General features: G+C 41.7%; 1 protein-coding gene, 1 long non-coding RNA gene and 1 pseudogene across 4 annotated transcripts; 2 read left to right on the top strand and 1 right to left on the bottom strand.

Annotated features, from left to right (window-relative positions):
• Positions 1–22,451: 22,451 nt before the first annotated feature.
• Sypl1 (synaptophysin like 1) lies at positions 22,452–53,935 on the bottom strand. Of its 2 annotated transcripts, XM_028878473.2 has the most exons (6): positions 53,837–53,935; positions 53,200–53,271; positions 42,619–42,737; positions 39,918–40,125; positions 24,934–25,119; positions 22,452–23,416 (listed from the first exon to the last, which is right to left on the bottom strand). In XM_028878473.2, exons 1-6 carry the CDS (start codon positions 53,885–53,887, stop codon positions 23,282–23,284), a joined length of 771 nt encoding a protein of 256 aa, XP_028734306.1. In that variant the 5' UTR covers positions 53,888–53,935; the 3' UTR covers positions 22,452–23,281. The 2 variants fall into 2 exon arrangements, with proteins under 2 accessions (XP_028734306.1, XP_037066386.1); XM_037210491.1 differs by lacking the exons at positions 39,918–40,125; positions 42,619–42,737; positions 53,837–53,935 and having other exon boundaries at positions 53,200–53,369.
• A 73-nt stretch (positions 53,936–54,008) lies between these two features.
• LOC114699405 lies at positions 54,009–58,567 on the top strand. Of its 2 annotated transcripts, none has more exons than XR_003735522.2 (2): positions 54,009–54,240; positions 58,361–58,567. It is a non-coding gene; the product is annotated as an uncharacterized LOC114699405 (long non-coding RNA). The 2 variants fall into 2 exon arrangements; XR_003735520.2 differs by having other exon boundaries at positions 54,009–54,256.
• A 13,241-nt stretch (positions 58,568–71,808) lies between these two features.
• Positions 71,809–72,089, top strand: part of LOC114699370 — a 10,351-nt pseudogene continuing 10,070 nt past the window's right edge.

The raw sequence follows: 72,089 nt of genomic DNA, 5'->3' as shown, positions 1-72,089 counted from the left end.
TTTATTATTTTAAAAGGTGAGGCGTTAGAAGCAGATAGCGAGTGGGCTGGGAACGGGGACACCAAGTTCTCCAGACTGCTTCCTGTTGACTTGGGGGGAGTTGGTCATCTAGAGGGACCTGAGAAAACTGGGGTGCTGACCGCATCCTGGGGTAGCTGGTTGTTTCACTGCTGCCCAGGCTCTGTGGACTGGCATTGCTTGGATCTGGCAAGATGTTGGCAGGGCAGAAGATAAAGTTAAGTTTAGGGGGAAAGTTTTTTCCCTTAAGTCTTGGTAGTTGATGGAGGGGAGTCCTAAGGCCAGGGAAAGGTATTGAGGCTTTGGCTGTTGATTGAAAATTCATAACTGACGGGTGCATCTGACCTGCTCGAGGTGGATCCGAGTTGACTCCCTGGAGCTTATGAGAATTCTTTGAGTTTGTAAAAAGATAAATTTTAGACACATTAGCATTGCCACTGCTTATAATCTGTGCTGAAATCCACATTGTAGAAAAGGCAGCATATGTACACCTTTGAGTCATTGGGGACCCAGAAATGACTTTCTATCTGGAGAACTGTGACATGTTTTTTGCACAATGAAAAGCACCTTTTAAGTCTATAGTTAGAAAACAACCAAAGGGAATTTAAAATCCTGAGCCTGTGGCTGGGATCGTATAGCAGCAGTATGGTGTTTAGTGCTCTGCCAGAGCTAACGAATGGCTTATCAGAATGCTGTCAGTTAATGTTAAGGTTATGAAGAGTAACAGCGAGGGAGAGGAGTCTGGAACATGTTTCGTTCTTTTATATATCTCAAGTCACTTTCTCAACCTCTTCATCACTTAAACCTTTTCATCCTCAGACCTTAGTAATTTGCATTTGCACACCTTAAGCCACATTCTTAGACCCTAAAACATTCTTAGATCCTCACATCTTAAGCTTTCATATCCTCACAGAAACTTTACACCTTAAAAATACCTTCTTTCTATCTAATTCACCAGGAGATACAGGTGGCTGGCCACTGAGAGCACTCACTGCAAAGCAAGTTCCTTTAAATAAAAGAATGGCAAAAGGTCACTGAAATCTGTTTTGTGAATTTATCTCTTTTCTGAGTCTGGTAGCAAGGTGAACTGTGTCTAGACTTTGTATTAGCTCCAGGAGAGTGAGGCCTGTGAGTTTTACACAGAGAGCTGAGGAGGCAGCTGAAGCCTTGATGGCTGCTCTTGAGCTGACAAAGCCACCACAAAGCTAGCCTAGATGTCAAACAGCATCCGAGTTCTGAGAAGGGAAGGTTTTACCTGAATCAGCAAATGAGATGACAGAGACTGACTTGATGGCTACCTAGACAGCCACCCAGGGTCCTCCATGGTCGTAGAGGGCAGAGGCTCAGGGCAGCGTCAGTCTTCGACTGCCAGGGCCAGAGGATCCAACAGACTTCCTCTGGAGTAGGAACTTGTGGGGGACCAGGACCAGCCTACCTTGTCAAGGCAGCTCAAGGCAGTCGATTCCCTAGTGTTCTGTTGTCCACAGGACCCCAAGAGAGGGTCTTGGGAACAGTTGAGGTGAAAGGCAGTTTTTTGCTTGGTGGCTGGCATTGCCACATTTGAAGCAAGTTTCCAGGTGGAGGTTCTTCTGTGCCCAGCCATCTTCTTTGGAGGAGACAGGGTTGCTGCCAGGAGCTGGCATGTCTCTCTAACATGAAAAGCTTTTTAATTAAATATTTTAAATGCCAGCTTCTGCAGATCTCTGAGCATTTGAGGACTGTCTGTCTCTTAGATGTATCAGAATAGATAAACTCTGTTTCTAGTTACTTGTTTTAAGCTTAACTTAAAAAATACATACAGGGGACTAAATAAGGCTTACCCCTGTAATTAATTATATTAGTACTTACATGAGTATAATTAAAGAACTTGATCATTTATAAGGATGATTGTTAACTTGTGTTCCCTAACAGTCTGCAATAAGTTAGCAACTTTCATAAGACTAGGACTTTACATTCTATTCCTGTCAGGTTTAGCATTAAAAATAATGATTTTGAATTAAAGCTCTTCTAGTATCAAACTAAAACCTTTTAACCATAGATAATGGGCTCAGTAAAGAAACTAAAAGAGCCATTCTGTGGGTAAAAACAGAATAAGTTTGTACAAAGCTGTTAAGGCTGTCTCCTGGGAAGACAAGGAAAATGACAAAGGAAAGATCCCAGCGAGAAATGGGAACAGGACAAAGGGGGCTTGCGAGTTGGGGTGGGGCCCATGAGCAGGACTGAAGGAACACAGAGGGTAGCACTGTCCTTGACAGGCCATGGGGGCCTCTGCCCAAATGCCCAACTCTGGGAAAAGGACCTTCTCGGGGGACCAGTCATTTCATTATGGAATATATATCTTGTTTATCAAATACCTTGTCATTTCATTATGGAATATATATCTTGTTTATCAAATACCTTATTTATCAAACACATGTGGGCACTTATTTAAGTTTTCTAGAATCTTGGTGAAGACATAACTACTTAGGTATAAGTCTCTAAGTTAGTTTTTGTTAATATGAGTAGATCTTCATAACCTTACATTTTTATCACCATATAGAGTATATTTTAAACCAGAGTTGAATCACATATACAGTATGGTGTAATAAATCTAACCATATATTTTTATCATCATATAAAAGTTCATACCAAACCAAAATATTTGAGACTTGTTGTGTCCTTAGCTTAGAGAGAGATACAGTGAACAGAGAACTCATTAGAACTAAGAAATGTACTCTTTAACCTTAGTAAAAGATTGCTGCCAGCCATGTGGCTGCCTACATCATGATGAGGTCACCAGCCAAGATGAAGAAGAGCCATGTGGTTGCTGCTTAGCACATGTGTTTCTAAACAATACATGCACATATATGCACAGTTGAATCCAAGTTACATACACATACACACAGAGATAAAGCTAGCTTACGTCCACACATACAGAGTTAAATCCAAGTCATACACATGTACACACACACACACACACACACACACACACACACACACACCTCAAACAGGAGTTGAATAAATTAAAAGAAAGGGAAAATCAGTGTGTGCTGAGTGAAACGAAGCTGGCTTTTCCATCTCTGACTCCCACATTGTAGCAGACCTAGACAAGACATTTAGAGAAGGAGAACAGACAGAGTTAAGCAGGTTTGGGAGCTAAGAAAAAGAAAGTAAAGAATTCATTCTCAGTTCCCCAGCTGCCTGGTCCAAGGAATACTGATGCCAGTCTCGCATCTAGGGGAATGGTCAGAGGCAGGCTGCCCCACCAGGGACCCAATTGCCTGGACTGAATGAAAGGCGAAGCCATTGGTGAGCGAGAAAGCAGATGTGTTGCAGATGGAAGAGAGCAGATCTGTTGTGGGTGGGGCAGCCAGGTAGGGTCCCAGCATGAAGTGAATAGCTTTGGCGGGCCCTGCCAAAGTATGCCACTAAACAAACATGCCACATGCAACAGAGTTGACGGGAGAGCAGAAGAGTGAATGAGTGGAAGGCGGCATCAGTGGGGACCTGGGAGAGGCAGGCAGATGAGAAGGCAGAGAAGCAGAGAGAGAAGAGGAGGCAAGGGAAGAAAATAGAGACAAGGAGAGGAGCAAGAGAGCAAGCTCTGCCTGGTGGGCACTTTCAAGGGGTGTACATGTCATACAGCTGGCTGTGGAAAGGGACCTGGTGACAGGTGATGATGTAACTGCTTTGGCAGAGGCAGGCTGCTGCTGCTGCTGCTGCTGCTGCTACAGAACCTAACATTGGAATTTTTTAACGAAGAACTATTTGAGAGAGTTCACCTAATGAGAGGGGAAATGCAGCTTAATAGTCTTGTAAAGAAGAAAGAACAGAGGCAGGGCTTGGAGCAAAGATAAGAGAAAGCTTGAAAACAAGGTACCCCCTTCCATCCATCAGATCGGTGGCAGAAGCTACAAAGGTCCCATGAAATATCGGGATGTAGGGTGCCAGTAAGCGGTCATTTGGATTGATATCGAAGGGGTATTGGGACCAGTCTGCAAAGGCAGATAAGTTAAGCCCTTAAGTCAGGTGTTAGATATAGAGGTCTAAAGTTTGGGGAGCTTGGAGATATGGTTCTAGAGGCATTTTTCCATGAGTGAGGTAGAGAAGTAAGATCCAAAGGCCTGGATTTTCTAGTGTTCCAGAAATTCAGCAAGGATCAATTGAGGAGGCACAGGATGCTCAGTGAGTCGTCACACACAGAGCAGGGGCCAGGGCTCTGAGTCTGAAAGACAAATGGGTTGCCCAGAATCAGCGCTTGTTGGTGGGGCCAAGAGGCATGAAACCATGGTTGAGAGACGAATCCTCACTCGTGGGAAATGGCCAGAGGTGGAGAAGGGAACCTCACTAATGGTGCCAGTGTTGGATGGAGGGCCTGCGATCCGCTACTTGGAAAAGTAAGACGGTTGCAGGCAGATCGGATTCCAGGGTCCTGGCATGACTCAGACTGCCGGTGGGCAGGAAGAAGCGTCAGGAGGGCCTGCTGAGTCTCATGGAACCAATGTTATAGTTTAAAAACAGCGTGCGAAAGCAGACAGACAGACCATGCGACAGGGCTCATGGAGGGTTTATTGGGGGGAAAGAAGGAAGAGTGTGACCTCTGGAGACAACAGCTGAGGAGAGAAAAAGGGAAGGCAGGTGGGGCCCGTCTTTTATGAGGGACACCGTGCATGTGCACAGAGACCACCCTAGCAACATAATGCATGGGCACAGACTACTTAGCGACGTAGCGGCCATAGGACCCTGGGCTGGCCAGCGTACCTGCCTGAATACTGGCAAGCACATGTGCAAAGGGATGATACGTCCTGCCAGGTCCCAACGGGGCGGGCCAGGTAATGCCTGAATGCTAACACTTTCTGTGTTATGATATGGAAATGAAGGGTGTGTAATATAAAGAAAACTTTGGTAAGCAATCACACAGAAGAAAGATATAAAACATACGACAGCATGAACATGATCGAAAACAAATGTTAGCACTTAATATTTACTCTGCAATACTTTCCACTCCTAGAATTTAGATGAGCATTTTGCAGCTCAATTTTAAAATCAACAAATGGAAATCTATCCTTAGAAGCCTTACGTGACACTTTTTCGCTGTTGTTATTTCTTTTCTGGAGTTCAGAGCCAAGGTTTTCTAGATCTTTCCCCTGGCCTTAACTGCTGAGAGTGTCCCAGGGCTCACTCGGCAATGTGCTGAGGAGAACGGCAACACTTCACACTTCACTGGAAAGCCATGAAAGTGTGCTCCAGGTCATTAGCTGAGACGTTTAAGGAGCTGTTTGCTGTGTTTGGGTAGTGGGATTAAGGAAAATTCTTTTACAATTCTCATGGGCAAGTGGTTTTTGGAAAATGCACTGAAGTATGCAGAATACCACTGGTAAACATTCTCAATGGATGGTACACTGTCCACTAGTCCACACCTGGCCTGCTGCCTTTACATCCCCCTCATGTGATAACGAACACAATGAGACTAATACCCAACCCAGAGCTAGTCCATCAGCGCCATTTTACCTCCACCCGAGGAAAGGCAACGGCCTGACTTTGTCCTGACCTGTCTGTCTCACATCAACCTCTCTTCCACACTGGTGCCTGATATTCATTGCTTTTAAAAATGAATTTACAAGCTGGGTACATGGCACATGACACATGCCCATAACCCCAATTCTCAGGAGGTTGAGGAAGGAGGGCCACAATGTATGGGCCAGTTAGGGTGGCTTCAGACAAATAGTTTTTAACATGTAAAAAATGAACTCACTGAGGATGAGAAAAGATGTTTTTATAAGCATTTGCCTAGCCAGTGAGAGATCTGACTTCAGTTCCCTGAACCCGCATTAAAAAGCCATCATGGTGATATGCACTCGTAATGTCAGCACCAAAGAGGTCATCACTTAGCCACAAAGCCACACATAGCTCAAGTGAATCTGGAAAATACACAGTCAGGGGCCACTGAGCTCTACTATATCTTGCTGATGTTGCCCTGACACCAGGCTAGACTGTCAGACTAGTCTCAAATAGGTATCTGTGAGACACAAAGCCTTAGGCCTTCCCATGAAATTATAAAAGCAAGTGACATTACAAAAAGGGGACAAAAAATCTTGCCTTAACTCATAGATTAGTCCCATTTCCTGAACTCTAGGTCCTATGCCAGGCCATCCCCACCTCCCAATCCCCTATTATTTAGGATCAAATCACTGGTCGCTTCTTTTCAGTTAGATACCAAGGTTTCCAAAGGGAAATTCTAACATTTGTTAACATGTCAATCACCAGTGTTGTTTGTTACCCCTCTACCTAAGCTTCGTGATGGCTTTTCTTCAGCCTGAAAACTACACCAACTACATTTAGTGAGCTATTTTCAGACACAGTCAGAGAAAGTCATTTGGGTTCATGCTCACGTGTGGTTTATTCAGAACATACTCTAGTCATCCTTTACCACTCAGTCCCAAACTCACCCCCGTCTGGCTACAACAGTATCTTTCCCACTCCCCATTTTAAGGTGCATCAGCTTGGTTAAGCTTGAGCTACATTTCCCAGAATTCCTCCTGGCTCTCAAGAAAAGGGTGTGAGCTTTGGGATGCAGCAACAAAACAGCTGCAGGATGCTGTGCAGGTCACTGCAGTGCAGGTCACTGCTGTGCAGGTCACTGCAGTGCAGGTCACTGCTGTGCAGGCCACTGCTGTGCAGGTCACTGCAGTGCAGGTCACTGCTGTGCAGGTCACTGCTGTGCAGGTCACTGCAGTGCAGGTCACTGCTGTGCAGGTCACTGCTGTGCAGGTCACTGCTGTGCAGGCCACTGCAGTGTGCCAGGCTCTGCAGTACAGGTCACTGCAGTGCAGGTCACTGAAGTGCAGGTCACTGCAGTGCAGGTCACTGCAGTAAGCCAGGCTCTGCAGCAGTTCACACAGGTGGCTGGTGATCTGCTGTGGATGTGGAAGTGGGGCAGCTGCTGCCAGACTGCCTTCATCGTCCCTGCATCCCGAGCCTGGTACATGAGATCTACAATGAAGGGCAGAGATGGCACCTGGAGTTCTCAGGTGCCATTGAGGGGGAAGCACAGGGACTGGGTGGGTTCTAAGGTGTCCATCTAGGTTCTCGCAGGTTCTCTCATTTGACTTCACAGACTCCAGTTTTTTCTCCAGTTTTTAGTTCCCCTGCTGCATGTCCAGCTTTGCTTCCAGACTGCTGGTCAACCAGGACTTAGGATCTATCACTCAAGGCAGAGGCACTCTTTCGTGGTTTCTCACCATGACTTCAGGCCTTGTAAATACATGCCATATTCCATATCACTCACATGGTGCTGCCCTGAACGATCTCTGGTGCCTGTGCTCTCACCTCTGCACCATTGCCTTGCCTTTCCCTCTGCCAAGACACTCCCCTTTTAGGTACGGCAAGACCAAACATCCGTGTACTCTCTTGAAGTGTTCACCTTTTTACCGAGGCATGCCTTGACCGTCTATCTAATCAAAACATTAGAATCCAAACCACTTGGTCCCAGGCATTTTAGATAAGGGACACTCAACCTCTTGGGTGGGTCTTGTGCAGGAAACACAGCTTCTGTGAGTTCATGACAGCAGTGGCCCTTTCATGTTCAGAAGACAGTTTCTCTTTGGTCCTCCCTGACCTCTGGCTCTTAAAATCTTTCCATCCCTTTTTCAGAGACGGTCCCTGAGCTGTGGGTAGGGGATGCAGATGTGCATCTGTGGCTGCCAACTCCACTGACACCTATTCTCTGCACTTTAATCAGTTATGAGTGTCTGAATTATCCATTGTCCACTACACAAAGAAATTCTGCAATAATGTCTGAGAGCCGCACTGATCTATGGGTAGAGAGACATAAATTTAGAGGGAAGTTTGATATTATGTTCATTTAGTAAAATAGTAGTAGCAGGTTCATTCTGGAGTCTTTGAACTCCCCAACCATGTGCCTTGGAAGGCATGAGTTTTAGGCATGAGTTGCCTCCTGTGGAGTGGTCCGTAAACCAATCTAAAGAAGCAGTTGTTTACCCTATAAACACTCCTGCTATCATTGCAGCCATGGGCGTATGTAGTCATGCCTGTCATAGCTCACAGCTGGATAAGACTGCTGGTGGCTTTTCCCTCACATCAGCTTACACAACACCTTCTGGTACCATGAAATCTAGTTGGCAGGGAGGAAGCTTCCTAACTTCCTTGGGGAAATTTGATTAACCCATGTTCTATGACCAAAGCATGTAGTGTTTTTATGCTGGTACCTACTGTTTTTGTTAATATGGCTCTGCAGCATAGTTTAAGCTCAGGTATTGTGATGGCTGCAGGATTGCTTTGTCTATTTGGGATCTTTTGTGTTTCCATACAAATTGCAGGGTTGTCGTTTTTTTCTACTTTTCTAATGGGCTTCATTGGAATTTTCATGGGAATTACATTAAATCTGCAGATTGCTTTAGATGATATAGCCATTTTCACAATATTAATTCTGCCTGTCCATGAACATGGAAGGTCTTTCTATCTTCTACTGTTTTCAATTTCTTCAGTGTCTTAAAATTTTCACTGTAGAGGTGTTTTACTTCCTTGATTAGGTTTATTATTAGATTTTTTTTTTTCAAAAAAGCTAGTGTGAATGATTTTTTTTCTTGATCTATTTCCCAACAAGTTCATTATTGGTATATAGAAAAGCTACTGATTTTTATACATTGATTTTATATCTTGTTACTAAGAGTTTTCTTATGGAGTGGTTAGGGTCTTTTAAATATAGCATCATGTTCTCTGCAAACTGGGATGATTTAACTTCTCCCTTTCCTACTTACACCCTTTTACTTCTTTCCTTTACTACTCTAGCTAATACTCCAAATTCTGTGCTGAATAATTACGTTTCATCCCTGTGCACAGGAAATGCTGTTGCTTTCCTCCTCTTAAGTCTAGTGTCAGCCATAGGTTTGCCTACAGCGGCTATAATACTGAGATATGTACTTCTTTTCCTTCCTCATTTTCTCAGGGCTTTTATCAAGCATCATTAAAGGTCTTTTCTGCAACTATTGAGATGATCATGTGATTTCTGTCCTTGAGACTATTTCTGTGCTGTATCACACTTATCGATTTACGTATTTTGAACCATCTGTGCTTCTCTGGGGTGAAAACTATTTGGCTTTCGCATACGATCTTCGTGTGTGTGTGTGTGTGTGTGTGTGTGTGTGTGTGTGTGTGTGTGTGTGTTGTCTTTGGGATTTTATTTATTTATTTATTTTTATTAAGAGATTTTCTATTCATTTTACACACCAACCATAGATTCCCCTGTCCTCCTTCCTCCTGCCCCCCAGCCTTTCCCCCCCAACTACCCCCCCCCATCTGCAAGGTCTCTCCTGGGGAGTCTGCAGAGCCTGGTAGATTCAGTTGAGGCAGGTCCAGGCCCCTCCTTCCTGCACCAAGGCTGCGCAAAGGGTCTCACCATAGGCACTAGGTTCCAAAAAGCAGCTCATGCACTAGGAACAGGTTCTGATCCCACTCCCTGGGGGTCCCCTATACAGTTCAAGCCAAACAGCTGTCTCGCCTATCCAGAGGGCCCAGTCCAGTATCATGGGAGCTCCTCAGCTATTGGTCGACAGTTAATGCCTTCTTTAATTCAGTTTGCAAGATTTTTTTTTTTAAAAAGATTTATTTATTTAATAGGTATACAGTGTTCTGCCTGCACACCAGAAGAGGGCATCAGATCCCATTACAGATGGCTGTGAGCCACCATGTGGTGGCTGGGAATTGAACTCAGGACCTCTGGAAGAACAGTCAATGCTCTTAACCTCTGAGTCATCTCTCCAGCCCCAATTTGCAAGAATCTTATTGAGAACTTTTGTGTTTGTTTATCAAGGATATTGATGAACAGTTTTATTTGTTGTGCCTGTCTCTGGTTTGGTGTCCCAGGAATGCCAGCTTTGTAGAGTGAGTTTGGCCATGCCCCTGCCTTTCTACTTTAGGAACAGCGAGAGGAGCTTTTTTTAGTGCTTTAATAGCATTTGATAACAGACCTGTCCGGTCCTGGATTTTGTTACTGCTCCGATCTTTTGGCTTGAAATGCACCCACTGAAGTTAACATCCTGATTTAATTTGGGTAGGTCATATGTATCTAGACATTTATCCATTTCTTCTAGGTTTTCTACATTTTTGAAATATGTTTTCAAAATACTGTCCAGTGATTCTCTGAATTTCATTGGACCCTTCTGCAATCTCTTCTTTTTTTGTTTCTTATGCAATTTTATAAGTTTGGATCTTTCTTTTCTTTCAGGGTTTGTTGGTCTTATATCTTTTTTCAAATAACTTTTCTTTGATTCTGTGTGTTATTCTCATAGTTTCCATTTAATGATTTTCTGTGCTGATTTAAATTTTGTAAAATCTTTTATTATTGTATGCATATGATTGTTTTGTCTAAATCTATATCTGTGTACTAAGTGTGTGCCTTGTGCCCACAGAGACTAGAAGAGGATGCTGGATCCCTTGGAACTGGAGTTAAAGGTAGTTGTGAGCCACATGTGGGTGCTGGAACTCAAATTTGGGTCCTCTGGAAGACCAACAAATACTTTTAACCACTGAGCTGTTTCTCCAGCCCTCTGCTCTGACTTGTATTATGTCTTGCTGTCTGCTCTTGTGTTTGAGACCCTGAGGTAAATCATTAGAGCATTCAAGTCACCTACTGCTCTCATGGCAGGACCCGTGTGATCTTCTATGTCATTAATGGTTGTTTTATAAAATTCTTAGCCCCAACATTTAGTGTATATACTTCCAATTGTGATATTTTCTTGACAGATTGCTTTAATATAAGCTGCTACGTGTCTTTCCTGTGATTTATGCTTGTGTTGAGCCTGTAGAGGACAGGTGCTCAGTGCCTGTCAGAACTGTCTTTAGTAGTTGTTCCTCTTTGTATGTCAGAATACCCTCTTGGCCCATCTAGGTTTGTAGCCTATGGACCAGGCAGATCATCCCACTGTGGTGGTCTGAATAAGAATGGCCCCCATAGGCTCATAGATTTGAATGCTTAGTTATCAGGGAATGGCACTACTTGAGAAGGATTAGGAGGTGTGGCCTTGTTGGAATAGGTGTGGCCTTGTTGGAGAAAGTGCGTCACTGGGGGCGGGCTTTGAGGTTTCAAAAGCCCAAGCCAGGCCCAGTGGTTCTCTCTTCCCGCTGCTTATGGATCAGGGTGTATCTCTCAGCTACTTCTCCAGCATCATGTCTACCTGTGTGGTGCCACGCTCCTGGATTTGATGATAGTGGACTAAACCTCTGAAACTGTAGGCCAGCTCCCAATTAAATGCTTTATTGTATAAGACTTGCCCTGGTCATGGTGTCTCTTCACAGCAACTGGACAGTGACTAAGACACCCACCTTCCTGAGACTCCCCAGATCATACATTTGTGGCAGATGTGCTATATGGAGGGAAGTGTCTTCCTAGTGGATGAGGGGAAGACCACAGCACTGGAATCTGTGTAGGTGGAAGACCTGCCTCTCTGATTTCCAAAGCCTCCTAGTGTTGACAGCCCTGCAATAGAGATGTAGTCTTGGCTGTGGAGTTTCAGAGCAGTGAACAGCAGCTAGGAATTCCATTTATACCACCCCCACCACCCCCACCACCCCGACCTCAGGCCCAGGCTGTCAGACTCCAGTTACTCCCTGCTGAGCAGTCCGTCACCTTTCCCTGTGCACTTCATTGCCCAAACAGCCTCCTGCTGCCTACATTTTCCAGCGTTTCAGCACCTCCCCAGGGCAACTCCCCTGCCCCCACTCCCCCCACCTCTGCTCTATACAACAGTCCCATGCCTGACTCTCAGCCTGGGGTCCCGGCACATTACGTTCAGTCTCCCTGACTTGTGGTTGTTCCTATTATCTGGTCACCAGGGTAGCTCACGTTTACACAATAGATTCTCTGTTAAAATGGTGCCTGGCCACTGCTCTCTGAGTCACATAGACAGATAATGTGGGATTCTTCCTGACTTCTGGCTGAAGGAATTACAATCTCACCCAAACCTGCAACTTTGGTTTCCACTTGCTCTCCCCGTGCCAGGGAGCTGCATAGTTGGGCTGTATCCAGCTTGACTTGAGTTTCAGTGTGTAATGCAGTTTTATACTCAGTTGTTCTACCATAACTTTCCACTGCCGAAACTCTTCCTTCTTTTCCCCTTGGGGTAGTCTAGTTTCTTCTCGTCTGACTTTTTGGTGGCTCTCACAGTGGCAGCTTCTAGTCCACAGCCTTTCTTGAAGTCTTAGAATAATTGCTTGTGCAGTTTTGGTGTATTTATCTTCCATCCCACTTTCTCTAAGCTACTTCCGGTGGTTGGAGCTCATCTTGGGTCTCCTATCTGGACTTGTATCTATTAATAATAATAGCTTAGTTTCTCCTTTTGCAGTTTTTCTCATCCTGTTGTGTTGGCTAGAATCCCTAGAGCAATCCTCGGACTCAGCACTATGGCTCTAAGCACGCTCCATCCCAGCCATTGGGTTTTTGAGATGGGCCCCGCTATAGCCTCCCATGTGCTGGGATTACAGGTGTCTGCCATGCTTGGCAAAGCCTTTGAATGTAAACATTCTACTTCTCCTCACCTCCTGCTCACTGAATCTGTACATTGCCCTCCTGCTTATTCTCATGTGATGATCTTGCTTACTTTTAGAACACGGTAGCAATGAAAGAGAACATTCTTTGTCACTAAATCTAAGCAACTTGTTTAAAAATTCTGTTTTTGGCAGAGCCGGGAGATGGCTCACTGGGCATGGGAATCTCAGTTCAATCCCCACCACGCATGTGAAAAAGCCAGAGTATGGTTGTAGTGCCAACATGGGGGCAGCAGGGCTGGAAGGATCTTTGGGACTTGCTGTCCAGACAACCTAAAAGAATCAGTGAACTTCAGGTTCAGTGTGGAGAGTGACTGAGAAGACACAGGACAGCAACCGTTTGACCTCCACATACATTCACATACACATGCACTTTGTCATACACACAGGCACACACATGTGCACAGACACACAGACACACTGTCCTGATATAATGGATTGTGTGTGCCCTCCCTCGGGTTCAGGATCCCTGCCTTTCCTCCTTTCTGGCTCTGCAACCATCCTTCCATTCCTTCTCTCTGGATCAGCAAGGATTTTCTAGCTCTAAAGAGAATCAATTTTTTTTCTCAGCTTAAAAGACAAAACCCTCTACTCCAGTTCTCTGCTTCTCCCCACAGGAGAGTGCCTCCGAAGAATCATCCATATTTGCTCATGTCCTCCTCTCCCAAATTATTCTTTCCTGTGCTACTCTGATCAGGCTATTGTCCCTAAAACTCCACTGAAATTGCCCCTGCTAAGGACAATAACCAACACGTTGTCAAACAAATGCAGTGGGGCTCACCCCTAGTGCTATTAGTGCTTACTGTCTCAGCAGAGATGACAGAGCCGACCTCCGGGCCATGTGGCCATGTGAGGAGGGTGTAAATGCCTGGGTGGACTTCTACATTGTGTTTTTTTTTTTCTCAAAACAGTAAGGCATTTGGCTAATATAATACAAATAACATTCTGTTATTGGCAAAAACACCTTCTTTGCTAATTAAAAATTTGTAGTGTGTTAGAAGAAATGTGGTGTGTGTGGGGGGACGTGTGTGTGTGTGTGTGTGTGTGTGTGTGTGTGTGTGTGTGTGTGTGTAAGGCAATAGCTGTTGGCTTACAGAGGCGGCCAACACACTTCCCTTCAATGAGGAGACTTAAGGTGGGAGGGGAGCAATATAATGTAGGGAGAGCTAAACTTAATGGGGCCTTAGAAGGAAAGAGCAGCTTCTCTTTAAAACCTGGAGCGATGCTGCATTCATGAAAGATGGGGAGAGCATCTCTGCCAGGGATCTCAGGCCGATCCCTCAAGGGAAAGGTCTGATTGTTTATGGCTTTTGTGGGTGGCAGGAAGTTTCACATCACACTGTTTAGTTCAGCATAGGGTGTTTGACAAAGAGGACAAAGAAGCCAGGCCCACACTGAGAGCTGCCCCAGTACTGTTGTGGGATATTATTTTAAGATGTGTCACATTTGTTCATGCTGTGGAACATTTGTTCTAATGATGCAAAGATGTGTTGCGTTCTTTTATATTTCATTTGTTTAACTCTGTGAAGCTGTGATACTTTGCTTGTCTAAAACACTTAATGGTCTAATAAAGAGCTGGGCAGAGAAAGGATAGGCAAGGCTGGCAGGCAGAGAGAATAAATAGGAGGAGAAATCTGGGAAGGGAAGAAGGAACAAGAAAAGGAGGAGGATGACATCACGGGCCAGCCACACAGCCACATAGCCAGCCACAGAGTAAGAAGTAAAGAATGGTATACAGAATAGAGAAAGCTAAAATCCCAGAGACAAAAGGAAGATGGGATATTTTAAGTTAAGAAAAGCTAGCTAGAAACAAGTCAAGCTAAGGCTGGGCATTCATCAAAAAGAATAAGCCTCCATGTGATTTACTTGGGAGCTGGGTGGCACCCCCCCCCCCCCAAGAGTCAAAGAGACAATAAACACACAGCTACACAGTGCAGTTTGCTTCTCAGTCTGCCCCAGAGAGAGCTGTAGAGACATTTGATGTCCTGATGCAGGACGTGGTGTCTGGCCTAAATATGCTGGCTAAATGGGGCTGGACTTGGGTCCAGATACACTTCTGCTCTGGGAATAGTGTGGATGCCATGCTCTCTCAAGCTGAACTCTAGATCTGATTTATAAAGTGAGGGATTTGACTCTTCCAATGCTGATGTTCTGCACTTGATTTAGACTTATTTCTTACGTATTACATAGAACTAGTAGCATGAAGACAACTTCTATTTTAAAATGAAACTACACATATACTATTTTGCCATTTGAAATCCTGGGAAAGGAAATTCTGTATTAAAACTATTTCCACACTTACATTGTTTTTCTAGTAGCTTTGTGCTAAGCATGGGGAAAACAAATACTGAGAGGCAAAGATACACTCTCCTCACCCAGCCTCCCTCTGCTTGCTGAATCTATAGTTCGGCAGAAACTTTACTCAGCAAGAAGAGGGAGGACATGTTCCCAAAAGCCAGAGAAGCTATACTTTTTCCTACTTCTTCATTCATGAAAGATGGAACAATGGCAAGAGAACTTCCCTTCTGGAGTATGCAGAAGGTGTGGTAAGGGAAAACACTGGACCAAGGAATGTAGAACAACAAGGGACAGACAGGGTAATCCTTTACTTGGTCTTCTGGAAACTCCCAGAGTGGCCTCAGACAGGCCCCCACAGGAAATGCAGTTCAGACCTTTCCTGCAGTCGTAGAGGAAACCCCTACTCAGAGCAGTTAAATAACCAAATGCCTATTGGAATAAACCAGGTTGCTTTGGATGACAAAATAGAGAGAATAGAAAATTCAGGAGAAAACATAAAGAAATTTTTTTGGCAAATTTCTATAAATGAACAAAGACCAAAATTAATGATAAAAATAAATGGTGTTTTGTTGTCTGGTCTGGTAGACACAGGTGCTGACATTACCATAATTGCACCAGAATTTTGACATCCAACTTGGCCTCTTCAGGAGGTAAACGTTTAACTGTTAGGAATTGGAACAAGATGTCCAGAAGGACAGAGAGGAAAATTAAAACCATATGTGGCTAACATAGCTATGAACCTGTGGGGTCAAGACCTGTTGCAACAATGGAATACTCAGATTAACATCCCTCCAATCTCGGAAACAAATCATAAACTAGTACATGTTTCTGAGAGAAATACTAGAAGAGATTATTCTAATGAGTCATCACCAACCATCCATATCATACAAGAACAGGGAATAACTGATGATCTTCCAAAGACACCAACAGCTCTACCTTTAAAATGGTTACCAGACAAGCCTGTATGGGTTCAACAATGGCCTTTAACAACAGAAAAACTCCAGGCTTTAGAAGAGCTGGTAGAAGAACAGTTAAATGCTCAGCATATTGAAGAATCAACCAGCCCTTGGAATTCTCCTGTATTTGTTATTAAAAAGAAATCTGATAAATGGAGAATGGTAACAGACCTTAGAGCAATTAACAAAGTAATTCAGCCAATGGACTCTCTACAATCTGGAATTCCTTGCCTACTCTGTTACCAAAAGGATGGCCTCTCATAGTTATTGATTTAAAAGACTGTTTCTTTTTTTTTTTTTTTTTTTTTTTTGGTTTTTCGAGACAGGGTTTCTCTGTGTAGCTTTGCGCCTTTCCTGGGACTCACTTGGTAGCCCAGGCTGGCCTCGAACTCACAGAGATCCGCCTGCCTCTGCCTCCCAAGTGCTGGGATTAAAGGGGTGCGCCACCACCGCCCGGCAAGACTGTTTCTTTTCAATACCCTTACAAGAAAAAGACAGAGAAAGATTTGCCTTCATGGTGCCTACTTATAATTCTCAACCGGTTAAAAGATTTCAATGGAAGTGGCCAGGCACGAAGTATAGGTAGGACAAGCACAGAAGAGAATTCTGTGAAGTGGAAGGCTGAGGCAGGGAGATACTGCCAGCCACCACCATAGGCAGCATGTGAAGATGCCGGTAAGCCACAAGCCACATGGCAAGGTATAGATTTATAGAAATGGATTAATTTAAGATGTAAGAACTAGATAGCTAGAAGCCTGAGCCATTAGGCCAGTTAAATAACACACACACACACACACACACACACACACACACACACACACACACACACACAAGATTTCAATGGGGAGTCCTTCCACAAGGAATGTTGAATAACCCAATTCTGTGCCAATATTCTGTACAACAGCCATTGGAAATGATACATAAAAAAATTCCTAAATCTATAATTTATCATTATATGGATGATATTTTACTGACTGAAATGCAGACACTTTAGAAAGAATGTTTGAAGAAGTAAAGAAAATTTTGCCTTGCTGGGGATTACAAATTGCTCCTGAAAAGATACAAAGAGAAGATTCTATTAATTATTTAGGATATAAAATAGAGCTATAAAAAATTAGACCCCAAAAGGTGCAAATTAGGAGAGATTGACTACAGACACTTAATGACTTTCAAAGATTATTTGGAGACATTTCTCATCTACGAACTATTGTTGGGGTAAAAAATGATGAATTGAATAATTTGTTCAAAACATTAGAAGGTGACAAGGACTTAAATAGTCCAAGAGAATTATCACCTAAAGCTGAGAAAGAATTGGCCTTGGTAGAAAAGAAAGTACATGAAGGGCACATGGATCGTATTGATCCAAAGCTGGATTGCATTTTGGTTATTTTACCTTCTAGGCATTCTCCTACAGGAATATTAATGCAGAGGGAAGATATTATATTGGAATGGATATTTTTACCAAATAAAAAAATTAAAAACTTATGTGGAAAAAATCTGACTTGATTTGGAAAGGAAAACTGAGACTTCGTCATTTAGCAGGAATAGACCCAGCAGAAATTGTCATACCTTTAACTAAGGAGGACATTGAAAAATTATGGACAGAAAGTGAACCTTGGCAAAGAGCTTGCAGTAATTTTTTGGGAGAAATTAACAGCAAATATCCCAAAAGCGATAGAATTGATCTTATAAAGAGAGCTGATTGGACCTTGCCTCGAATTGTGCAGAAAAAACCCATATCTGGAGTTCGTACATTTTATACAGATGCCAACAAACAAGAAAAGGCAGGTTACAAATCAGAAAATTTAAGTAAAGTGGTTCAGAGTCCTTATAATTCAGTTCAAAAATCAAAATTGTATGCTATTCTGTTGGTATTAATGGATTTTTCAAAACCTCTCAACATAGTAACTGACTCAGTATGCTGAAAGAGTGGTATTACATATTGAGACTGCAGAATTTATCCCCGATGCTTCAGAATTAACTTCACTATTTATTCAATTACAAGATACAATCAGGAAAAGGAATCATCCTTTATATATAACTCACATCCAATCCCATACTGGTCTGCCAGGCCCTCTAGCACAAGGCAATGATGAGATTGATAAATTATTGATAGGAAATGTGCTGGAGGCCTCAGAATTTCATAAAAAACACCACGTCAATAGTAAAGATTTTAAAAAAGATTTTTCCATAACCTGGCAACAAGCCAAAGAAATAGTAAAAAAAATGTCCTACTTGTTCCTTCTACAATCAAACGCCATTACCAGCAGAATGTAACCTAAAGGGTACTCAGAGGAATGAAATCTGGCAGATGAACGTGTTTCACTTTGCAGAATTTGGAAAATTAGAATATGTACACCATACCATCGATACTTATTCAGGATTTCAATGGGCAACTGCTTTGAGTTCTTAAAAAGGTGATTCTGTAATCACTCATTTGCTAGAAGTTATGGCCATCATGGGTATACCTGCACAAATTAAAGCTGACAATGCTCCAGCATATGTCTCTGTTAAAATGAAAGTTTTTTGCTTATTACAATATAAAGCATATTACAGGTATACCACATAATCCTACAGGTCAAGCAGTTATAGAAAGATCAAACAGAACTCTAAAGGATATGCTAAATAAACAGAAAGGGGTAACAAAACTCCCCAGAAATAGACTGCATGATGCTCTATTAACTTTGAATTTTCTCAGTGCCAATGAGAAAGGAACAACAGCTGCAGAGAGACATTGGATAATAGAAAAAAACTACAGAATTAAATCAGCCTATATACTTGAAGGATATGCTGACCTCAGAATGGAAACCAGGATATGTGTTACGTGGGGACGAGGTTTTGCTTTTGTTTCTACAGGAGAAGATAGCTGTGGATACCATCAAAATTGACAAAGGTTTGATTTGAACAAGAGAGACCTCTTAATTAGAGGAGGTGATAGTTCATCAACCAGCATGAACTCCAATTTAAACTAACTTACACTAATAACACATGCCTTTTCATTTAATCAGAGAATAACTTGCCAAAAGGGAACCTCCCCAAAATTAGTCTTGGGGAAAGGTTTTTGTTTTTGTCTTTTAGGAGAATGAAGGCTAAGGAATCTGAAGAATACTGGACAAATGAGACAACTGAAGAAAAAGGACAAATCATCTATCCCAGGAAACAGAGTAAAATGACCTATTGGTATATCCATCTATAAAATTTTATAAGTCTTCCTAAATGTTTGTTTCTGCTTTTCTCTAAAGACATTTAACTCTATCGTCTTCTTGTAGTCCCAGTTCAATTAAAATTTAAAGCTGACTTTGGAGTTGGAGAATGGCTCTCTCCTCCTTCTTTAAACTCAAGCATATTGTTAAAAGGAAAAATGCAAACTCCCTGTTTCATGCCAGAAGAAATGAGCCATCTTCTGTTATGGGACAGGAGAAAAACTGTGGAAAACTAAAAGCCATGAGGAAGATAGTTACATACCGTTGAAATGAACAAACTCCTATAACAAAAATCCAGTGAAAATACAAGCCAGAGATGGGAGAAAAATGCAGCCCAAGTAAATGCCAAGATGACTTGGGCACTGCTTATATCCACAGGAAGAAATCCTCACAAAACAAAACTCTGGTACCATCAAGTACCGGTAAGAATATTCATTTCTGAGCTATCTGTACCAACTGTACCTCAGTAGGGAAAAGGCTGTTCTTGTAATATTTTCTTTTAAAAATCTGGTTTATATAATGGAGCAACTGTTCTGTATGAGTTTATACGTTCAACCAATTTTTTTGAAATATTATATAAAAACATTAACTATGTTCAAAATAAAATATCATGTACTGCTGCCCATACCTTTAGTAGATTGAAAATGATCTTTATCCATGTGAACTTTATTTAAAAACATTAGCAATGAGTCTGTTTCTATACAGCTGTCTGCAGCCTGTCTCTGAGAAGTGAAAGCTTTGATTGCTTTTGTCCTAGAAATTGTCTCTGTAATGTTCACTAAAAAGCAGTGTGAAGGGGAGGAGGCAGGAGCCCTTTCTAAGTTTACTCTAATTTTAACAGACTATTACCTTATTTCATTAACCTCCAATATCTACCAACAGAAAAAGTCAAACACCTAAGTGTGGTGAGGAGAAATCAAACTGTAAACACTACCAAGGGTGGGGCTTGTAAGCTTGAAGCTCTTCTTGCTTCTCCAGCCCCTGGACTCCAGGCTAACAGTCTCAGACATAGCTAACATTTACAGAGGACTTATGTGCTGAACATGGTTCCATAGCCATTTGCTTTTCATATATTTTCTGAAGTCAGTTAAAAAAAAGACATATGAGTGTTTTGCCTGCAGTTATATAAAAAGTTTTAAAAAATAAAGCCTCTAAAGAGACAATAAAGGTAATATAAAAATTAAGCCACGTAAGGATGGATATTACACAGAAAGTCGATTATATTGTGTTTGGAATTTTTAACTGCAGGAAGACATTTGATTGTAAAGGCTACTCAGTTAAACCAATGTATATATTTTAAAGATATCTTGATTTCAAAAATTTATGTCTACGGATACGTTGCTTTGGAAAAGAGATTCTGCTTTTGTTTCCACAGAAGACGAGAACCTGTGGATTGCTTCTAGGCTAATGTGGTTTGACCAGTCAAGACCCCCTAAAAGGTCTCTGATGACACCATAGCCCAGATGATACAACATCCAGAACTGTTTCAAGGCAACTGGCTCAGACAATGCAGCCAGACTACTCCAGTCAGGACTTGACTATAATTTTCTCAGGATCTCCATTAGATTACCAGCGCACTCATCCAGCAGGAAGCAGCATGAAAAACTACACCCAATTTCTCAAAATATTGTTTATAAATGTTTATTTTTATTTAAAACAGGTTGATTATAAAAGCAATATCTTTCTAAAAAAAGTGTAGATATGATAGGATAAAAGGGTGGATTGTTGAATATACTTTTAAAGAGCAATTTGTTTAAAATGTTTTACATTGGTATAGATTTTAGTTTATTAATAAAGTGAATTTTGTTGTACTGTATGTATTATTTCTACTCTTGTTTAAGGTATTATGTTTGTGCAGCTCATTTGAAATTGTAATGTATAATTAAAAATGCAGATGATTAGTCATCTATGATAATCAAACTTACAATCATGTTAGTTAAGTTTTCTAGGTATATATATATTTCAATTAGGTAGATAATCTTCAAACACTTCAAAGACTTACAAAATATGGCATTTAAAATGTGTGTTTACTTGGGTCTGAGTGGCTGTGGACTGGGCAGGACATAGGAAAACTTCAGCTACATATGAGTGTTTTGCCAGCATGTGTGTGTCTATGTATAAACATAGTACCAGTGGAAGCCAGAAGAGGACACTGGATCCCCTTGGAGTTATAGTTAGTTATTAGCTATCTCACGTAGGTGCTGAGAATTGAAACTGGACCTCTGGAAGAGAAGTCAGTGCTCCTAAGCCCTGAGCCATCTCTACAGCCCAAGGTCAGTACTTTTATTTCCATGTTTTCAGATACAAATGGTGGCAGAGAGGGTATTTCATCTTGTTACCAGCTAGTGAATGGCCAAGGCTAGGTTCAAAACCATTCAGTTTAGCTCCTGGGTGGGGGTGGGGGTGGGGAAAGAGAAGGAGGTAGGAAGGGAAAGAGGGTGTGAGGAGACAAGAGAGAAAAAGAGACACAGACAGATGTATACACACACACACACACACACAGATAGGAGACAGAGATGAGAGACACATACACAAACACAGAGGGAGAGACAGAGATGAGACATACACACAGAGAGAAACAGAGGGGAGAGACAGATCACACACACACACACACACACACACACACACACACACACACACACACACACACACAGTGCACCCAGTGAGCAGGAAATGAGTGTGCCTGACTCACACATCCCATATTGGCCTTGGATTCCCCAGGTAGCCAAGGATGACCTTAAACTGCAGTGCTGAGATTAGAGGCTTGGGCTGCCACAGCTGGGTTATGCAGTGCAGGGATTAAAACCAGGGCCTCATGTATGCAAGACAAGCAGTCTACCCAGTGTGTTATAAAACCAGTTGCAGAAGCTGTATCTTCTCAATCAGTAATCTTTGCTATTTGAGTGACCAATTAGAAAATGTTTACCAGGAAAACAATGTAAGAGTTATGCTTTTCAAATTCTGTTCTGTTCCCTGACAAACACTTAAAAACACTATTGTAATTCTACCTCCTGCTTTGAAAACCAGTTCCATTCTGTGCTGCTCACACCTGAGGGTGGGGAGTTATTGTCACACTGGGGCATTCTTTATTGTAACTTCTTTATTGTTTGCTGTATTAAACATACATTCTTACATAGACAGTTTGCTATGAATAAACAATAAAAATAAGGCAATATCTCAAGATGTGCTTCGCATACAAACATCATCTTGTAAGGACAGGAAGTCTGGATCCCTGTACATCAAAAAGCATTGTATTCTCAACATACCCAAATGTGTGTGTAAAGACAGCACATACACAATACAGTTTACTGAGGTTCCTTTATAGCATCATTCCTTAATCATCCTTTTGTGAAGTAAGAATGAATATTAAGAAATATGAAATCTGAACTGCACTTATTTTTATAATATCAATGTTAAACTCAGGAGAAACAACTTCATTGACTAAATTTTAATGTTTCAAAAGTGAAAGGCAACCTTAATTTTTTTGTAACCCTCTAACAGGGTCTTGAAGAAAACAAGTAGATTTTTCTCTCTTGTGAACAAGTATAGCAAACCATTATCATTAAGAATGTATATATATATATATATAGTGGGAACCATGCTCTTTCTAACATAGCAAGCCTAAGAAACCACCAGAAGCACAAATTTAACTCTACATATTTGTTAGAATTTTCAAGTCCTTGCTCCTAAGACAATTTCAGTACACCTAATAAGTACAGCAGGTCATTTAGAAAAACAGAAACAAAATATATACCCATTCTTTGCAATTCAAAAATTTTTAACATGAACAATATTCATATATAAAATTTATACTAATCTTTTTTCCTAAATACAGTTTATGCAATCAAGGTTTTCTTAAACAAGCCAAGCCTTAGGGGTATGATGTGTACAAACTATCAGTAGTGTATATTCCAAACTCATTCTTCCTATATTATGATATGACATAACTTTTCTGAATGAAGGTTTATGTTAAGGCTTAAGGTGTAAACACTTTAGAAGGTAACTTAGTGAAATTATTGTTCACTTAAAAATAAGTATCATTTCATAAACAGGCTCCTGAATGTTCAAACTTACATTTAAAATGCATTTACATCTTGCATTTCTAGAAAAGGCACGTTTTATATAGAAAAGCAGCAAAATTTTAAACCCACCAATTTACTGAAAAAGCCATTACTTTTTATTAGAAACAATAATGCTTCTCAAGATGTTGGCAACAAGGCATAGTATAGCACACATTTTATACAGTATATTTCCCCCATTTAATTATATTCCAGAAGGGGGTGGGATGCCTCCTTGGCTGTGGGAAGCTGATGTATTTGATGGACTATGTAAGCTGGTCTCCTTGTATACAAACCAAGCATTTCCTCCCCAAGGTATCATATTCAGAAAGCCAAAGATCTATGAAAGAGGGAAACAAATATAAAAATCTAATATTTGCTTTAATACACATACAAAGCAGAATAAAAAACAAAGTCTATACATACAGTCCATTGAACAAATTTTGGGGGCATAATTATTATTATTTTTTTTTATGGTTTTTTTAAGACAGGGTTTCTCTGTGTAGCTTTGGGACCTTTCCTGGAACTCATCTGTAGCCCAGGTTGGCCTTGAACTCACAGAGATTCTCCTGCCTCTGCCTCCCTAGTGCTAGGATTAAAGGCGTGCGCCACCGCCGCCTGGCGCATAATGACTTATTATATTCAACATGCTAATACTCTAAATCTGTAACATAAAACAACAAAAATGAAAACTTTTTACTTCGGCACATAGGATTACATTTGAGAAAAGCGGTAACTCCCTTTTATTACTCTGAATTTAGACTTTGGTATTCCAGGGTGAAAAGGCTCAGCAGGAAGCCGAGTCTGCATCTCTTAAGGTTTTCACTTTTCTTCCATTCTCTCTTCTGACTGCCCTCTGCTATTCCAACACTTGCAGCCAGAATTCTACTTCATACCCTGCACTCATCAGCACATAGTTTTCTTCCCACATACACACAGGAATGATGAGCCTACCTACCTTATTTAACAAAGCCCTTCAGTAATCAGTGATGGTGACTTAGGAAGTTAAGAGTGGGGTAAGAAACTGAGGAACTATGTAACTAGAAAGCAAATGCTTTACAATTTTTGTATAAGTACACACAAAATTTTTATGAAATTGTCCCAGTCACAGCACTACCTATCAATAAAAACTCTAAGTATTGATGTTTACATTACAGAGTTATTATCAAGAATGTGGGCAAACTGCTTTATAAAGCAATATTGTCTTCATCTTATGGAAAAGTGTTTCCTGGAAAAAGCGTTCCAAAATAGAATATATTCAATGTTACTGCCAATCAACTTCAATTTGATGAAATTGATGAATATAATGAATCACATATGTTACATTTTACAGATTTAAGAAACTCTTAAAAGTGTTCATTTTATGTACTCCAAATAAAACAAACTTAAAAAAGAGAACAGGCACAAAGTCAGATCTGGTTCAAAAGTTGTATCTCCTCAGAGGGCTGTAAAACATACGTTTCTCAGCTGTACAACAAAGCTGACACACTGCTTCTCATATTCCTCTCAGAATGGCTGAGTAACTTAAGATACTATAGCACAATGGTTAGCACATCTTTTCAGTACAAGTTACCATTATTAGTGTCTTTTAGTCTTTAAATCTTGGTTACAGGTAATACTTCCATAAGTAAGTAAGTAAGTAAGTAAGTAAGTAAGTAAGTAAATAAATAAATAAAATAAGTGCGTGCGTGCGTGCGTGCGTGTGTGTGTGTGTGTGTGTGTGTGTGTGTGTATCCCAATTAGAACCCAAGTAGCTTAGTAAAATAAGAATCAATTTACTCACAGAGATTATTGAAAGTTACTTTCTTAAATGCTGTTCTAGCAAATGAAAAAACTGTGCAAGCATCAGATACTTACCACGGATACATTTAGGGATCCCATACTAGTCACGGAACCAAACTGACACGTCGCTTTTGACAGACAAGGATCAAGTTCCTTAATAATATTGTGTCCAGTAGCTATTTTAATATCTGTAAGAGCTTTAGCCCAGGCTGAGGAACTCACCAACCACAAAAAAGTGGCCACAAGAGTAATAATAAAGTCCTAGAGCAAAAATAAGCACCAGTTAGTAAGCAATGAATTTCAAAGCAGCACATTTTCTATAAGCAATAAAGAAATAAGGACTATGTTTAATCCCATGGTATCAAGAAATGGTCCTCACGATGTACTTTACATAAAAGGTCATTCAGTCTAATCACCATTGGTGTTTACTGTTTCTAACACCATGCCGAAGACACAGTAAGACTTAATCATCTCCTTAGAAGCTTACAATCTAAATCTTATTATTATTATTATTTTTGGTTTTTCGAGACAGGGTTTCCCTGTGTAGTTTTGGTGCCTGTCCTGGATCTCACTCTGTACGACCAGGCTGGCCTCGAACTCACAGAGATTCACCTGGCTCTGCCTCCCGAGTGCTGGGATTAAAGGCGTATGCCAACATCGCCCGGCAATCTTATTTATTTTTTAGGCAGGGGTTTGCAAGTCTTGAACTCAAATCTTTTTGTCTTCTTGCAAGAATGGCTGCGTGTTCCTTTTTTAAAAAAAGTTTTAACTTTGGTATGTGTGTGTATGCCTACATTGTACACATGGAGAACAAGAAGTAGTTCAAGTGTCTTCTCTATTGTTTGAGACAGGTCCCTCACCGAAGCTGAGGCTCACCATTTCAGACAGGCTGTCCAGCTAGCAAGCCCCCAAGACCTACCTATCATCTCTGCATGTAACACTGAAACTGAGATAAACTGTACATGCGCGCTAGAGATCTGACGGGGACCCTCTGGCTTTCCTAAGTGCTTCATCCCCTGAGCTGTCTCTCTAGCTCTGAAGTCCACTTTTTACACAAAAAGGCAGCTTCCCAAGATGTCACCATAATCTTAGCCATGTATTCTGAGACTCATACTTCACCCTGTCGTCAACAACAAGTGCATTTCTCCATAATCTCTTTGTTCTGTTTTTCTTTTTGAGACACAGTCTTACAGTGTAGCATTGGCTGGCCTGGAACTGGATATGTAGACCAGGCTGACTTGAACTCACAGAGGTCCACCTGCCTCTGCTTCCTGAGAATTAAAGTGCTGGGATTAAAGGTGTACACTATCAGATCAGGTGTTTTTTTCATCCCAACTGCAAAAGTCTTTGATCCAGCTTAGACCTATAAACCAACCCTACCATTTTTTTCTTTTTAACTGCCCCTTACTTCACTCGAGTCACTTATATTCTAAGTTATAATCCCTTGCACATACAGTATAAACTCCCTATCATCCTACTTGCTTCTATGTTCAGATAAAATTCTCAGTCTTGTTAAAAATAATTGTCCAGCCGGGCAGTGGTGGCGCACGCCTTTAATCCCAGCACTCGGGAGGCAGAGCCAGGCGGATCTCTGTGAGTTTGAGGCCAGCCTGGGCTACCAAGTGAGTTCCATGAAAGGCGCAAAGCTACATAGAGAAACCCTGTCTCGAAAAACCAAAAAAAAAAAAAAAAAAAAAAAAATAGTTGTCCAAAAGATGGATTAATGAAGTGGTTAAAAAAGAGAGAGAGAGAAAAAAAGAAGACAACACAACCAAGTCTTTTAAGTTTCATGACTGAATTTTAAGAATGTTCATTAGGGGCTGGAGAGATGGCTCAATGGTTAAGAACACCGGCAGTTCTTCCAGAGGACCCAGGTTCAACTCCCAGCACCCACATGGTGGTTTATAACTCCCTGTAATTCCAGTTTCTGAGGATCTGACACCCTCTTCTGGTCTCTGTGGGCCCTACATGCATGTGGTGCACAGACATATATGCAGACAAAATACCTATACATGTAAAATTTTAAAAACCATATTTTCTAGCTATATAAAATTACATATAATACATATAATTATATATAATATGTAAGTGTGTACACACACACACTATATATATATACACACATATACATATACAGTTTAAATGAAAATTTGCTATCTAGGTCAACAATGTTCTCCTCAAGATCCAAAAGCCATAGACTTGCTAACAGAAACCCTAACACCAGGCCTAAGAGTTGTCCAAGAGACACCCCCCCCAACATTATATGCTATTGCTGTTGCTTGCCCCATAGAGATGCAAGGTAAGTGCCTATTGCTGAAGGTACTGTGCATTTCTGAAACAGAACCCAGAGGACCTGAGCTAGATCCGAACCGAGTGTTTCCTCCCTGAGGACTAGCTTTCATGGTACCAGAAGGCACCATGCAAACTTCCAAGGGAGGGAAACAACCAATAGTCTTATTCAGCTATGATGGTTATGAATCACAATGACCAGCAGGGCATGCACACTGTGGCAGAAACCAACAGCTATTTAATTGGATGTTAGGCCTCCTCAACAAGAGGGAAATCATGCCTGGTACTGGAAGCCAAGCCAACTACCCAGAGCTAGAGAAATCATGGATCTTGAAGGAACCCTACAACTGCCACTTTATTAAATAAACCGGAATAATTTCTAACTACATTCTAAATATCTACCCCTAAACCCACAGATAAAGAAACTTTTCTTTACAACAGGCAGAGACTTCACAGAAAACCAGTCAATACATCTATAATACAGCTCCTGCATCCAAGGCTCAGGGATCTTGCAGAAGAGGAGACAGAAAGTATGTAAGAGCCAGAGGACAGGAGATTTGCTGTGAGATCATGCCTCCTATAAATGCCACAGAAACCACGCCCATGAAACCTCATCAACATGGCTGCCTAAAGACTTGAACAAGGACACCACCAGTAGACATGCTATTATGTAAGGAAGAGAGCTGAGGACGTCTCAAGCCTAGACAGAGAACTACAGACAACTAAGGAATGCTCAGAGTAGGAGAAATAATCTTTCCAATAAAGAGGCCCCTGATTGGTTATCCAATACCAAGTGGTCAGTCCTGAAATCATCCATATACAAGTAGCATCATATGAACTGACCAAGTCCTATTCACATATTTAGGAAAAAAAATATAATAACAATCAAAGAAAAAGAGGCCATGAATTTGAGAGAGTAAGGGGGGATACATGGGAAGGGTTGGAGGTAGGAAAGGGAAGAGGGGAAATGATGTAATTATAATTTCAAAAAATAAAAAATTTAAAAAACAATGTTCATTTTATTAACAAAAAGATGAAGCAGCATCTTTTGAACTTGAGTAGCTTTCTATTAAATTCTGTTAATTATTACATTCCCAAAAAATAAACATGAAGGTTTTAATGTTCTGAATATTTTCTTATAGAAGTAACAGGAAAAAAAAAGAAGAAAAATCTCCTTACCCAATCTTTCCTGTTGGAGAACTAAAAACTATCCACTGGACTGGTTACAAAGATACTGTGAGTATGAATCTGTGTAATGTGAAGTTTAAGTCTCACCTTATTTGGTCTTCCTGTGAATTCATGAACTAAATAGGAATGGCACTACGTTTATAGCTTTGGTGTTCCTCTAAGCACTACAAGGCATCAGCTAGTGTATGTTAACAGCAAAGCTAACCCAAAACCAGTTACTCCAAACCCAGAAATGAGTTCTAAGGCTTATCATAGAAGAATTATTTTTATTTATTTATTTTTTTTTAAATTCCTTTATTGATTTAATATGCATACAGTGTTCTGTCTGCATATCTGCCTGCACACCAGAAAAGGGCATCAGATCCCATTATAGATGGTCGTGAGCCACCATGTGGGTGCTGGGAATTGAACTCAGGACCTCTGGAAGAACAGTCAATGCTCTTTAACCTCTAAGCCATCTCTCCAGCTCTCATGGAAGAATTCTTAAAAAAAAAAAAAAATAATGAAATTACATTTTAATTATCTTGGACCAGAGAGATGGCTCAACAGATAAAGGTGCTTGTCAGCAAGGCTGACAGCCTGAGTTAGATCTAGGGACCCCACCAAGTGGAAGGAGAACAGACTCATACAAATTATCCTCTGACCTCCACAGTGTACCATTGCATGTGCACACACGTGTACTCACATACACACACACAAAATCAATGTTAAAAATTTTTAAAAGATTTTAATTATCTTATCAGCCACCTTTTAGTCATACAGTGAATAAATATTGTGCTTAAAGGACAAAACCAAGGGTTAATTACACAAGCACGGTATTTGCATTTGAGCTCTCTACTTCCTCTTGTCCATTTAAACTAAACCGTGTCCATCAGAGAAAAGAAATACTGCAGCTGACACTCTCTGCATTGTGGGAACACTCCCCTCCTGACTCCTGTCCTCTGCTCTACTTTTGCTGCAAAAAGACATTTCCTAAAAACTTCTTGTCTTTAGAAACCTGATAAAATGCCACTAAAAAATTCCCTCAAGGCTAAAGTTAGAGCTTTGACCAAAATATGTCAAATATCTTAATTTTCAGTTATTTTCTCCCTTTTGAATTCTTGGCTAAAACATCAGTTTTTCTTCTGGTCTTGCTTAATTTTGTGTATGTGTATATAAATGCTGTTTGTAACATGTGTGGAGGCCAGAACTGAGTGTCAGGTGTATTCCACAGCTATTCTCTATTTTCTGAGACAGGGTTTTTCATTGGGCCTGAAGCTCACTCATTTGGCTAGACTGCCTGGTCAGTGAACTCTACACCCCTAGTTCTGGGGTTACATATTTATACTTCTATGTGAACTCAGATCCACCATGCCTGCATAGCAAGTACTTTACCAAGTGAGGCATCTTCCCAGCCTTTAAATCTGATTTGCTGATAACTAGATTAACCTAACATGCACATATTTGAAAAGTAGGAACTTCCCTAAACATGGTACAGAAGATAAACACTGGTGGAAGAAAAGAGAGAGGTTACTGTGGTCCCTACAAAGTAGACTCATCCTCCTAGACCCCAGTCATAGAGCAGTCTAAGTGAATCGTTCAACCTCGAGGCCTGCAACCAGTAAGTTAAAGTGATTCATGAAAGACTTTAGAATTTGGAAATCCTTTTTTTCTGTGTTTTACTCTTAATATTCCTGATTTGATGTTTAATTCCTGATTAAATCATCTGCTACTTAATACAAAAAGTACTATATTAAAAAAGAAAACTTAGACTCAAAAATCTGAAAATGAAAACTTTAGTGCAGAATTCAGAATAATGCTAATCAACAACAAACTTATTCTTATTAATCAACAGCACCTAAAAGTCAATGAACATTTAAAATTTGAGTATGTAAAAATTTACTTTTATTACACAGGCCCCACCTCCACTGATTGGGAATAAGGGGTGGGTCCCCAAGGCCCTGCCTGGATAGCCCAGCTTTCTAGGCCCTAGGCCTCCAGGGGCACACACTGTGCCCCCCCCCCCACAGCCCAGTCTTAAGACACTGGCAGCAGCATCCTCCCCACCCTTGCCAACCATCTCATACAGCACGGCACCAGCTACCACCAGAGCCACAGGCCCCACGTGTAACGACTGGAAGAAGAGGGACTCCTGGAGTCACAAGCTCCACCTGTACAAACTGGAGGAAGAAACAGGTAGACGGCAGTGTAAGAATACACTAAAAAAAAATAAAGAGCAATATGGCACCACCAGAAACTAGTGGTTCTACAACAGCAAGACCTGAACATCCCAACACAGATGAAGCAAAAGAAAACGACCTTAATAATAACTTTATGAAGATGATAGAGGCCATTAAAGGGAAATGAAAAATTCCCTTTAAGAAATGGAGGAAAAGACAATTAGTGAAAGACCCCCGCTCCATTATGAGGACATGGGGCGTTGGGCCGATGAAATGTCCCCCCCCAATAACTTAGCCTAAGAAACGCCATTCTAAAGGAATCAGAAAAACAGGAGTTCACAGCCGTAGCCAGCCATCCGGCCTTGAGAGAGATAACTATGGCCAGCCATCCGGCCTTGAGAGAGATAATTGTGGTCAGCCTTGGGAGAAAGACAGTTGAGTTAAATTAGGATATTTTATGGCGGGCCCCTGGCCTTGAGGAATAAGCAGCTGGCCTGGGCAAGGCCAGATCAGCCACACACATACGACCCCCAAGTTCACCCTGGCCTTCTTTGAAACAACCAATAGGGACCCTGTAACTATGCTTCTTGCTTCTGTAACCGCGCCTCTGCCCTGGAATCCCATAGAAAGTCCCCTTTGCCCTAGGAAGGCGCGCAAGTCCTCCGAGAGACTTCGCCCCGGGTACCCGTGTATCTAATAAACCCTCTTGCTTTTGCATCTGATCGGTGGTTTCGGTGTGTTCCTTGGGTTTGGGGTCTCTCCTGAAGGAAGATCTCCTCTGGGGGTTCTTTCATTAGAAGAAGTCAATAAATCCTGTACAGAAAGCCGGTGAGGGGCAGGGATCAAACAAGTGAAGGAAGCAGTTCAAGACCTGAAAATTGAAATATAGGCAATAAAGAGAACATAAACTGAGGGAATTCTGGGAAAGGAAAATCTGAGTGAATGAACAGAAACCGCAAATGCAAGCATAGCCAACAGACTACGAGACATGGAAGAGAGACTCTCAGGCTTTAAGGACATGATGAGGAAACAGATTCATCCATCAATGAAAATGTTAAAGCCAGCAACTTTTTTAACACAACACATCCAGAAAATCTGGGACATGATAAAAGATCAAACCTAAGAATAATAGTAATAGAAGAAGGAGAATTACAGCTCAAAGGCACAGAAAATATATTCAACAAAATCACAGAAGAGGGCTGGAGAGATGGCTCAGCGGTTAAGAGCACTGACTGCTCTTCCAAAGGTCCTAAGTTCAATACCCAGCAACCACATGGTGGCTCACAACCATCTGTAATGAGATCTGGCGCCCTCTTCTGGCCTGCAGCCATATAGGCAGGCAGAACACTGTCTACATAGAAAATAAATCTTAAAAAAAAAAAAAAAAAAGGCGGTGGTGGCACATGCCTTTAATCCTAGCACTCGGGAGGCAGAGGCAGACAGATCTCTGTGAGTTCGAGGCCAGCCTGGGCTACAGAGTGAGTTCCAGGAAAGGCGCAAAGCTACACAGAGAAACCCTGTCTCGAAAAACAAAAACAAAAACAAAACAAAACAAAACAAAAAAACAGAAAAACAAAAAACAAACTCACAGAAGAAAACTTTCCCAACCTAAAGAAGGATATGTTTATGAAAAGACAAGAAGCTTATAGAACACCAAATAGACTGGACCAAAGAGGGGGGGGGGAAGCCCCTCACCACATAATAATCAAACCACTAAACATACAGAACAAATAAAGAATATAAACAGCAGCTAAGGAAAAAGGCTAAGTAACATATAAAGGCAGACTTATCAAAATTACACCTGACTTCTCAATGGAAACTCTGAAAGCCAGAAGGTCCTGGACAGACTTTCTGCAGACGCTAAGAGATCACAGATGCCAGCCCAGCAAAACTTTCAATCACCACAGACAGAGAAAACAAGATACTCCATGACAAAACCAGATTTAAACAATACATACCCACAATTCCAGCCATATAGAAAGTACTAGGAAAAAAAACTCCAACTCAAGAAAGTTAGCTGCACCCACAAAAATACAGGCAATAGATAAACCTCACACCAGCAAATCCCAAAGAAGAGAAACACACACTACCACCCACACCACCAAAACCAAAAATAACAGGAATTATCAATCACTGGTCATTAATATCTCTTAGTATCAATGAACTCACCTATAAAAAGACACAGTCTAACATAATGGGTATGAAAACAGTATCCATCCTTCTGATGCATACAAGAAAAACACCTCAACCTCAAAGACAGACATCATCTCAGAGTAAAGGATTGGGAAAAAATATTTCAATCAAATGGACCTAAGAAACAAGATTGTGTAGCTATCCTAATATCTAACAAAATAGACTTCAAACTAAAATTAATCAAAAGAGATGGAGAAGGACATTTCATATTCATCACAGGAAAAATCCATCAAGATGAACTCTCAATTTTGAAAATTTATGTCCCAAATACAAGGGCATCTACATCTGTAAAAGAAACTTTACTAATCATACATCAACCCCCCCCCCACCCTAACAGTGGGAGACTTCAACACCCCACTCTCACCAATGGACAGGTCTGCCAGACAGAAACTTAACAGAGAAATAATGGATGTTATGACTCAATGGACTTAACAGATATCTACAGAACATTTCACCCAAACACAAAAGAATATACCTTTTTCTCAGCACCTCATGGAACCTTCCCTAAAATCGACCACTTACTCTGTCAAAAAGCAAAACTCAACAGATACAAAAAATTGGAATAACCCCCTGTATCTTATCAGAGCACCATGGCTTAAAGTTAGAATTCAACAACAACACAAATTGCAGAAAGCCTACAAACTCATGGAAACTGAACAATGCTCATCTAAATCATCACTGGGTCAAGGAAGAAATAAAGAAAAAAATTAAAGACTTCCTAGAATTCAATGAAAATGAATGCACAACATACCTAAACTTATGGGACACTATGAAAGCAGTGCTAAGAGGAAAGTTCATAGCACTAAGTGCCCACATAAAGAATTTGGAGAAATCTCATACTAGTGACTTAACAAAACACCTGAAAGCTCTAAAACAAAAAGAAGGAACGTCACCCAGGAAGAGCAGACAACAAAAAATAATCGAATTGAGGGCCGAAATCAATAAAATAGAAACAAAGAGAACAATACAAAGAATTAATGAAGCAAAGAGTTGGTACTTTGAGAAAATCAAGAAGATAGACAAACCCTTACTGAAACTAACCAAAAGGCGAGAGAATATCCAAATTAACATCATCAGAAACAAAAAGGGGGACCTAGCAACAGACACTGAGGAAATCCAGAGGTTCATGAGGTCACACTTCAAAAACTTGTACTCCACAAAATTGGAAAATGTAAAAGAAATGAACAATTTTCTGGATAGGCACCACATACCAAAATTAAATCATGATCAGATAAACAATTTAAATAGACCTATAACCGCTAAGGAAATAGACACAGTCATTAAACGTCTCTCAACCAAAAAAAGCCCAGGGCCAAATGGTTTCAGCACAGAATTCTACCAGAATTTCAAAGAGCTAATACAAATTGTTCTACACAATAGAAACAAGAGGAACATTGCCAAACTCTTTTTACGAGGCTACAATCACACTGATACCCAAACCACACAAAGAAGAAACTAAGAAAGAGAATTACAGACCAATCGCTCTCATGAACAATGATGTGAAAATATTCAACAAAATATTGGCAAACGGAATCCAAAAACACATCTCCTCCACTACTCCCCTCCCCCCCAAAAAAAATCCACCATGATCAAGTAGGCTTCATCCTAGAGATGCTGAGATGGTTCAACATCCGAAAATCTGTTAATGTAACCCACCATATAAACAAACTGAAAGAAAAAAAACCACACGATCATTTCATTAGATGTGAAAACGCCTTTGACAAAATCCAACACCTCTTCATGATAAAGGTCTTAGAGACATCAGGGATACAAAGAACATATCTAAACATAATAAAGGCCATATACAGCAAGCCAACAGCCAACACCAAACTAAATGGAGAGAAACTCAAAGCAATTCCACTAAAATCAGGAACAAGACAAGGCTGTCTACTCTTTCCATATCTATTCAATATACAGTAAGTACTCAAAGTCCTAGCTAGAGCAATAAGACAACAAAAGGAGATCAAAGGGATACAAATTGGAAAGGAAGAAGTCAAACTTTGACTATTTGCAGATGATTTCATAGTATACATAAGTGACCCCAAAAATTCTACCAGGAAACTCCCACAGCTGATAAACACCTTCAGTAATCTGGCAGGATACAAGATTAACTCCAAAAAAAAAAAAAAAAGTAGCCCTCCTATATACAAATGATAAACAGGCTGAGAAAGAAAGAAATCAGAGAAACATCACCCTTTATAACAGCTACAAATAACATAAAATATCTTGGGGGTAACTAATCAAACAAGTGAAAGACCCGTACGACAAGAACTTTAAGTTTTTGTTTTTGAAAAAAAAAAATCTCAGGAAATGGAAAGATCACCCATGCTCTTGGATAGGTAGGATCAACATAGTAAAAATGGCAATCTTACCAAAAGCAATCTACAGATTCAATGCAATCTCCATCAAAATCCCAACACAATACTTCACAGACCTGGAAAGAACAATACTCAACTTCATATGCTAAAACAATCCTATACAATAAGGGAACTTCCGAAGGCATCACCATCCCTGACTTCAAGCTCTGCTATAGAGCTATAGTAAAAACAGTATTGGCATAAAACCAGACACATGGGTCAATGGAATCAAACTGAAGACCCTAACATTGATACACATACCTAGAACACCCAATTTTTGACAAAGAATCCAAAATTGTACATTGGAAAAAGAAAGCATCTTCAACAAATGGTGCTGGCATAACTGGATGTCAACATGTAGAAGGCTGCAAATAGATCCATATTTGTCACCATGCACAAAACTTAAGTCCAAGTGGATCAAAGACCTCAACATAAATCCAGTTACACTGAACCTGATAGAAGAGAAAGTGGGAAGTAGTCTTGAATGCATTGGCACAGGAGACCACTTCCTAAATATAACACCAGTAGCACAGTCACTGAGAACAACAGTTAATAAATGGGAGACCTCCTGAAACTGAGAAGCTTTTGTAAGGCAAAGGATACGGTCAATAAGACAAAATGGCAGCCTACAGAATGAGAAAAGATCTTTACAAACCCCACAACTAACAGAGGGCTGATCTCCAAAATATATAAAGAACTCAAGAAACTAGATATCAAAATACTAAATAATCCAATTAAAAAATGGGGTACAGACCTAAACAGAGAACTCTCAACAGAAGAATCTCATTTAAGGAAGTGCTCAACATCCTTAGTCATCAGAGAGATGCAAATCAAAACGACACTGAGATTCCATCTTATACTTGTTAGAATGGCTAAGATAAAAAATATTGACAATTTATGTTGTAGAGGAAGTGAAGAAAGGGGAACACTCCTCCACTGCTGGTGGGAGTGCAATCTTGTATAGCCACTCTGGAAATCAGTATGGTGATTTCTTAGAAAATTGGGAATCAACCAACCTCAAGACCTAGCACTACCACTCTTGGGCATATACCCAAAAGATGCTTAACCATACCACAAGGATACATGCTCAACTATGTTCATAGCAGCATTATTTGTAATAGCCAGAAGCTGGGAACAATCTAGATGCTCCTCAATTGATAAATGAATAAAGTAAATGTGGGACATTTACACAATGGAGTATTACTCAGCTGTTAAAAACAAGGACACCAAGAAATCTGAAGGCAAATGGATAGAACTAGAAAAAAAAAATCATCCTGAGTGAGGTAACCCAGACCCAGAAAGACAAATATGGTATGTACTCACTCGTAAATGGATATTAGACACAAAGCAAAGGATAACCAGGCTACAACCCACAACCCCAGAGAAGCTAGGTAAAGAGGAGGACTCTAAGAGGGTCATGCTTTGATCATCCCAAGAAGGGGAAATGGCTAAGTCCTCCTGGGTAAACTGGGAGGAAGGGTAGTGGGGAGGGAATGGAGGGGAGTGGGAACATGAGGGATCGAGATGGCCAAGTTGGGGGGAGGGACAGAGAAGGAGAGTAATGAAAGAGATATCTGGACAGAGGAAGCCATTGGGGGTTAGGGAGGAATCTGGTTCTAAGGAAATCCCCAGAAACCCTCAAGGATGACCCCAGCCAAGATTCTTAGCAATGGTGGAGAGGATGCCTGAACTAGCCTTCTCCTGCACTCAGACTGGTGTCTACCCTAGTTGTCATCTAGAACCTACATCCAGTGACTGATGGAAGCAGATGCAGAGCCCCTTGGCTGAGCTCCTGGAGTTCAGTTGAAGAGAGGGAGGAAGGATTATAGGAGCAAGGTGTGTGTGTGTTGGGGGGGAGTCGTCAAGATCATGATGGGGAAAACCATAGAGACAACTGACCCAAGCTAATGGGAGCTCACAGACTCTGGACTGACAGCTGGGGTGACTGCATGAGACCAAACTAGGCCCTCTGAATGTGAGTGACAATTGGGTGGCTTGATCTGTTTGTGGGGCCCCTGGCAGAAGGACCAGGACTTATCCTGGGTACACGAACTGGCTTTTTAGAGCTCATTCCCTATGGTGGGATGCCCTGCTTAGCCTTGATCCAGGCCGGTGGAGCTTGGTTCTGTCCCAATTTGATATGCTAGGCTGTGTTGACTAACTATCCAAAGGAGGCCTTACCCCCTATGAGGAGTAGATGGAGGTATGGTGGGGTGGGAGGTGGGGGGGGGATTGAGAGAAGGGGAGGGAGGAGGAACTGTGGTTGGTATGTAAAATGAAAAAGAATTTTTAAATAAAATAAAATGTAAAAAAAAATGCTTTTATTATTTTAAATTCTGTGTGTGTGTGTGTGTGTGTGTGTGTGTGTGTGTGTGTGTGTGTGTCTGTCTGTCTGTCTCTGTCTAGGTAGGGTCAGGGATGCCATTAGAAGGTACTGGATCCCGCTGGAGCTGGAGCTATGGAGAGTTAGGCACATCTTAACATGGGTGCTGGGAACTGAACTCAAGCCTTCCAGAAGAACAGTATGTGCTCTTAACTGCTAAGCCATCTCTCCAGCTACTGAGTTTTACTTTTATACATAAGAAGCATGGATGAAACTAGAAAATATCATCCTGAGTGAGGTAACCCAAACCCAGGACAAACATGGTATGTACTCACTCATAAGTGGATACTAGATATAAAGCAAAGAACAATCAGACTGCAACCCACAGAACCAGGCAGGCTATATAGCAGGGGGGACCCTAGGATGACTGTGGCTTATAATAAGTTTTGGCTTTACTCAATTACTGGGCAAGCCTCAATGAAACATGTCACTATATAGTATAAGAATTTATACTGTATCAAGCTGATAATAGAGAAAGAAAGAAAGAAAGAAAGAAAGAAAGAAAGAAAGAAAGAAAGAAAGAAAGAAAGAAAGAAAGAAAGAAAAGAGGGAGGGAGGGAGGGAGGGAGGGAGGGAGGGAGGAAGAAGCATTCATTTTGCTGAGCATGGTAATATAGACCTGTATTCCCAGCACTGCAGATGTAGAAGGTTCAAGAGGTTCAGAAGGTTCAAGTTCATCTTTGGCTAGTTAGCAGATCAGCCTATGCTACATGAGGCCTATCTCAAAAACAGCAAAACAAAAAAAGTACTCATCCTACGTTATACTAGCACAAAACATTGATGAAACCAACTCTAAAATATCTGTATTACCAATAACATCATTATAATACAGAAAAATATTCTGACTCCCTAAATGATATACAACTAGATTGTTTTAGTTTTATCACAAAGAAAGCTCTCTACAACTAGACCTTAAATACAATAATTTTTAAATTATTAGATAAAATCCAAGAAAGGGCTCATTGTTTTTAATAAAAAGGAATTTGTTGGCATAATGACAAAATGCAAAATGAAAAAAAAAAAAAAAAGATTTTTTCCCCAATGCTTGGGAAGCAGAGGTAGGTGGATTTCTTTGAGTTCAAGGATAGCCTTGTCTAAAGAACAAATTCCAGGACAGCCAGGACTACACAGAGAAACCCTGTCTCGAAAAACAAAACAAACAAACAAAAAATAAAAACATTATCAGTACGACCAATCTAGTCACTTTTAAGGCAAAGCCTGAAATGTCCTAATTTGTAATGAATAAACACTTTAAAATGTTAATAGCCAGAAACATTTTATGAAAACAACTAGCTTTCTTATACTTTTCCAGACACAAGAAATAGTAAATGTGCATGATATAAAACTATTTTGTTCTTTACTTACCATTTACATTCCTATGATCCAAGCAGCAAAAATTAAAAATAAACTGGTAAGTATAACTTATCTTAATAATTCCTTCATATTAAAGCAGCTTTCTCTTTAAGTAAATTCACAACTTCTTCGAAGACTTCAGTGCTTCTTCTCATAGATACAAATGTCTAGCATCACAAGAATCTGCACATTACCACTGACTTTAAAGCTATTCCTTTACAGTGGAGGTCTAACATAAAACCATGGCTTATCTCTGGACTTGCCACTGATAATGCAGGAAGGACAGGCTATTCCCTTAACCTCGAAGATTATGGGATTTCTAGATCAGTAGACTCAGAAGCTCTAAGAAAGGTATCAAGTTTTTAAATCCAAATCCTTTGTTGGCATCTCAAAGGATCAAATGTAACTTGCTGATCCCAGTAATGATGAATAAGAATTATCTGAGTCAGAGTTTAGCATAAAAGTAGTCGTATACAATGCATAAGGTAGAGCTAAACATTTTATTTAAAAAAAATCAGATTTGATCTTTGGGTCATGCTTTGCCAATAAAGAAAATTAAGCTCGCGAAAAAATGACAGTGGCATAAAAGGAGTTTTGAGGAAAGAGAAAAGAGGTGAGAAGTAAAGATCTGACTAGTACAATCTGCAATTCTTCAAATTAGAGATTTTAATTTCTTTTTTTTTGTTTTTTTGTTTTTTTTTTTTTTTTCTTCAAGACAGGGTTTCTGTGTAGCTTTGGCACCTTTCCTAGAACTCACTCTACAGCTCAGGCTGGCCTCGAACTCACAGAGATCGGGCGGCCTCTGCCTTCCGAGTGCTGGGATTAAAAGTGTGTTCCACCACTGCCCGACTAAGATACTAATTTCTTAACCTCTTAACCTTTAGCTACTTAAAACTTAATGATTTAATCAAATATTCGAGGTTTTCCAGGTTTATAAAACCAAACCCAACTCTCTCTGAAGTATAAACAAGCTATGAAAATTGGATTAAACTTAGTAACTGAAGAAAGCTCTCCTCATATCAAACACACTTATGTGGGTAATTTGGATTTCTAATAAGAAATCCTCTATTTACCTCTAAGTTAACTTAGCTTATACTTGTCCACATTATTTTGTAGAGACATAAGCTGATTACTTACAATCATGGGAAGTTTGCGACTATCCCGGTAGAGGTTCGTGTAGCCGACATAGAGCACAAGGGCCGCAATGCAGTACAGGAACATAAAGACGGCGAACGTGACATAGAACTGTGCGGAAGAGGAGTAGTCACCTATGAGGACGTGGTCCTCCCATTTCACAGCACACACATTGACATTTGGGGGTGAACGGAACGGTGCCTGATTCAATCTATTAAAAAAGACTTAAATAAATACAGGAATCACTGGACTCTTAACAGAGAAATACTTAAGCAAAATACTGACATTTCAAAATATATTCCCCAAATACACTAAAAACATTTTCTTTTTAGAAAAGATTCAAATACTTAACTAAACCAAAAATTTCATACTACATATAACCATAAATTTATTCAGTAATAGGTTTATGGCAGACTGAACATAAATGGCGTCAAACAGTTCTAACATTTAGACACTATCTTCCTGCAATAAAAATGTATAATATTAGAAGTGATTATAAAAAGTCTTTTACAACTCACATTTCTATTCTAGGAGACAGAGATATGTGTCACTAGTTCTAGGAGAAACAATCACAATGGTATTTTTCTTCTTCCTTTTTTAAAAAGATATTTTCAACCAACCCGGAGACCTGGTTTTGATTTATATTTCATGTGTATGGCTGTTTTGCCTGCATCAGTGTCTGTGCACTGCCTGTGTGCTTCACACCTGCAGAGGCCAGAGGAGGGCATCAGATTCTCTGGAACCACAGTTCAGACAATTGTGAGCCATGTGTTGGTGCTGAGAACTGAACCTAGGTCCTCGGAAAGAGCAGACAGTGTTCTTAACTGCTAAGCCATCTCTCCAGCCTCATGATTCATATTTCAGCCCTTGATTAATGAGCCGCTAAAGGAAAATTCACATGGCCTTACCCATTTGTAAATTAGAAAACCAATTGTCATTAAAGATGATGGTTACCATAACAAAATGAACGGGTAAGAGATAGAAAGGCTTTGGTGATTAGCAAGCTCTCAGGATATATGGATCTTTAATGTAATATTTTATTTGCAGAATGTAGTAGTGCAGGCCTTTGGTTCTAGCACTCAGGAAACAGAGAAAGGCAGATGCAGATCTCTACGAGTTCTTGGGCTAGCCTGGTCTACATAGCAAGTTCCTGACCAACCAGGGCTACATAGTAAAATCTTGCCTCAAAAAAGTTTTTAACTATCAAAGCATCCTTAAAATATTTTATTTCCAATGTATTGGTTAGAAAATTGAGTCTTTGAGAGGTCAACTAAAGCAAAGCTAAGCAGAAGATTCATATCTTAGACATAGATATTCACAATAGACTTTTCAGTGGAAACTGAAGTCACACAGAAGAGACCTGCTACTGTTACTTTCCTTTAAAAGTAAAATATGGTTTTATACTTAAGAAACAAGTATACTTTATATATGTCTTAAAATGACATAAAACACTATTAATTCAGTAATGCAGAAACACGAGAAATGTCTATCTTGATAAACTAAATTTGCTCCTTGGTAGTAAGTGGCTTACGAATAGAACAGTCTCCATTTCCCCGTTTCTAATCTACTGTGATAGGACAGAATGTCAAGACAATGTCATAGGACTAAGTTTCTAAATGTTTGCTTTCTATCATTTGATATCTCTCTCTCTCCTCTCTCTCTCCTCTCTCTCTCTCCCCTCTCCCTCTCCCTCTCTTTCCTCCCCTCCCTCCCTCTCTCCCGAGACAGGGTCTCTTCTCTGTTCCCTTGGCTATCCTGGAACTTGTTATGAAGACCAAGGCAGTCTTCAAACTCATTGAGACCCACCTGCGTTTGCCTCCTGAGTGCTGAGATTAAAGGCATGTGACAGCACACCTGGCCTCTCTGTTATGATTTTATTTTATTTTATTATTATTTATTTTTTTTTTTTTTGTTTTTTCGAGACAGGGTTTCTCTGTGTAGCTTTGCGCCTTTCCTGGAACTCACTTGGTAGCCCAGGCTGGCCTCAAACTCACAGAGATCCGCCTGGCTCTGCCTCCCGAGTGCTGGGATTAAAGGCGTGCGCCACCACCGCCCGGCTGTTATGATTTTAATATGAAATGTCTCATATAAACTCATGTAATGAATGCTTGGCTCCCTGGTGACATTATTATGGCAGGTTCTGGAAACTTTAGCAAGGGGTTTTGTTAGAGGAAGGACATTTGGGGACATGCTTGCTTCACCATGAGATGAAGAACCACCTCTGGCACAAATTTTCACTACCATGATTTTCTGCCCAAGTTCATAAAGCCAACTTACCGTGGTACAGCTTCCTGAAACTGTGGACCAAAGCAATTCTTCCCTGTCTTATTTCTGTCACATATTTGGTCTCAGCAGCTAGGAAGTAACAAATATATTCCCCTTTGTATATTTCCCTCACTAGAGACCAGAAAAGGTTTGCAGACAGGCACTGGTCTGTACCACCGTCTGAGTAAAAATCCCAAGTGAAGATACAAATCTAAACTACTCTACACCTTCCATGAATAAATGCTGGAAAATATGTCTAAGTGCACGCACATGAGAGCGTGCATATGGTCTGCTCCCCAGAGCAGCAGTCTTGACATGTCTTCCTGCAAGTGCTGTGACTGCTCAGAGTCCAGGCTTCTGCCAGAGTCCAGACCGGGTAGAAACCCTAGGGACTAAATATGAAGTCAAAGACAGTTGTTCAATGATTTTACAAACTCACCTGAATGGATAACCGAAAGCAGCTGTGACCGTCCCATTGTCACCTTTTGGACAACTCACTTGAATTTCTGTTTTGCCCTTAAACCCACCGCAGGTGGCAAAAGCAAAGATGGAAGCAAACTACATAAAATGAGACCAAAAAACAGAGAAGAGAGAAGCATTACTGCACCCGAACCAAGGCCATTAAAACCTACGTGCACTGATCATTAGATGCTGGCTCACAAGTATTCTAGAAATTACTAGCCACATACTAAAAACATTAAAAAATGTGCGAATGTCAACAAATGTGATTCTATTTTCCCATACAATATGAAATTCAGAGAAGACTTGCTGGGCATGGTGGCAGAGGCAGGTAGATTGCTTTGAATTCAAGGCCTGCCTGCTCTACATAGACTCTGAGAATTCCAGGACAGCCAGAGGTAATAAATAAAGACCCTGTCTCAAAAACAAAAAGCAAAGAAATGCAAATAAGACTCATTTTTCCCTATCAAAATTTTAAACAGGAGTAAATGGAAGGTGTTTTTGTTTTGGGCTCAAGTAATCAGTGAACTGTTGAAAACAAAAGGTTATAAAGGAAGAGATTCTATTCTACTTAATGAACTTGAGAAACATCACTTTCAAGTATTTCTGGGTTTCAAAAAGCAATTTGATTTTTTCTCAACTATGCATATGATTAAAAATATAATAATGCTTCCTTAAATTCTATTTATAACAGAAAAAAACAGAAGCATCCTAAGTACTGTTAGAGAGTCACATAAACTAGAATTCATTTATATAACAGAATAACCTTTTAACTGCTAAAATATTGGAGATCACTTAATAACATAGCAACATGCTCATTACATACAGAATTTGTTCACACAATACACTATATGTGTATCCACATCTACATACAAAGAGGGTAAAACCCAGAAGGGTTATACATGAAAATTTTGAATAGTGGTCATCTCTCAGTGCAACACAAGATACAAGATTTATAATTTCTTTTTGTCTTCTAAAATTTTCCCACAACAAAAATACTTAGTTTTGGGTGCTATCATATTTGAAAGTTCAGTAATTCAGTAAATGTCAATAGTTCTTATTTTCAAAATACATGTGCAATCTACTTATCACCACCTCTAATCTAAATGACTATCACATCACATCTTGGCAGGATTCTGCACAACAGCCTTGATTCCTGATTTCTTCTTTGCCACAACTTCAGTGCACTACTTATATAACAGCCTCTGCAATTTAAACACAAATATAAGGCAGAATAGATTCCCTCTACTCAAAGCCCTCAAACAGCTCCTGAGTTCTTGAATATCCTTTACTTCCCTTGTATCTTTAATTCTCATCCGTTGCTATTTGTTCCTTTCCCTTAACTTCCTACATATTGCATATCTGCTGTCCAGTCACTAGACAACGCCTTCGGGGTCTTCACTGGCTAGTCCCTTTGCCGACTCTAACACATGTTCACTCCCCCACGGGAGCTTTGCCGCCCTCCTCTAATACCAACTCTTTGTATACTGTTTCATGTCTTCTTGCTCACATGTAAGATTGCCTAAGGTACCACATGTGGTGATGTTTTATTTGTGCACCCCAATAAAATTTATCTGGGGATCAGAGAACAGAGCCAGCCACCAAATTAGACATAGAGGTCAGGCATGGTGGCACACACCTTTAATCCTATCACTCGAAGGCAGAGATCCATCTGGATCTCTGTGAGTTCAAAGCCACACTGGAAACAGAGCCAAGGGTGGTGGCACACACCTTTAATACAAGCACTTGAGATCTCACGACTTTGCTTGGGAAGGACACATGCTTTTAATCCCAGGAAGTGATGGCAGGAAGCAGAAAGGTATATAGAGCGTGAAGACCAGGCACTAGAGGCTTTTTAGCAGCAGTTCAACTGAGACCCTCAGGGGTGAGGACTCAGAGGCTTTCAGTCTGAGGATTTGTGGAAACAGGATCAGTTGAGGAGTTGGCGAGGTGAGATTGGCTGTAGCTTGTTCTGTTTCTCTGATTTTTCAGCATTCACTCTAATATCTGGCTCCAGGTTTTTTTTTTTTGTTTTTTGTTTTTTGTTTTTTTTTTTTTTTAATTAATAAGACCTTTTAAGATTTGTGTTACAACCACACTTACTGTCCGTCCTTCCCTAGAATAGAAAACTAAAGAGATACGGGTCTCTCTGCTGATAGCTACACACATCAAGCAGTAGAAACATTTCTATGTACAATTCCTATCAAAGCCTATAGTGTTAAATACGGGATACTACAGTCTAGCTGAGTGTTCCCTAGACACCAGGACATGCTGCCAGCCTACAGTACGATGAGGAAGTAGTAGAACCTTTAGGAAGTGGGGTCTTACTGAAAGAAAAGTCATTCTTTTCAAAGAAATATTGGGAACCTGGCCTTATCTGTCTCTCTCTGCTTCTGGGTTGTTCTGAAGTAGAGTTGTTAAACCATGTACTATTTACCACAGGCCCAAAAGGGACTGAGCCAGCCAACCATGGACCATAACCATGGAAACCATGAATCTAAAACAGTTTCTTGTTTTAGGTGGATTACTCTCAATTATATTAAACAATGGAAAACTAACACACTAGACATTGTTTCTTATGATATTATCATAATAATAATTGAAGGTTTTTCTAAAGAAGAAATATATGTGTGTGTGTACACACACACACACACATATCAGATATGAAGAGCCTGACGCAATGTCTACATACAGTTTGAGATCTTCTGATAAGATTCCATAGGTACCAAGGGATATGGATATTCTCTTAGAATAAAAATACATGAATACATCAGGTGGGAGAAAAGCAAGAACTGAAATTTGGGAGTAAACTCAAATTTAAGGTTAGAAAAAAGAAAATTGATGTAAACAAACTGAACCAATAGATCAAACTAAAGAGGCCAGAAACAGACTGGAGTCTGGCAAAGTTTTAACTGACAGAGTTGCACTGCACATCGCTGTGCAAGGATTGTGGTGACCATAAGGTACGTCCAGATACTTTGGCACACCTTCCATCAAGAGGAAGAGCTTACTTTCCCTTGAATTGGAACTACACAGAGTACTGAATGCAGCAGAAGAAACAGGTTCCGTTTAAGATTACATTGTAATAGGACTGCTATTTCTGGCCTGTGGATATAGCTCAACTGGTAAGCTTGCTTGCCTACCATGCAAGAAACCCTGGGCTTGATCCCCAACACTGAATAAGATGGACATACCTGTAATCCCATCACTTGGGAGGTAGAGGAAGGAGAGCCATAAATTGAAGGACACCTTTGGCTACACAGTGAGTTCTTGGCCAGCAGAGATAGATAAGACTTTACCTACAAGTAAACAACCTTCCCACCTCCAACTTATTTTTCTTTTTTGTATTCTCTTGAACTTTCTCATTACTTCAAGAAGCTCACTGCTATGTTGGAAGGATACTCAGACTGTTCAGACAACTTCTGTGCTTTTGTTTTTGACAAAGGGTCTCATACATGTACCCCAGGGTGCCCTGGAGCCCATGGTGATCCTCCTTGAGTGCTGGAGACACAGGCATGAGCCACTGTATCCAGTATGTGTGTCTTCCATGCCACATGCTAGGAACTGGACTCAAGACCCTGAGCATGCTTTGCCGAGTTCTACCACTATACCCTCAACCCCCTCAGACACATCTTAGAGACTTAAAGGACATGGGACCAAGGTCTGACTAAAACCACATGACCGAGTTTGGAAGCAGAACTATGAAGGCTAGCAGTCATGAGTGAGCCAGAGGCTGTAAGATTAGTACAACCATAGCCAATAACTTATGAGAACCTCAGAAGTCCTGAACCCAAACCCTCTGATTCCTTCCACATAGAAAGATAATAAATATCTGCTATTGTAAGTTGCTAAGCTGGGGCAGTTTACTATACAGTAACAGATAACTAGTAAAAGGCTAATCAATACATGGTTCAAATGAGCTGCAATTTACATGAAAAAGCTTTTAAAAAAGAAAATCTGTGACCATGTAGAAGAATAAGACTCTTTAAAAAAGCACTGAACATAAAAGTTCATTTCAACTACAGAACTTTAAAATCAAAAGTCAACTTTTGAATATAAAGCAAGCTACAAAGTAGGTAAAAATGCTTGTAATAAAAAACGTCTCAGAGGACCCACTACGAAAAAGATCTAAAAAGAAACCCTTCCTCCTGTACTCAGACTTCTCTATGAATGTCCACAGCAACAGCCTGTCAAAGGGGGAGGGAAAGCAATAGGAACGTTGAATATAATATTATACTCTTACAATGCAGTTACATATCAAAAGGGATACTCTAGTTACTGCCCTGCTCCCTGCCCTCTTACAGTGCCTCAAACCATTTTTTTTAAAAGATTTGTGTGCATGTGTCAAAAGTTTTGCTTGCATATGTCTGTGTACCACGTGAGTGCCTGTGCCCTCAAAGGTCAGAAGAGGGTGATGGATCCCCTGGAACTGGAATCATGGATGGTTGTGAGCTTCCACATGGGTGCTGGGAATCAAACCTGGGTCCTTTTCAAGAGCAAGTGCCCTTAACAGCTGAGCCATCTCTCCAACCCCTCATTCTTAATACAATAAAGAAAAAGATACAAGAACTAGAGCTTGCCACATCAAGATAGAGGAGATGCAGAAACCTAATGCTGAATTCAAAAAATCAGGTTGCGTGAGACTATACAGAATATGAAAACTTTAAAAAAAGTTTTCAAAGAAAAAAGGCTGTCCTTCAACTCACATAACTCTATGTCTCCAACTTCCTGTGTTTCGGCTTGCACCAGCATATCCAGTCTGGAACCATTTTCTAAAAGCTGCTTGTATCACATCTACCACTCTCTCTGTTTAAGCCCTTACTGGCTTTCACTGGATTCACTCAACAAACTTTTCCTGTTTCTAATTTCATTCCAATCACTACACATCTTCTATTGTGTGGGCTCCAAAGCTACAGCAGCTGATAAAATAGCCATCAGACGGTGATGGTTGCTGAACCATGAATGCTGCCATCTAAATTGTGATATGCTGTAAATATAAAATATACTATAGATTTCAAAGATTTAATATAAACATATATAAACTGGGGCTGGGAATGTAGTTGTCTTAGTTCAAATTTCTATTACTACAGCAAAATACCACGACCAAAAAGCAAGTTGGGGAAGAAAGGGTTTATTCAGCTCATACTTCCACACTACTGTTCATCATCAAAGGAAGTCAAGACAGGAACTCAAACAGGGCACGATTCTGGAGGCAAGGAGCTGATGCAGAGGTCCTGGAGGAGTGCTGCTTACTGGCTTGCTTCCCATGGCTTGCCAGCCTGCTTTCTTATAGAACCCAGGACAAACAGCACAGGGATGGCACGATCCAAAGGGCTGAGCCCTCCTCCATCAATCGCTAATTAAGAAAATGCCTTACAGCCAGATCTCATGGAGGCATTTTCTCAACTGAGGTTCCCTCCTTTCAGATAACTCTAGTTTGTGTGGCAAGTTGACATAAAATCAGCCAGCACAGTTGTTAAGGGAGTTTGCCCAGAATGCACTAAATCCTGGGTTTAATCCCCAGTACTGCATAAACTGGATGTAGAGATGCATGCCTGTAATTCTAGCATTCTGAGAGTGAAGGGTGGATCAGAAAGTCAAAGTCATTCTTGGCTATACAGGAACTTCAAGGTCACAAAATTATCTCAAAAAACAAAAGAAAAAAGATGATACAGAGTTAAGTAAAAAATTAATTTCACCTTTATGGCTAATACAACATTAAATTACTCTGTAACTTGTATGTTTTTGTTAGCTCTGTTTTATTTTTTTGGACAAAGTTACTTTAGTAATGATGCCACACTAACCTGAAATAGCAATCTGATCATGTAACCTGGTTTAAAAGGAGTCCACTGCTCTTCAGGTCTGTATTTAAGAAACAAAACAAAACACTTGCCAAATTTGGCATAAATGGCATGACTAATGCAGCCACAACTTTTTCTTTCTAGATTTAGCTGAACTATATTCTCTGCCAGGTACTGTTATGATTGTCACATTGTACTGTTTTTGAAACACACCAGTGTTTATGTCTTAGTTGTGTACATATTCCTCGGAGAATGCCCCATTCTCATTTTATTTTAAAGCTTCTACCTAATTCACTGTGGCAGAACCTATTATTCTCCTGGAATGCTACAGACATTAATCCATTCCGTATTAACTCTACCACTAGCATTTTCCTTGTGTATTTTGTTATGTAACGAAAACAAAATAGATAAAAAAGTATCTCAAAAATCAAGCTAAAGAAAACAAAACATATGAAACTTGCTCTAAATATACAATAGGCTTAAGGTACTAACATTAAAATGTACACAAACTACAGATGCATAGAGGGGCTTTGTGCAAAAATTTTTTCACTGATAAAGTTTATGTAGAAAAAACTTGGGCACGCCTGATATTTTCAGTAAATTATCTACCTATCCTACAGCCAGAGTCACAATTCTATCTCCTATTCATATACCTTGCTTATTCCCAGAATTCTCCTGGGAATACTGGCGTTCATCTCATTTACGGGTGCTGAAATAAAGCACTTCCAGTTGCAGGATCTTCACTGCTATTTAGTGTCACCGATAAACCAAAGTTATCTACCTAAATTTCTTCATGTTTAACATTTTGTTTTAAAAGGAATCAACTGAAATATTCAGAAACATACCTGGAACTATATTGCACGAGATTATTCCTATGTAAAGCCAATTACATTTACTGTTTTTACTAAGTCAAACACTGAGAATGCTGACATTTCAAGTTACTCTCATGAAACGAGCAATGAAGTCTGTATCAAAGTGCTTCTTACACCCTCTCTCCACCTCTACAGACAACCACACAAACCTCTGCTAACAGTTCCATAACCCTTCAGAATTTAGACTCCTCAGACATAGCTGAAATAGTTAGAAGTCTTTTCTGATTCTTAATCATTATGCTGAAAGCATTTTGTCATCTTTACTCTGAACATGTTTGAGTACAGAGCTGTAAATCTCCAAGGAATATAAACACACTTACTTTTAAATCATTTTCAGGGTCAGTGGCTCAGCTGCTTAAGATGCTGGCCACTACACCTCATGACCCGAATTCCATCACCAGGCCCCACAAGGTAGAAGGAGAACCAACTCCAGGATGTTATGCTCTGACCACATGTGATAAATAATAATACTTTTCAGACTTTTCAGTTATTTTTATGGCCTTTAGAGTAAATCAGCACCTTCACTGTTAATTTGGCTGGCTGGGTTGACATGAATATGTTTTATTACGGAGAACCAGGATTTGTTGCCACTTACAAGTTCTGAGTTAAGTAAAAATTGGTTTTCTTCATGTTTCAGGGTATTTGATGCAGGCTCAGTGTGGTTTTTTCCCCAGCATGGAGACTGGCCCGGTCTCAGTTGTTAGGTGGCTCTCTCTTTTCTAAAGTGTGTGCACTAACTTGTGCATGCCCATGTTGGGGGTCACAGGGCCAATGTGAGGTATGTTCTGTTGTTCTCCATTAGAATTTTTTTTTTTTAAATGCAGTGTTTTCACTGAACCTGAAACTTATTATTTCTGCTAGATTGGCTGGGCAGTGAGCCCCACCTGTCTCCATCACACAGTACTGAGATTACAGATGTGCACCTGTTGGGCATCTAAACTCAGGTCCTCAGTTTCTGCAGCAAGCACTTCCCACACTGAGCCAACTCCCCAGTCTCTCTCTACTTTCTGAAGTACTCATAGCTACGTCAAAAACAGAGGCTTTTACTCTATTCTGTTTCTGGGGTCCCCAACAATATTTTTCTTACAGTAAAACATTAATTAATCTCAGCCTGCAGACCCCTGAGAGTTCCCAAGACTCTTCCAGGAACCTACAAAGGTCAAAATTATTTTCGTAATAACACTAAGATATTATTAATTCTAGAACACTGACACTTGCACTGACTGAGCAAATGGATTGATGGGTAAAACTGCTGGGCTTTAGTAAAAATCAGCAGTACCAGCAGCTTGGGGGGAAAAATACTTAAGAATTTTTGATGGTTAGGCAGTGGTGGCCCATGCCTTTAATCCCAGCACTCAGAAGGCAGATGCAGGCAAATCTGAGTTTGAGGCCAGCCTGGTCTACAGAGTGAGTTCCAGGACAGCCAGGGCTACACAGAGAAACTCTGTCTCAAAAAGCCAAAATAAAAAAGTGTTTGATGAAGCAATAAAATTAAACCTGAGCCCTGAATCTTAATAGTTTAAGGAAAGTAGAAAACACAAAAGATTTTTTTTTTTTTTTTTTTTGCTTATCAAATTATTTAAACAAATGAGTTGTAACAGGAACTAGTTTTTACTTTTCTAATACCACCAATTCTCTCCGTATCCCCAAATACTGGTCAACTTTCATTACCTCATCAGACAACCACCCCACTCAGCCTACATTAATGTGGTTTCTGATTTTACTGAGACTGTTCTTGCTAATGCCATCAAGAGTCTCCTGATTACAAAAATAAGGACATGCTTTGGATCCACGGCATCTGACATTACTGAGCATTCTTTACTGGAAATTCTAACAGTGATGTCTAGATGTTTCTCTCCACCTTCCTAACCATTCCTTTCTTCTTTGCTGACCTGTATTCTCAACAGCTAGGTCTGTATGTCCCCCTGTAAATATAGGACACTGCCAACTTACATAATGTGAAGAGATCACTAACAATATATCCTTATTAACCATCCAAATATTTTTCTCTCAACTCAAGCCAGAAATATGCTAGTCATCACAAGAATGCTACTTCTATATATATTTTAACTTCTAGACATCTCCATCCTCACAACAACTGATTTTAGGCACACATAATTTCTAAAGCAGCAGGTCTCCCTCCATGTCTGGCCATTTGTACATTGTTTACAAATAAACAATGATTCACCTGAAGTCTGAGCTTAACTGGACACTATCCAATATACAACCTAAATTGATATTTTGTACACAAAGGGCCAGTTTTTCAAGCCTAACCTCAGAAGGAGCAAGGGCTTCGAAATCTACTTGTTATAATCATCTAGCGCTGTACTTTTGCCCAATATGTCCAGGTTCCAACCGAGTGTACTTACACAATGCTATGCTGCTTCAACTTTTCCTCCCACTGAACATAAGATCCTCTTGCCTAGAAAGCCAATCCGTATCCACCACCCGATGAGTGAGTATTCATCCTTCAAATGTTCTTCCATCTATAAGTCCTCCCTAAGATCCCTTCCTGTTTCATTTACTACACTAAACCAGTAGCTTTAGTACAGAATTTACCATATGGCGTCTTTATATACACCACTCCATCCCTGAATGATCATGAGAAAAAAGATCATTTATTCGTGTCTGTTTTGCCGGTGCTTAGCACAGTGCTGGAATACACCTACTCAAATATTTGTTGGGTAAATATTCACCACACCATTAACACAATGTAGTCTTACTACAAAATTACTGGCTGTGTAATAAAAAGCCTTCAAACTGAAAACAGCATCTCCTTAAGAAACTTAGATAATTTCAAAATACAAAAAAAAAATCACCCCTATTTTAAAATATTCAAGAAAAAGTTATAAACTGCCTCTTCATTTAACTGAAAAATCTAAATTATTAAACTGAATTGTAACCTTCAATGACACTAAATGTAAGGTTTTTTTCTTGATCTTTACATTTCTTTGATTTCTCTCCTATAATTTTTGCTTCTGGAATTAAAATATTCGCTTTCTTATAAACTTAGGTTTGTACTAAGTCAAGTGTCTTTTGCCAGTTGCAAGAAACCGGCATTTTCATAAAACTGGAGGCATACAGTGTAAATATAAAAAAATTAAGAGTATCATCGGAAAACGTGAAGTTGTTTTAAAACACATGTAGGACACTGCGAAGTTCTTAATTTTCCATCGTCAAAACGAATTGTGAAGGAGTTAAACGGTACTGGCCATAAAAACAACCTGGCTGCACACTGGGCAAACACATGCCAAGCGCTCAAAGTTAACATTGCTAACACCGGCACCGAACTACAGTGGGCCGCGCAGTGAAGGAAAATCGCAGTGCTGGGTGAACTAACTTCAAGTACCAAGGTCGAACTGGTAAGTCTCCTTTGATGTTAATGATTGTTTGCCGGAGAAGGGCTGAAGGCTGGCTTTCCAAGCAGGATGTTGCCAGAAGTAAGTAAAAACCACCTCGACGTCCACGGCTGGCGGGGTACTAAACAGGCCGAGCAGCGGGGCGCGCTCGGGGCCAGGCCCTGGCCTCCGCGTCCGTCCCGGACCACACTATTTTTAACCCAGCCTGGCAGGGCCCGCCTCGCCCGCGGAGGGCGCCGGCCTCGCCCGCGGGGGGCGCCGGCCTCGGGACGCTCGGTTTCGGTTGAACCGCAGCAGGAAGTCCTGGCTTCCTCTGCGGCTGCCGGAGGAGCCCGGGAGGAAAGCGAGCCGCTCCCACGCCTCCGCGGCCAGGGGCGGCCGGGCCGCGCCACGCGCACCGGCGACTCGACGGCGGCCGCCATCTGCGCCCCGCGGCCTTCCAGCGCGGGGCTCTGTCCGGCCGGGTCCCCGCCTCCCGCGGGCGCCCCGCGCTGGGCCGGGCGGGGTCCGCGTCGCCCGCTGCACTCACCCACTCCAGGACCTTGATGAAGCCGAGCGGCTCCTTGAGCGGGCTGAGGTTGATCTGGAAGGCGGACATCCTCTGAGGGAAGGAGGGAAGAGAGTCAGGACGCGGGGCGGAGGAGGGAGGCAGCGCTACCGGAGCAGCTCGGCGGCCAGGACGGGAAGGCGGGGCGGGGCCGGGGCTCCGGGGCGGGGCCGGGGGCGGGGCCGGCCCGCAGAGGGGCGGGGCGGAGGAGGGAGGCAGCGCTACCGGAGCAGCTCGGCGGCCAGGACGGGAAGGCGGGGCGGGGGCTCCGGGGCGGGGCGAGGGCGGGGCCGGCCTGCAGAGGGGCGGGGCGGAGGAGGGAGGCAGCGCTACCGGAGCAGCTCGGCGGCCAGGACGGGAAGGCGGGGCGGGGCCGGGGCTCCGGGGCGGGGCCGGGGCGGGGCCGGCCCGCAGAGGGGCGGGGCGGAGGAGCAGCTCGGTGGCCAAGACGGGAAGGCGGGGCGGGGCCGGGGCTCCGGGGCGGGGCCGGGGGCGCGGCCAGCCCGCAGAGGGGCGGGGCGGTGGCGGTTGAGCGTCACTGAGGAGCCGAGCGGGCGAGCCGGGAAAGCGAGGCCGAGGGGCGGCTCGAAGGAAGGGCTGGCTCCTCCCCCGGCCGCACCTGACTCAGCCGGCTGAACCGCTGGCGCACTAAGTAAGCATTGGAAGCCATGCGTGCGCCGCGCCCCGGCCCTGAAGCCCAGGCCCTGGCGCTTTCTCCACCGCGCACGCGCTCCCTAGGCCCCAGACTCCCTTCCGGCCTTCGCCGGCGCGCGGGGGGTGCGGTGGGGTTCCTGCGCCTGCGCAGCGCGGGCCGCGGCCCCGGCGTTCTCGTTGCTATGCCCTTTTGTGGCTGTCGCGACCCGCCCCGGCAACGCCCTCCTGTCTCAGTGCCTTCTCGGTGCTCTCGGCTTTGGGACCCATTAATGAAGTGTGAACGCAGATAACGCCTCGCGTCAAAGCTCGTGAGAAGGGCCCCGAAAATGAGTTATTGCGAAACAGCAGATGTCTGGCGAACCTGCCTGTGTAAGGGCACTTGAAAGTATGATTCACCAAACATTTCTGCGGGCATTGCTTTTAAAAGTTGTTGGAGCCAGAGTAGGAGAAGGCATGGCTCGGCAGGTACCACGGGGCAACCCGTCTCCTATCCCAGTCTGGCGAGGCCCGCACTGGGGGCAGGTTTTGTTTGCTTTTGTAAAGGTAACTCTTCTTTCATGATTTACATGAATGTCTGGCTTCCTCAGTCCCCTGAGTTTTGGAGAGCTGGAATAGTGGCCTGTTTTCATGCATGGTAAGACGAGAGCCCCCCAGGACCGGCTTCCACGTACGTACGTGTATTTACTAAATGTCCTTGAATTATTCCATCAGAATTGAACTCGACTCGTGGGCATTTGCTACCAAGCTAACACTTCCTCCTCCCTCCCTCTTATTTCGGTGAATTCCACTCCTCGAGCCTTTTTAAAAGTCTTTTCTGCCGAGGCCTGCTGGATAGGCACCCAGGAGTGGATTATTTAGCTTTTGCTTCAAATAACAAATATCCAAAGTAGACTCAACGTAATTTCAAAATCAGATAGATGCTAACAGAATGGAAGGGCGCACACCTTGCACCTTCACAGTGCTGAGAGGTTCAGGATAATTTGTACCCGTACCCGTGGTTCGTTAGTCCTGTCACCAGCCAGCGGGCTGAGGTGCGTCTGAGTGCAGACGCGGATAGGAATTGTGAGCAGGCAGGGAGCAGGCGGCTGGTGAGGTGCAGCTTTCCTTTCCTGGCCTTAGGCAGCAGTGACTGGTGGCTGTACCCAAGCAGGAGCTGGCACCCTCTAGTGCTCAGTCCTCAGCTTACCCTGTAGTAGTGGTGTTAAGTCTAGGACGCTGAGTTTCTCAGCCCTTGGCCGCTCTTGGCCCAGCGTGAGACCTTGGGCCCTGAAGGCTTCACAGGTCTCTGGAACTCTTGTGGTGACCAGGGCCTGCCCTTTCTCTTCTCTGGCCCTTACAACATTTTATCCTTTGCTCTTGGCCCTCCGCCTTTTCTTTTTCTACCCCCTCAGCCTTTCTTCTTCCTGCCTGATGTGTCTTGAACTTGAACGTCTCAGCTGCTCAGGCTCTCACGTAGCTGGCTATTAACCCCTTCAGTGACTCAGTCACCTGGACTGCTACACCTCTGCCACCGTAGGTAGACACAGGGTGCCTGCTGCTGCTGCTGCTGCTGCTGCTGCTGCTGCTGCTGCTGCTGCTGCTGGGGTCGTCATGCAGCCACTGCTTCTGTCTCTGTGTCACCACCTTACCCTGCACCTCTGGAAGGTCAGGGCCACTTGAGAGAGGAGTTAACACACTGCAGTAGCTCTGACTCAGCTAACCGAGTGAGCCTGAACATCCTTCTTATGCAGCCCGAGGACTGTGTCCTCCAGTCCAGCCAGTTTGGACCAACCACAAGTGCTTGTTTTAAATAAAGCATACCCATCACTTTGGGCCAGTCACAGGTTTGTCTCTTAGTACCAGTCAAGTGGGCTCTTCTCTAGACCCCCGAGGAATTTCTCCCTGTCTGGTAGGGATGATTGCAGGACCATCTAGAGTTCACTGAGGCTTGAGGTAGCAAAAAATCTGATATCAGCTGTTTCAAACAGCCCTGCTGTGTGCCTCCAAGAACCAGAGCAATCAGCTGCAATCTTTGCATACTTTGTCCATGTTCAAGATGGCCTGTGCTGGCATGAGAGTAGCTCTGCTGGTTATAAAACAGACACTTGTTCTGATGAAGGGAGCCAAAGGGCTCCATTCTCAGTGTCTATGTTCATTTATAGGAGAATGAACATGGGAAGGAATATTTTAAAATATAAACTTAATGAATGTATTTGTATAAGCATTTTAGTGGTTCCTATATCTGTCTTAGTCCCAGCTCTTCAGGTTTAGGAAGGATGATCATTTGAGTCCAGTCTAGCCTGGGTTATATAGACAGACCCTGTTTCTTACTTGCTTTTGAGACAGGATCTCACTATGTTTTTGCTCTGGCTGGCCTTGAATGCAGAGGTCCACCTGCCTCTGCCTCCTAAGTGCTGGGATTAAAGGTGTGCACCACCAGCCCTGGCTATTTTTTTATTAATTTATTGCATAAACTAGTAAAGTCAGTTTTTTGCACTTCTCTGGGTTTTTTTTGTTGTTGTTTGTTTTTGTTTTTTTGTTGCAATTGTTTGTTTTTTCCGCTTACTATAGTCTCAGGAATTAAGATCTGCTGGGCCTTAATCAACTTGTGAGCTGTAATTATATTTCCTCTCTCCTACTTTTGTCTCCTTTCTCTCCTGCTTATTCAAACCCACCAGAGGAAGATCTTATTACGGCTTCTTAGGAGATCTATAATGCTAGAATGTAATCCTTGAATTTTAAGAAGGTCCCTTTATTGGTCCTATGCCATTAGTTTTTAAATATAGAGACCACATAGGGTGGGCAGAACCGCCAGATCACTTGTCAGGATTCATTTACAGGATCTCACTGAACAGAACCACAATGAAGCATAAGCCTCCAGTCACATATGGCCTGGTACTGCTTGCTGCCTGGGACAGAGTTGACAGTGATAACTGAGTGGTTAAAAAGGTAGCTGTAGGAGTCTTTGAACGCTCCCACAGCAGAAGTGGTAAGCAAAGCATTTTGCTGAGAACCTCACTGTTCAGAGTCCGGGAGGACTGCTGCAGACGCTGGTGACGACACTGGCTGCAACTGCATTTCCTCAGACCAGAGGGAAGGCCAGGAACGCTGTGCACAGCGCATTCCTCTTCATTTAATTTTTAAAAGAGATTTATTTCTCTTATGTATTTGTATTATATGAGCCTGCATTGTATATGTATGTGTACCACATGAGCTCATGATCCGGTGGAAACCAGAAGAGGGTGTCAAAAGTTAGATCCCTTGGAACTGAGGATACAGATGGCTGTGAGCTGCCATATGGGTTCTAAGAACCAAACCTAGGTCTCTCGCATGAGCAGTAAGAACTCTTAACTACTGGCCCAGTTCTCCTTTAAGAGGGCAGTTATAGAAATAATGCTTGTAATGCCGAATTCCCCCCTCTAAAGTAGTGTCATAGATCTATATAGATGCTAAATACCTTGTCACTGTTTTGCTTTCTCTACGCTGTTTACAAAACATTTGCTAGATGGTGACACTGGGATTTAGAGGTGTTCAGAGGCCGGAAAGGATGGTACATTTAGACGGAAATTGTATCATTGGGTAGCTAGAATATACTTTTGTTTTTCTTGATGGGTATACAGAATTTCTGGTACCTTACTGGCAAAATGAATCTTTGTAATTAATTCCCAACTAATACTTTTTTTCCTAAAAAAGTATTTTATGTAAATGGATGTTTCCCTGTCCCAACCTCCCAGTTCCAAATAATCACTCAGGATTATATTAATTACAAATGCTCGGCCGATAGCTCAGGCTTCTTACTAGTTAACTCTTACATTTAAATTAACCCATTTCTATTAATCTATGTATTGCCACGTGGCTCGTGGCTTATTCCCTCTTTTTCTTTTTCTTTTCTTTTTTCTTTTTTTTTTTTTTTACATGTCCTGCTTCCTCAGTGGCTGGCTGGCTGGTGTCTCCTGACTCTGTCCTCCTTCTTCCCATCATTCTCAGTTTGGCTTTCCTGCTTACCTTCCTGCCCAGCTACCAGCCTGTCAGCTTTTTATTGACCAATGAAGAGTAAGACATATTCATAGTGTAGAAAAGGATTGTTCCACAGCAGCTTTGAATGCATTAACATCAAGTTCAAAACCCACCCGAGTTTTGTTTATGTATACAAATACTTTTTCCTTTAGTGGATTCCACAATAATTTTAGAAAAATAACTGCATGCATTTAATTGTTTTATGTCAGCTTGGATAGTTTTATGTCAGCTTGACACAAGCTGGAGTCATTTGGAAAAGAAACCTCAGTTAAGAAGCTAGATTGGCCTAAGAACAAGCCTATGGTGTATTTTCTTTTCTTTTTGGGGGCTTGGGATGAAGAATGAGACAGGGTCTCCTGGAACTCAGGATATGTAGCCCAGGCTGCCTCACACTTACAGAGATCCTCCTGCCTCTGCCTCCCGAGTTCTGGGATTAAAGATGTGCTCCACTATTCCTGATTTCTGTTTTCTTGATTGTGCTTCCTATTGGCAGTGCCATCCCAGGGCTGGCAGTCCTGGGTACTGTAAGAAAGCAAGCAGAGCAAGCCATGAGCAGGCCAGGATAAGCAGCACTCCTCCATGGCCGCTACATCAGCTCCTGCCTCCAGGTTTCTGCCATTTGACATCCTGTCCTGACTTCCTCTAATGATAAACTATACTGTAGAACTGTAAGTGAAATAAACCTTTTCCTCTCATAGTTGATTTTGGTCATGGTGTGTTCTCCCAGCAATACAAACCCTAACTGAGGCAACTTGGTAAATCTCAAAATAATTAAATTAAAGCCTTTTTAAAATAAACTTGCAATTTTAAATTTACATTTTAATTTGTAAAATTTAATATTTCTTTTAGATTTATTTTGTTTGATTTTGTTTGTGTGAGTGTTTTGCCTGGATGAATGCTTGGTGACCATGCAGGTCAGAAGAGGGTGTCAGATCCCTTGGAACTGGAGTTACAGATGGTGGTGAACTTACATGTGGAAGCTGGGAGCCCAGCCCAGGCCCCCTGCAAGAGCACTAAGTGCTCTTACCACAGAGCCATTTCTCCAGCTCCATAAACTTTCCATTTTAAAGTAATAGTTGGCATACAGAAAAGTTTCAAAATACAGTTCTATATACTTTTTAACCAGTTTTCTCTAATGTTAACACTTTCTATAACCACCATACATTTGTCAAAAAAGTGTTTTTAATTAGCTGAGCATGGTGGCACACCTGCACTCCAAATACTTGGGAGATGGAGATAGGAAGATTAGGAGTTCAGTGTCAGCCTGTACTACAGGAGATTCTGTCTCAGGAAAAAATTAATTAAAAATAAATTTAATATTGATATATTATTGTTGACTAAACTATAATTTCTATAAACTATAATTATAAACTATAATTATAAACTATAAATAAACTATAATTAAACTATAATTAAACTATAATTATAAACTATAATTTCTATTAAATTTCTATTAAACCCCATCAGTAGTCCACTAATGTTCTTTTACTGCTCTGATCAACCCAGGAAACTACATTTAATCTTAGGAGATTTTTTTTAAAGGTATGTTCAGTAGTGTAGGGAAGTGTGTAAGACAAAATTATTTTCCATTCTGTTGCAAAGAAAACAACACGGGAAGTGCACGGGAAGAATGCAGTGCATGGCAGATTACCTTCACCCCCGGTAGCCATCAGCTAACGGACTTTAACTTGCTGAGTAGTCTAGGTTGGCCTTGAACTGCCGATCTTCCTGCCTTCGCTTCCCAGCACCGACCCTTCTTGGACCTCTGTTTCTGGTTCCAATATTGTGTTTATGATCTGTTTCTCCATTTTGACATATGCTCGCACAGCCTTGCCCCTTTCTGCCCCTCCCCCAATCTTTAGTCTAATTGTGGGCCTCTGGTGAGTCCTTTAAGTTTCTTCAGTCCTCTAGAACAGTGGTGCAATTGAGTGGTTAAGCTAAACTCTGTCTGTCATGCCTGTCAGTGGGAGCTTAGAGGCTTTCATGGCCTCATTCCTACTTGACAGAAAGGAAGTGAGAGTTGTAGTAAGGTTTGAATTTCATAATCAGAGGTCAGTTAAAGGAGTGTGTGAGAGGGTTGCTGGTGGGATGGCTCAGTGACAGCCAGATAGCCTGAGTTAGAGCTCTGGAACCAAGTGCTAGAAGAAGAAAACAGCTCCCAGAGGCTGTCTTCTGACCTCCACAGGACCGTGGCACTTGAGCCCCTCCCCAAATAAATAAATACGATGATGATGATGATGATGATGATAAAGGAGTTCCTGGTACTGCAAAAGAACTGAGCAAATGTAGCCTCTTACTGTCACTGTGTCCCAGAAAGAGTAGGTGTATCAATGTGCAAATTGGATAGCCAAAAAGCAACAAAGACTTAGTGTTAAAACAAAAAGCTATGTGAGGAGATTATACTTTATTAGGCAGAGGGATTATACTTTATTAGGCAGAGGGAGTTATAAAGAAGACTCTTCTTTTGATGAGAGAAATATAAAACTTGAGACTAGAATTTTAGAAAGCAAAGAAAATAAAATTCCATGACTGAACATCACACAAGCAAAGTCATTCTGATCGTTTCTGTGTGGATCCAGTTCTATCCCTTCTGTTTGTGTTGGAATTGAGCTTAGTTCTCAGCACGTTTCAAGCTGGGATTATACTGAAACAATGAATAAGTAGGAGGACTGTTCTAATTTGTAGGTGCTAATTTTATAATCACAAATATTAAAGTTTCTAAAGAGAAAGGGTTTATTGTATAAATAAAAGTTGACTTTTGTATAGTATTATTTTACACATTTTGGAGAACTTTTAGTCATGTTTCATGTGACACTTGAGTTAAAAAAAAAGGATAAGAATTATGATTCATGTCTTGATGATCTGGAAACCAAGGCTCAAAGGGAAGAAAGAATCTTAGAAAAGGATTCACACAAGAAGTGACTGGCACTAAAGACTTATCAGAGATGTGCAGGGCTTCCCTAGGTAGGAGGCCATGATAGAGCATAGTGATTAAAAGAGGAACATCTTATACAGGGTCAGAGTCGTCCATGTGTGGCAGGCGGGGATAGGGAACATTGTTAGAGGACTAGCCGTACACACCAGTGTACATGTCTGCAGTGTTAACTCGACAGAAGGTTAGGTTCTAACAATGCTGGGTAACATGGGGAGCTCTTAGTTTAGAAGATCACTGGGACAGGAGTATAGAACATGAAAGGGAAAGATCCTTAGTTGGTATGTGCACAGTAACTAGAGTGTTCTAAATCTGTTGGTAAAGAGCTCTCAGGCCCCATGTGGTAAGAATGGCCAAGAGCAGACAGCCAAGTTAGCAGCAGCAGCATGATATTACACACACCAAAAGCATGAGGTTGAAATGCATAAACCATTGGGTCCTGACTGGATTTGTCACTTGTGCAGGCTTTCCCAGAACATTACTATTTAATTTTCTTTGGCTTACATTGTCTATGTAATGAGGGTATTTGTTTCCCACCAATTTTGCATATATCAATTAACACCGATTGAATATTTCTGATAATAAATCAGGACCAGAGAATGAAGACAAATGTCTAGGCTGCTCCCAGAGTCATTCTTCAGGGCAGTGAGCTCAGCAGGCTGCCTGCACTGGTAAGATGCAACAGTATGAAGAGTGTAGAAACCAGTTTGAAGCAACTTATCTGAGAAATCATTACTAGAGGACTTCCACATTTTATTCTCTTTAGACAGTATCGCCCCTGAAGGCTTCAACAGAGTTTTAAAGTTTAATATTGCACTATATGGAAGGCTTTCTCTGAAATTAGGTGAGAAGCAGCATGAACCAGTTTTTAAGAATGGTTTGCTTCTCCTGTTTGCCATTCCACAGAGAACCGGGTTCCTGTCAGGGAGAACACGGAGTGTAATAGCTTTCCAGGACAGTGAATTGGGTGGACAAAGTCCTTTGTTTTAGGCCTGTGGGACAGAATAGCCTTAGGATCCCGACTTCTGTGTCTGCAGATGGGACTGGAGAATAGCCTGCCCTCCTGATTCTGACTCTGTAGAATTTGTATTAGAATCACCATGATCTTCAGAATGGTATCACAGCATTTACTAAGAATAGACCACCAAAAGTGATCACTTTCCATGTTGGCTTCTTCAGCCACAGATGTCTATAATAGCAGCAGCAGCAGCAGAATCCTCTTGGAACATGTGAAGAGGGGACATACAGAAATGACAATGTGGAAACTTGCCAGGAAAATACAAATACCAATGACAGAATACAATGGAAGTTTGTATGTAATTGCTTTAGGCAGCCGAAGAAAATACTCCACATACTAGCTGGGTTTCTAGAAAACTAATTATAAATCAATTAGATTTAACTATGAATGTGCTTGAGGAGATGGCCATTTAAAGGAACCCTCAGGGTAACCTGCTCTGATCAGTTGTTGTGTTTGTAGCTGTGCGTCTTTTACACTTCAACCTTTTGCTTTTTTGTGTGGTGTTTAAGGTATAGCCCAGGGCATCTCCATGCTAATCATGTGCTCTACAATTTTGAGGCAGGGTTCCAGTGTGGCCTAGCCTGGCCTTAAACTCACAGTCTTCTTGTTTTAGTTTCCTGAGTGCTCTGATTACAGCGTTTGAAACCACACTTGGCAGCCTCCCCACAGTCTACCTTTAAAGTAATAATCATTTGTAATTTTCTTATAAGCTAAGTGAATTGGTCTTCAGTTTTTTAAGCAGTTTGTTTGGTTTGTATTATTTTCCCTTGGATAGAAAGCAGGGTTTTCATTCTTTGTATTTAAACTTCTCTGGGTTCTTGTTTCTCTTCACTGTTGTTTTCAGTCTTCTAACATGACCTTAACTTTATGATCAGAGCAGGTGAGCATCTTTATGATGAAGCCTGGAAGAATAAGGAAAGGTTGGAGCACCCCACCACCCATCTGTGGCAATTCTCTCTCTCTCTCTCTCTCTCTCTCTCTCTCTCTCTCTCTCTCTCTCTCTCTCTCTCTCTCTCTGTGTGTGTGTGTGTGTCTGTCTGTCTGTCTCTGTCACCATCTCTCTCCTCACTGTCTCTCTCCCTTCCTTCATACATCCATTTATTATCTATCTATTGTACTGTATTGTCACTTAAACCCTGAAATGCCATCATAGGCTAACAGTCCCATGTTTTAAAATACAAACACCTTGGAGGTTTATTACATTAAATGGTCTATTACAGTATGACAGGAAACCATATGTTTTTTTGTTTGTTTGTTTGTTTGGTTGGTTGGGTTTTTTTTTGGCAGCGAGACTAATGGAAGTTTTCATGTGAGTGAACAAAGAGTCTGAGGTAGAATCTTAGAGTCTGGGACACAATCCAAGGAAGGTAGGTTTAACTACGGGGCGAAGCTTTGGGCTGCCATGAAACGACATGAGAGCTGCTGAATTCCTAGGAACTTGGTAGAGTTTGTTCGGTGCTGAGGAAGGAAAGCAGCAAAACTAAGGCAAACTTAGCACAGGCAGTGAGAGTGGTTGCCGGCCGTCTGTGAAGAGACCGGGTGCCCCAGACCTGCTTTGCAGTCTTTACAACCATTCATGCACATCAGGCGCCACAAGCCCTGATTGTACAAGGAGAAACACAACATCATCCTTGCTCTCCAAGAGTTTACATCCAAAAGGAAGAAGTGGGCCAATAATAATAAAAACAACGAAAACATTGTCAAGTAGTGATGACCACAAGGGAGAATAGAAAACACTGTTTCCTGATCTATAATTTGATCATCCTCAACAAATCTGTGGTAAAACAGTTGAATTAATGAGGGCTGCAGTCTTCACAATGTATATGATCCAATGCTATGACGTGGGAGGTTCTTAGGAATAATCCTGTGACTTTTCAGGCCCTTTGAAATTCTACGGACTCTACGTCCTCCACATGGAGCTGCCTGTGTGGTTTGATTTTTGAGACCTAACTTCCGTTTGTCATTCTCGACCTAGCACCATGCCTATGCTTCTGCTACATTTTCCAATATTTCAGCATCAAGAACTCTAGGTAAAAGAAAGAAAAGTAGTCGGTTATGGAGCAGCTAGTGACAAGGAGGGAGAGGCAGAAGGAATATGACCAGGCCCTGGGAAAAAAAATTAACAAGAAAACGAATTGGAAAGCTTCATCAGCTGTTGATCAATAACTCAAGAGAGGGGGAAGTCCAAAATGGCTCCCAAGCTAAGAGTGAAGTGCTATTATCTGAGCTTCTAGGGTTAAAGCCTGGGCTCTGGAGACTCGGCCACCAGTTGTCTCCAATATGCTATCTAAAAAGACAAGTAATTCGGAAAATAGAGAAAGGGGATTCTTTAATGTGGCCACACTGAAAAGAGGAACAAAGAAAGAGGTTCTCTGACACATCCAACATCTAGTTGATCCTCAGACTCTTGACCGAAGGTTTAGATGTAAATAAGGGCAAGAGGTATGGGGAACTAAGTGGTCCTGGTCAAGGTGTGGCTCCTCCCATTACTAACCCATCCCTGATTGTGTCTATCCTAATGGCATCTCATATGTTGTCAGAACTACATAAAAGGCTTACATGGGGAGGCAAGTTTGTCCTCTGGCTGGTACAATAGCTTCAGCCTACTACAAGTTTCCTGGGGAAATTTGAATTATTTGAAGTTTTGATAGCATAATGTCTCTCTTTAAAATACTCCTCTCTTGCCAGGATGGCTAAAGTGTGGGAAGCCAGTACACAAAACTGTAAATTATGCCCTTAAGATGTGATGCTATTTGGTGTTAAGGAATAGTGCATATGTACTGTGATAGGCTGAAAACACTGCCCCAAACATCCTTTTATGAAAGCATGTAATTACTAAGCCTTACAAGATGAAGTCAGATAGATAACAGTTTTTGTTTGTTTTATTGGATTTGAGGTCCATTTATTGAGTATTGGCCTCCTTATATAGTCCAGGCTGGCCTTGAACTCAGGATCTTGCTTTATTTCCCTAGTGCTAGGATTGCAAGCAAATGATACCACACTTGGTGTGACTTGTATCTATTAAAATGATATTTATACTAGAAATAGAATACTGAAAATCAGTATAAAATATGTTTTGGCTTATACCTGCTAGCGAAAAGAGAAATAAAGGAAGATAAGACTGTGTTCTCCGGTCTCTTAGTAGCACAGTTTTATGTCTGCCCAGCATCCCTTTGAGGGCAATATATTCCCTTCTCCTCACATCCCAAAGTATTCCTACTTGTGTGATCTGACTTAGGCTTGAATATGTGGTATGCTCAGTTCATCTGCATATTTTGTCCCACTAGGAACACTGGTTTATGGAAGGTTATGTAAATGAGTTGAGCTGACAGAAATATTTGGAGTTTTATTAGCTCTTCAGAAAAGTACCCTTTTCTGTGGGCTCATGGTCAATCTCTAGAGGTCTGAAACAGCTAGAAGCAATCTTGCTGCTTATAAGAGGAGCCAACTTGGAGATGAAGCCAAGTAGAGGTCAGCAGTACTGGAAAGGATAAGGGCTGAGTGAGGAAAGGCTCTCCACAGACACTTTTATCCATTGTAAGAGAGCTTTGTTTGGAGGACAGGGCACCAGCTTTTGGAAAAGGTGAATGTGTCTGTGACTCACCAAAGAATGAATGTCCTAGTCAGGGGAGCCTGAGCTTCTCAGAACATTTACAGTGATAGTAGACCGATCCTGGGGGGCGGGGGGAGGGGAAGGCTTGAAATGATGTACCTTTGATTAACTTCAAGATTGGTATATGCCTGTCCATCTTTCTGAAGCCTTCTTGTGTTTTCTAATGTTAGCCTGAGTTGTCTAATTCACCTGCAGGGGAAATGTGTGTGTATGTATATATATACACATTTCCATATATATGTATGTATTTATGTATGAATCAGGTAGAGAGATGGCTTAGTGGTTAAGACCCCTTGTTGTTCTTGCAGAGGACCCACATGGTGATTCAACCATCTGTAACTGTAGTTGTTTTTTTTTTTTTATTTCTTTGAGGACCCACCACCCAGCTCTCAAATAAATACATGGAGACTTATTCTTATTTATGAATGTCTGGCCTTAGCTTGGCTTGTTTCTAGCCAGCTTTTCTAACTTAAATTATCCCATTTCTCTTTAACTATGTTTTGCCACTGGGCTTTTTACCTTTCTTTATTCTATATATTTTTCTTTCCTTCTTACTCTGTGGATGGCTGGGTGGCTGAGTGGCTGGCCCTTGGTGTCCTCCTCTCCTTCTCCTTTTCTCGCCCCTCCCTCTTCTCTCTTTTCCCTAGATTTCTCCTCCTATTAATTTTCTCTGCATGCCAGCCCTGCCTATTTCTCTCTCCTGCCTTGCTGTTGGCCGTTCAGCCCTTTATTAGACCAGTCAGGTGTTTTAGGCAGGCAAAGCAGCACAGCTTTACAAAGTTAAACAAAGCAACATAAAAGAATGTAACACATCTTTGCATCATTAAACAAATGTTCCGCAGCATAAACAAATGTAGCACATTTTAAAATAATATTCCACAACATTATCGTTAGCTTCCGGGGACCTGATGACCTCTTCTGGCCCCCGCAGCCACTAGGCATGCATGTGGTGCTGCACACACAGGGTATGCAGACCAAACACTCCTACTGGAACAAGCCTTCAGACCTTAGCACAACCGATGCCTGTTAGAGGCACTGTTCTGACCTTAGAACCCAGCACACAGGCCCAGCATCTGACAAGGCAGGAGCAAAACCTAACCCATCAGAAACCCAGTCAACAGTTCCAGGACAGTCCCTAAATGTACTACCAACCTTTCTTCTTTGCTTCTTTTGTTCTGTTTCTTGCTAACTGAAGTGTGACAGCCAGGCTGTGGTGTTTGTGCATAAAAGACAAAAGGGCTTTAAGGCTCAGGGCTGTGTGATTTGGATAAGTTCCCCATGAAGCTGCCAGCTGGCAATAAAGACTTTCTTCTTGGCTTTAAGAGTGTCCATGTCGTCTCTGGTGGGCTTACCTTGCAACAATACAATACACATAAAATAAAAAGAAATAGATCTTTAAAAAAAATAAAAAGAAAAGAAAAGAAACTGGAAGCCTGAGACTACTCAGGTTGCACATGGTGTTCTTTTCTAAGGCATGGGCCAGTTCCCTCCGCCTGCACCTTCAGGCCTGGTGCAGCTCTGGAAGTCAGATGGCCTACATAGATTCAGCCCGAGAACCTCAGTACTACCTGTCCAGACATCCAGAGGAAATGTGACATATTTTCAACCAACAGTTCTCAATTTTGGCGGTTGTCAGAACAAGTGGGACAATGCAATTGGCCTTTAGAGAGCACTCAGTGTGATAGAAAAGGCATGGATTTGTGTAAGCAATTTGGGGAACAGTTAGTCATTATCTCCTAAAGCCAAGCATTCATTTACATGTGACTCAGAAATGAGAGGTGGGCCCAAGAGAGAGTGACAGATGTGAGAATGGAGATCCAACAATGGGAGGATGGGCCTAAGAGAGAGTGACAGATGTGACAAGGAGAGATGTAAAAGAATGGCTACAGCTATACCATCCATGCTACAAAAACCTGAAAACAAAGAAAATGCCCATAAGCAGGAAAAAGGGTACACTGTGCTACATTTGTACAACTGAATATTACATGGCAGTAAAATAAATGAATTGCACTAATTCACAAGTGTGGCTGTGCTTAGCAATTAAGCAGTAAACACTAAGTGAAAAAAGTAAATATCCCAAATTCATACATAGATTTTAAACAATGAATATAAAAAGGATACATTTTAGGAATGCATATAAATGCAATGCTATATATTTTTTAAAGTGAAGGAATTCCAGATGATGGTTTCCTTGGGTAGAAAATAAGATGTAGGGCCATATGGCTAAATGAAGGGTATATTGAGGATATAGTTTTTTTCTGTATGCTAGGTTCACAGGCACTTAGAAAATATTAAGAACAATGATGTAAAATCTTACACGTGTAAATAGCGTGCATTCTGGAGGAAACTGAAGCTGATGCTTCATTGGGACTATGCCCACTCAGAGCCGAGACGGCGAGTGGCAAGTGGTGCAGGGTGTCGCTCTGTGTGCTGTGAATGTGTTGCTCTGATTGACTGATAAATAAAACGCTGATTGGCTGGTAGCCAGGCAGGAAGTATAGTATAGGCAGGACAAGCAGAGAAGAGAATTCTGGGAAGTAGAAGGCTGAGTCAGGAGACGCTGCCAGCCACCACCGCCACCATGCGAAGCAAGACATGAAGGCAGAACTGGGAAAAGGTACCAAGCCACGTGGCTAGACATAAATAAGAACTATGGGTTAATTTAAGTGTAAGATCTAGTTAGCAAGAAGCCTGAGCCATCAGGCCAAACAGTTTTCATTAATATAAGCCTCTGTGTGTTTATTTGGGTCTGAGCAGCTGTGAGCTAGGTGGGACCAGGAAAACTTCCATCTACAAAGTGGGGTGAGGTGGGAGTCAGGAAGCAGTGTCTAGGGCTGCTTTAGCATTACTTCACAGAGAACATTGGAGAGAGAAGACTGATAAGTGGGGCATCGTCTGCCCCACCACATAGGATGAGACAGCCCGGGGAGTCCTTGGGAGAGGAGGGAAGGGAAATTGTCAGGCTATCTCTCTAATAGGAAGGGAAAGTCCCACAGGAGCCACTGCTGGGTGCTTATCTGCTCCCTTTGAATGGCAGTTAAGGAACCAAAGCTATGGTCTATTTCTACTGAGGCTGTAAGTGGTGGAGGATGTTAGCACTGTGTGTCTTGGGCCTTTTCCTGATTACCAACTACAGCCAGGGGAAAGGCCTGGCTTTCCCAACAAGACTGCTGATCCCAGGTGGGTTTAGTTCATGCTGTGGAGACAACTGAGCCAGCACTATGAGCATATCATCCAGGCCAGGACAGCAGTGGGGACACGACATACCCCTTATGAGTAGGAGTGGGGGCAGCAGAGCCAGGCTTGAATTCCTGTGTGAACTCAGGAAAATTCCATAATTTCTCTCAAGATTCATATGGAATATGGAAATAGCAATAGATACATTGAAAAGGTTGTTTCATCCCATTACCTTCTCTTCTTCACCCAGAGTAGCTAGCCCTAGGACACTGACCTCATTCCAGGATAAAGGAGAGAAAGATAAATTTTCTCCCTTAAAAGCAGGCTGTTTTCTCTGCTCTTGGTATGAAAGATGTCCCAAATGAAGCTAGGTGTTCCAAGCAGGCTTTTTGACTTAGCTCTTCAAATACCTAGCAAATGTTGATTCTGGGTGGGGACAGAGCTAGCCCAGCAGGAAGAGGGTAACTTTACTCCATATGTTAGATGTAAGGCATGATGGCAGGTTTCCAATCTGTTTCAGAGATGTGTTTGCTCCCTTAAGACTTGCTATCTGGGCCACTTGTTCACATGGTATGGTGGTTTGAATAGGTATGGTTCCATAGATTCATGAGTTTGAATGCTTGACTATAGGGAGTGGCACTGTTAGGAGGTGTGGCCTTGTTGGAGGAAGTGTGTCACTGTGGAGGCTGGCTTTGAGGTCTCATATGTTCAAACCATGCTGAGTGACACAGTTGCTTCTGCTGCCTATGGATCCTGATGTGGAACTCTCAGCTCCTTCTCTAGCACCGTGCCTGCCTGCGTGCTGCCATGAAATAATGGACTAAGCCTCTGAGACTGTAAGCCAGCCCCAACAGAATGTTTTCCTTTGTAAGGGTTGCCATGGCCAAGATGTCTCTTCACAGCAATAGAAACCAACTAAGGCACATGGTCATTCTTTTATGTGTCCAGAGTGCCATAAAGGGAGATGAGGTCAGCCAGACACGTTGTTAGCCTGTGCTTCACTTTAATTCAGAATTGCTCTTCTTTTCTGACTAGTTGAGAATATTCATTCAAGGCTGGAGAGATGGCTCAGAGGTTAAGAACACTGGCTGTTCTTCCAGAGCTCCTGAGTTCAATTCCCAGCACCCACATGGTGGCTCACAACCATCTGTAATGAGATCTGGTGCCCTCTTCTGGCCTGCAGGGATACATGCAAACAGAACACTGTATACATAATAAATAAATAAATCTTTAAAAAAATAAAGAATATTCATTCAAGGACTAGGAGAAGGCTCCTTAGGTAAAGGATCTGAGAAGAAGGCCAGGCAAAGTGATGCACACCTATAACTCCAGCACTGGTAGACAGAGGCAGAAGGATCCAGGAAGCTTGTCAGGTGGCCAGTCTAGCTGAAATGGTGACCTTTGAGCATTGTCTCAAAAAATATTGTGGAGAGTGTTGGATGAAAGATGACATGATGATGTCAACTTCTGACCTCCACATGTGTGCACTTGAGTTTGTTTGCATATATAAGCATACACCACAAACATAACACACACACACACACACACACACACACACACACACACACACACACACGGCAGGGGGGTTCATTTCTGACTAAGGATGTGTTTTAGTGGCAGAGTGCCTGGTATATGTAAATCCGGGGTCAGTCTTTAATGCTAGGAAAAATATGCCTATGTCCATTTCCCAATTTGCTTGTCTTATCTGTCTGTGTATATCTTCACAATATCCCTTGGTTCTTATGATTGAACATTTACCAGGGACTAAATAATCTCACACTGCTGTAGTGCTAAGGAAATATAGTTGAGGTTTTGATTTGCAGGTTTAGATGAGTACTTGCAATTTTCTTTTCTTGTTTTTAACATGGCTTTCTATCTTAGGGGTAAAATGAAGGTAGGTGCTGGCCAGAGATAAGCTCTCAAAAGGGGCTCTCCTTATGTCCAATGCCTTTTTACCCATGCTCAGCTTCACAGCACTCCTCCTCAGAATCATGTGCAGGTTAGAGGACAGTCCCAATGCTAGGTTGCCCTCTTCCCTTTGAGCTGATCCCATGACCTTAACATGCAGAAAATTTGGAGTGTTGGTGCTCCTTATGTTCTGTTCTCCTGGCTCACTTCCCATGTCCAAAGATACTAGAAGCCTTGATTTTTCCACAAGTGGGCAGAAATCAGAAGAACAAGAAATGATTTAAAGATTTTGTACCATTGTGCAAAGTTACAGCTCTAGAAATTACCTTTTGCCTGTTTCCCCAAACACAAACACACATACACATGCATGTGTGTACACACGAATGCATGTTCTCTCTCCTCTCCCTCACTCTTTTCCTCTATCCTTCTCTCCCTCTCTTTCTCACTTTTTGTCAGACAGATTGCTCCAGGCAGCAATCCTCTTGCCTCAGCCTTTAGAATGCTAGGAATGTATGGATGTCCCCCCATGCCAAATACTTCTTGAGCAAAGCCTAGAACGCTGCTAACAGAATTTCTTTTATTTTGCTAAATTTTAATTGTTTTTAGAAGATTAACACATTGGAGAACCATTGTGGTTTTATTTTTACATTTCTGTGGGTGTGAGTGTATGAGTGAACGTGTATGTGTGTGCATGTTGGGACAAGAGGCCAATGTTGGGGCTTTCCCCTCTACCACTCTCTGCCTGAGCTTTTTCTGTATACTTTTAGTCCCAACACTCAGGAGGCAGAGGCAGGAGGATCTACTTGAGTTCAAGGCCAGCCTAGTCAACAAAGTGAGTTCCAGGACAGCCAGGGCTAGCTACATAGAGAAACCCTGTCTTAAAAAACAAGACAGTGGCAGGGGAGACAGAGAAAGAGAGAGACAGAGAGAGACAGAGACAGAGACAGAGAAAGAGTCTCACCTAATTAGGGACTCAGTAGATCTTATAGACTGGAGGGCCAGCAAGCCACAGGGATCGACCCTGGCTGCGAAAGGATTGCAGATGTGTGTGAACTCACTGCCTGGCTCCTTTTCAGAATTCCTGTGCTTAAACTGCAGGCACTTTACAGATGAGCCATCCTGCAGACCTGAGGACCAGTGCCCAGTGTTTCAAACTATCCTAAGTCATAGATGATTTTTGTCCATGTTAAAGTTTATTATTTATTTAATTTTTGTGTGTGTGTATGTGTGTGAGTGCGTGTGTGTATATATGTCCCCAGAAGTCAAGAGGGTGTTAGGTAATAGGCGTCACAGATGGTTGTGACCGTCCATGTGGATTCAGGTAACTGAACCTGGGTCCTTTGCTAGGGCAGTAAGTACTCTTACTGAGTCATCTCTCCAGTCCCATCATATGTTTTTTAATGTAAATGTTCAGCAGCCTGTATCAGCAGTGGCTGTAAGGACAATTGAGAAGTAATTAGTGGCCCAGGACACAGAGGGAATGCTCACTAGGTAGGAGTTACAAGTGACTAGTTGATAGGATTCCTAGCCACTCCTCCATGATTGCACATGTGCTGGCAAGACGCTCAGTCACT

This window comes from Peromyscus leucopus, chromosome 14, assembly GCF_004664715.2.
Source record: "Peromyscus leucopus breed LL Stock chromosome 14, UCI_PerLeu_2.1, whole genome shotgun sequence".
NCBI classification, from domain to species: domain Eukaryota; kingdom Metazoa; phylum Chordata; class Mammalia; order Rodentia; family Cricetidae; genus Peromyscus; species Peromyscus leucopus.
The sequence above is the reverse complement of the archived record's forward strand: the minus strand, read 5'-3'. Positions and strand labels throughout refer to the sequence as shown.

Coding starts and splice junctions, on each gene's coding strand:
- Sypl1 (XM_028878473.2), bottom strand. CDS start 53,887: ATGGCTTCCAATGCTTACTTAGTGCGCCAGCGGTTCAGCCGGCTGAGT. Junction 40,126..42,618: donor GCTTTCGGTTATCCATTCAG/GTGAGTTTGTAA, acceptor CTTTTTTAATAG/ATTGAATCAGGCACCGTTCC. Junction 23,417..24,933: donor GATCCCTAAATGTATCCGTG/GTAAGTATCTGA, acceptor CCTCTTTCATAG/ATCTTTGGCTTTCTGAATAT.